The following is a 57,609-nucleotide window of genomic DNA, read 5'->3' as shown; positions in this document are numbered from 1 at the left end:
AGAGAAAGTCTTGTTGAGAAGCCTTAAAAATGGCAGGCTTAAAATCAAAATACAAAAGGAAGAGCACTGGCTGCAGGATTAATGCCCCTGGGATACAGAATATCTCTCCCTGATGATATTTATAATCCACACCTGGACCACATTGTTGGTGGTCCTTGCATTTCTTCTGGGATGAATTCCATGGTCAATGATTGAGTTACAATTTTGTTTTCAACATTAAACTAAGGGGAAAATGAATTGATGTTGGAAAGGAGTTACAGTCAGTGACTATTTCTCCATAGTTTTTCAGGAGTAACATTTGTTCCTTTTCATCACTTCTTGCAGTGTAAAGGAACATGTTGCCACACTACAATTTTTAGGTTTGTTTTTCCAAGCAGGATTTAGCTGTGAAATTTATCCAGTTGTCTTCAGACAGGGGAAACAGCAGCTTTCCAATGTGTACTTGCTTTTTGTGCCAATGCAAAGCCACCATAAAATGTTACCAAATCAGAAAGGGATTGATATTTTCACTTCCCATCAGTGAGACAACATATGATGTAAAGCAGTGGAGAAATTGGGGCTTTAAAAAAATTTAATCAGGTCAAAGCACCAGTTTGCATGCCATAAGACCACTAGTTTGCATGCACTTTGCACAGTTCAAAGCTTACTCTGAATGCAACTCATGTACACCGGGGCTTTCAGCCATCACAGCAACAGCACCACTGTGAGCCACAATACAGATGACAGCTCTGGCAAAAGTCCTCAACAAAAGCCTGTCCTGCAGGAAATAAGGTGGCTGGAGTGCAGTCTGCAGATGTGGAGGGAGGAGATCAGCAGGTAGATAAACGGGGCCAGGCAGTTCTGCAGACTGGAACAAACCCCATACACCCTGTGCATACCTGTGCTCGCCCATATAATCCTAGGGCCAGCACCTATACCCTGGAAGACACAGCTCCCTGTCCCAATATTCTAAGGGCCAAAGTCCTCCTTTTGCCTCAAGTGCCTTGCCCATCCCCAAGGCTGTTTCAGCTCACCAGTCTACGAGGTGATTTGTGCTTCCTTCTGGCTCAGCATCAGTGAAATGAACTGAGCAAAGGCAAAAATGGTTCTCTCTGCTCTGTCAAAGGAACTCTTGAGTCTACACAACTGCTTCTGTTGCAGGCAGCCTGGAGTCGAGCTCAGCAAATACTATACAGGAATGAAAAGTCATGCAACACACCACCACACCATACTGGGATTTTCCCTAGAATTTAAGCAGCTCAGGTTGCCTTTTCCATGGATAGCCTCTTTGGAAAGCCTTGGGATTCATCCCCATTTGGGTCATTGCCATGCATAACTTCCTCTAGACTACTAGAAGGAATCCCATCCTCATCGAGAATGAAGAATGTTTCCCTGTCCCCAAAATGACAGGAGAGACCTGATTTCCAGGCACTCTCTTTACAGCCTTGGCTCCGATTCTGCATAATGTGTGCTTAGAAAAAGGACTGTGTACTTACATTCCAGCAGCTAAGTTAGATTAGTGATGAGAAAAGATGTGCTATTGGTATGCTTCTGTATGTTTTATGCACTGTCTAGAAGTTTCAGTAAAAATTCAGCTTCATTACCTAACTCAGCATGCTGGCTGAGACCCAGACAGATGCTCAGGTAGTGTTTCCAAGCATTGAAATCTGTAAAACACATCCCAGTCCACACAAATTTCACATCAACATCAAAAGCCTTCCTTGAAAGTTTTCAAGGCTGGATCTGTCAGCAGCCCCACTGTCTGGTGACAGTACATGGCAGTGAACACAGCATGTTGTCTTCCACAGGGGACTCCAGTTGTGTTTGCAGGACAGCCCTTTGGCCATGAAAACCTTCACTTTATCACTGCTTTTTGGCCTGAATACCTGCACTTTTGGCTAAATGCTCCATCCTCTTTTCTTGAAACACCTTAGAAGAGACCCTGGGTTAACCCTTATACAGGTTGAAGAGAAACTCCTAGTGCCTAAGCTGGGTGGTGGGCATATGGCTGGGCAAATCCCTTCAGAAGAAGACAGAATTTCAGAATGGGAATCCTCCCATGTCCACAAACTACTGTTATCTGCAGGAGCCATGAAACTCCTGTAGTACTGTGACTCACCTTCATTCACTGCCTTCACAGTCTGAGCAAAGACCTTCCATTCCTTGACTTTCCCACTGTTAGAAACGGAAATGGGCTTTTGACAAAATGAAATGTGTATCCTTCAACAGCTCCTGACACATCATCACTGGCAGAACCTGTCTTCCTTGGAATACACACAAGCTTCTCCTGTCCTGCCCTATAGTGATGACTTCCTATCCCATGCTGTGGATGTACTAACACAGACCATTCCAAGTAATCTTGTGTACCAAACACTGGCAGCTGGCTAATATCCAAGTTATCAGTCGATTCCTCCCTGCAGTAGCAGATCAAGTTACAAGTTGAACTGGTGTTAAAAATACATTTCCTTCTCTTTCTCCTCAAAAGCCAGTGGAAACACAAGTGTCTAGGAGGCAACTGTATATTCATTGTTTACTGGTTAACTCCTCGTTTGCGGAAGCAGATTTTCCAGAGTAGATCACAATTTCCTTTTCTAGAGAATTGGGCATCTGGACATATGCCTACAGCTTTTTGCACAGGTCACTTCTTCCTTCTTGAGATACTCACCTCACAACACCTGAGCAACACGCACAGCCCTTGGCAACCTGGAGAGTGAAATACAGAGACCTGGGAGGTGTGGGGTGAAGGGGAAGGAAATAAATAACCCCACCATGGGCGTGATCTCAAATCTATTGAAGTTAAAGGAAGTGTTTTCAACATGCACCATCTACTCTGCAAAGCTATTGGGCTTTCCAAAACCTCCACAAAGACCATGTTTATAAATTGGTGTTGTGTTGATGACAACCGTTGTGATGACTCCTGGTCAGTAATCATTAAAATAAAATCCTTGTTCCAGCAGCATGCTGGAACGTGGCTGCAGCAAGAGCTGTACATAGGTACCAGGGACTAGGGCTAATGACAAAGCTCTGTCTGGATGGAGAGAGAAAGGAAAGACAATAAATAAAATGCAGGAATTAGCCTGAGGAATATTTCAACCCTGCTTCTGTAAATACCTCAGGTAAGGAAAGATCTTAGAGTAAGAACTGTCTCCAATTGGGACATAGCAATATCCGAGTACTTTTCATCCAGCAAATTTGTAACACTGTTTATGAAGGAACTTTATATAATTCTTCCTGCTGCAGCAGGAAATGTTGCTTAAGCCCAACATTTTAAAATACCTCCGCCACATGCAGATGAGCAGGTGACTCAGGACAAACGCGCAGACCTCAGCTTGGCCCTTGGATAGGTGCCGTCAGATGACAGTACATTTGTGAAATCAGCAGCCACAATATGCTTCTGAAAAAAAGCACACCAGCCAGAGGGCAGATCTGCTTGCACAGTCAGAGCACCTGGCATTACAGCCTGTGTTGCCATCCAGACCCTCTATAGGTGCCACCCATCCATGAAGGGAGCAGCTCAAGGAGCTGGGACATCCCTCAGGATAGGTTCAGGATGGGATGTGCTGCTCGCTGCTGTACCAAAGCCAGCTGAATGACGTCTCAGAACAAGGTGCAGTTTTTGTGGCAACAACGGAATCATTAATACGTGCGCCTGCAGGCTTCAGACCAAATCCCTTTCTTGGAACAATGCAAAGGGAGTTCAAGGGGTATTTTTTGTTAAGCGTAAGGCTGAGCTCCCCTGCTCCAGACTGCAGCACACAGACAGTGGTAAGTGCGTGAGGACAGACAGGACTTTGCTCTCTAAACCAGGCTGGCTCCTTGCCCAAGCTTCAAATGCAGCCTGTGAGGATTTGACTCCAGACAATTTGATGGATACTGTGTGGGTGCTGGAGGCAAGAGAAGCCAAGAAAATGAAATATCTGTCTGTCAGTTGCTCTGTTTCCTGAGATATTTAATACAAATCCTTCACTTCTGTAAATATACTCTGCATGCTGCTATAGGTAGGGTGTGGTTCTAAGTGTGATACTATGAGAAAACTGTGCAATGCATAAACCAAAACTGGAGAGTGTTTCATCTACTGGCATCATTCCTTACCAGTGGTAATAACATCCACGTGACAAATTCATTTATTTCTGCAAACAGGTCATAAATTACATGTCAGCACAGTAATCCCCATTTATCCCATTCTTTGACCCCCTCTGCAGTATGCCTGTTGACTCTTTTCTACCTGCACTGCTTTTAACTTTATCAAGTGGCTTAAGCCCTCTGAATTTTGATCACTGATTGTCAACAACTGCCGTGATTAAACTGAAGCCTGAAGCATCCCTTTTACTAAAAACTCACCGCTTGCCTTTTCTGCAAATCCCATTTCAACAGCATTCCTCTCCTCTTCCCCCTTGTCTGGGTCTGACTGAAAAAATATGCAGGACCATTTCCCAGGGTTAATATTTAATAGTATCCTCACTGCTGCAGCAGATGAAGTCATTTATTATCCAGCAGGCAACATGCTAACATGCTAGGCAATGGCAAATGCTGAAGGAGGTGACTCAGGCATAAGCAATCAGGAGGAGTTGTGCGTTCCCACCTGCCGGATGGCTCAGCACAAAGAGCAGAGCATGGCAGCTTAGTTTACTCTGCTCTTGCATCTTCATCCGAGGGACACCTGGATTCCAGCCACGCAGCCAGTGAGGTTTATGTGCTTCATAGTCATGTGCAAAGATGTACATAAACAGAGGCTAGCCCTCCCCTGGACACTCTTTTCCTCTGAAAAGAAAAGCGGTCGGTCCTGCTGCAGGAATGTGTCAGCCCAGGCAGTTTGGCCCCAAAAAACACTTTGTGATCTCAGGCAGACTGGAGCTCAGCCTACCCACCTGTAAAACAGGTTTAATGGTAATTGGCTTTTTTTATAGAAAAGCTGGGAGGATTACTTCATGTCTGAGATCTCTAGATGAGAATTGCTTAGTGGCACAGAGCAGTTTAAAAGAATAGCTCAAAATTAGGGCCAAAGCAGGCTGGCAGCCCAGTGAGCAGGTAGAAATTACTACAGGAGCTGCACTATTCTTGTCTCATTACCCAAGAACCTCAGAAAGTCTGGGATGCAGATGATTCACAAACCAGAAAGTGCTTTTGAATTACTTATTAAGTAAGATTCATGTTGCTTTTACTGCTCTGGGACGCACACAGCTGGGCTGCAGAATCCCTTTTGCCATCTCCTCAGAGTGAAATGTGGTGGTAGTGTAGGGTTCACTCACCCATGTATCTATCACAGTTGTATTTTTGCCTCCACAGAGTAGACCAAAGCCCACTGAAGAAGTACATGAATCTGCAGTAAGCTTTGGATCAGACCTCAGTAAGCCAACAAGAACGTGCCGCTAAACATGCTACAACAAGCTCACTGGCATGTGCTGATCTGCAGGAGAGCAAGTCTGAGTGTGCTCCTGAAAACTGGGGAGATCTTGACTAAGGAGGCAGCAGCTTCCTGCTTAGTCCTCACTGGAGCACACCAGTGCCGCTTAAATGGGGAAACAGAGCAGCTCTGAACCCATTCCCTCCCCTGTGCACTGTCCCAGAGAAGCCAGAGGGAGGGAATTGTTCTACTCTTAATTCACTTTGTGATCATGTAAGTCCCGCAAATCCCACTGCCAGTAAGCTCCAATGATTAAACAGCTCACTGAAGGGAAAATACAGCTAACACCTTCCACCCCTATCAAAGCATATTGCTAATGAGAACCGGGAACTCGCTCAGAGTTAATACAACATCTGTAGGTTAACACAAGCCATGATAGTCAGTGGCTGAAATTCCATCAGTCACTTGGATTCATGTAACATTTGTGATCAGTGTTTTCGTATGTTAACCTCACTATTTCCCCAGCTGAAGTCTGCTGACTGATAGTGGGAAACACAAAGTCATGAGTTTGAAATCAGAGAAGAAATTTGCAATATGTCGCTTTGGGCATCTCAGCTTAGGAATCTTGCAGGAGGTCTGACTTCTGAAATGTTCAGCATTGGGCCCTTGAAAGCCTCCAGAGAGTAACTGGGTGATTTGCACACAAACACACAAACACACACACAAGAGTCACACCACTGCTGAGCCCATGAACATCTGCCTGAAAAGTTACCTAGAAACACACAATGGACCTAAACCAGTCCTGCAAGATGCAAGTAACTGAAAGTCCTCTTCTGCTTTTCACCTTCCCTGATGGAGAAGCAGCAGAAGAAAGGGGATGACCAAACTGCAGACAAAAACCCCAAGATGATTTGGTCAACTGTATGGCTTCAGTGTGGGAAAGTTCTGTAATAAGGAAAGGGATAACTGCCAGAAAGAGAATCTGTGTGAAATAAGTGTAGAAATACCCTGGAGAGGTCAACTACGTCACATCTCTGACCAAAGGGATGATTTCTAGCCCTGTGCTGCTCTTTAAGACATTTGTGTGGGAGGACTGTGTCCTCACCTTTACTAGGGATCTCTCATGACAGCCTAGACAGGATAGCGACACAAGAGCAGAGCCCAACTGGCAAGGCAACCTTCCGATATCTAACCTGGATCTCACTTGATGTGGGAATACCAATACCACCATAAGCTCCCCGGGAGCTCTATAACTCAGGATCTTTAGCTCTGACAAAGAGCAGCTGCACTGCAGGACAGTGTCTACCTTTGCTATAAATAACAGCAAGGCTGAGGTCACCTATGGACTTGGCTACTGCAGCAGCATGTATTTGAGGTAATCACAGAAAGGGATGAAGGGAGAGCTGGAAACACTGCACAATAGCATCAGGAAGAGGATGCCACTGAGGAAAACAGCTGTCTGTAATGGAAAGGGACGAAATAAGCAAGCTTTACTAAGCTTGAGTAGGAATAGAGCATACACTGGAGTGTCAAGAGCACTAAGAAGCAGAGAGATGCTGGAAAGGCTGGATTCTATCCTCCTCTCCAGTCTTCAGGGTTATGTATTTATTTTATTTTATTTTATTTTATTTTATTTTATTTTATTTTATTTTATTTTATTTTATTTTATTTTATTTTATTTTATTTTATTTTATTTTATTTTATTTTATTTTACTTCACATCAGCTTTACTTGCTTACATAGATAGCAACCGAGGCTCAGGGCATCTCCTTACAGTAGAAGGAAAACCAGAATTTAGTGAGGGGCTTAACATAAGAGAAGAAAAGTCTCAGCAGCTTGAGCATGATGGTGAGAAGGAGGGCTGCACAGCAGGGTTAGAGACAATGTGTGGCCAGTATATTAAAAAACAATCAAAGGAAAAGGAACCAGTAGTTTAACTGGATGAACACAAATGTCTTTAATTCTATCTAGTTCTACCATGTGTGCATGCCTGAATCATGCTGTGCAACACTGCTTTGAAATTTCTGCGAGAAAGAGATGTACTTAGCAATTGTTCTTTGATGCTGAGGGGAAGAAAATCAGCATTAGCTAATGATGAAGAAGACTATTTTAAAAAGAATACCAATAATCTTAGTGTCTTCTCCATGAGAACATGTGGGATGGTCTGAGATTTCAGTACAAACTCATCTGGTAAGGAGAGGCCTTGAACCACACAGATAAATCTGTTGCACATCAGTGAATGCAGAAATGACATAGAGCACAAGACATCCCTTAGCAACTCATCCCGCTTCCACTCTGGAAATCTAGCTCCTGCCAGCAAAAGTGACAGATGACCCAGAGCATGGTAAGTGATCCAAACTGTCCCATAAAAAACCCTGGTAGCGTATCAGTTGCAAAGGGTTCAAACTTTTCTGTAGTGTTTGAAAGAGAAAATCACATGGGGACTAAATATCACAAGGGCTTCTTTACAAAAAATGAGTCTTCCAGCTTCCAAAGACCTGAGTTATTGCTGTATGAAGATGAAGGCAAAAGCCCTCTCTCAGAGTGCAGTGATCTGAAGATCAGGCTCCAAGGGAATGATTGACATTCCATTCAGGCTGACAGCTAACAAAAGCTCCTGTACATATGCCAGCAAGCCACTGCCAGGAAAATCAGTGTGGCTCCCAACTTGTAGATTTCTGCATTACCAGGCCTCCTACTGTAGTTGACCCTTGCTGATCTATGCTGGCAGGCTCAGCAGGGAGTGGAAGGAGACACAGGACCTCACCAACCCTGGCAACTTTTGATGAAGTGGGGGCATTTCATGAAAGAATCAATGTCATTTCTAAGTGACTCAGGCTCCAGATTCACCAAATGATCAGCTACAACTCCCTGGAAAAAGCACAAATAGCCAAAAAGAACATTTGTTGGAGGCTTAAGGAAACACCCACAGGAACAAAGAGGACACTGCAGAGGGCAGTGGGCCTCAGACCAGACTGGAACTAGCAGGGAGTTGTAGAATGCCAAACTGCTTGTAAATACCCAGAGATCAAACCCGTATCTCACCTCCCCTCCCTGCTCACCCCACATAGCAAAATCTGAAGTCCAGTGATCCCATCAACCACTCAGGGGAGGGCCTCATGTTACCAACTATTGCATATCACATCTAGGGAGATGTGATAGCTGTTCATTCCCAAAGTGTCTCTACAAGGAGGCTGACTGGGAAATGACCAGTCTTTGAAATATGTATTTCGTGTGTGTCTGTGCGTGTGTGTTTGGGCTGTGGGGTTTTTAATAGCAAAAAAAAAAGGGATCAGCAGCTGCTTGTATTTTTAAACTATGGAACATGAATCTCCTTCCACTTCCAAGCTCTGATTACAAAGCCTTTCATTTCTGCAATTCCAGAGCATCGTCTCTGCAAGTTTCTATTCTCAGTTCAAAATTTACCAAATCCAACTGTTAGCAAAATTTATTTCAGTCAACAGGAATATTTTCTCTCTCTAGTTTTGGTGGAGCAAAGTCCAAGCACCTGGCAAGATGCTGCCTTGCTTATTTCAAAAAGGAAATCCATGATAAGAAATATCTTGTCCTGGATCAGATAACCCTCCAGAAGTGACAACTTTGCTCTGCCCACTGAGAATCTTCTGCAACATTTCAAATGGTTTCACTGAAGGAAGCCTGAGCACTCTTATTTAGTAGAATTTAATCCAATATTAATGTCATTATTTTGGGGATTAAAAATAAAGTGGTCCCATTCACTGCTTGGACCATCTGACGCAATGCCATATCTTTGGAGATGATATAGAGGAAGATTGTGTTGATTAATTAATTCAGTGTTTTCTTTTGTTGATTGATTTTTCCAGAAGAACTTTCCAGTTCAGTAACAGTCTTAAAAACCCTTTGCAGCCAGAACTGACTGGTCTTGTTTTTTAGCAGTTGGACTGCTGCTTCCAAGTTTTAGGTATCTCTAAGACTCCCAGGCCCTTGAGATGACAGTACACACTTGTGGCACTTAATACTTGTAATGTCTCATGGGGCTATATCTCTTGATACAACCTGCAGTAAGGATGGGCCTGCTGACTTTTCCCAGTCTCTAGGAGACTGTGTTAAATTAGAGTGTTGAACAGTTTTAGCATGGTTCCTTTGAGATGACTTTCATTTATCTCACGGTTTCTTTGTGTTGCAGGAGACTCAGATTTTTCCCAAGTCTTTTTATAGTCAGTCACTCACAGTATAAGAATTCATTGTCAAGAGTGAACTCTAGCTTTGCATCTCACACAGATTTATCTGATACATTAAGAGTTTCTTTTCAAAGGCTTCTTTCCAAGTCATGCTGCTGTCAGGGTTTGTAATCTAGCAGTATTTTCTCTACAACCTCACCTGGAAGATAGAAGAGAATTATCCATGAGTCACGAGAATTTTACCTGTGAATTCAGCTAGGCCCCAGGCAGCTCAGAAAGCTGGCCACTGTTTCTCAAGCATTAGCACTAGTGCATGAACAGCATAAATTTTAACTGCGAGAGAGTGTTTTTTAAAACAGAAGGGGGAGGATACACTTCAGTCCATCACACAGTTGGAGCTGTGTTACTTGTGGCTTACATCAGTAGTCAAGGGATTAAGAAACTTTCAGCTTTTTTTTCACTTTTCACATCTGTCTCACAGAAGATATCCTTTCCAGCTCCAGAGTAAAGCATACCCTAGACCAATTCCAGATCTACAAATGAGTCTATCCTCAGCACAGGGTAGTTCCACTGGCCTCTGTGCACAAACAACAGTTTTCAAAATTTTCCTCCTCTGAGCTGATAACACTCAGTTTTTATTTCCCCCCAAAGCGGTAACTACGAGGGTTTCCCCTCTCTGCCCTCAGAGGGCATTTCCCTCTGCCATTTCTAAATTTGCTCACTAACCCAAACAAGCTAAGTGGCAATGAGTCTGTCCTTCCCAGAAGCATCCCAGCAAAAAGAATGGGTTTGAGAACAGACTTTGCAAGCCTATTCCACCCTTTGTCCCAGGTAAATCCAAAATACTTACAGATCCGCAGACTTATTTAATGTTAAAAAAAAAAAAAAAAAGAAAAAAAAAAAAAAAAAAAAAAAAAAAAGACAGTAAAATAATAGAGACTGTCAGAGAATGCAAGCCAAATTAATTTCAGAATTGGTTCATCCCTTACTGGCATCTTCAGTGTTGCATCAGCTTGCTGAGGAAATGGATCTGTCTTTGTGTTTCTGAGAATCCAGCCTTGTTTCAATTCTTCTGAACACTTCCTTCTTTCCTTCTGACTGCACTTCAGCTTTGATCCAAGTATCAGATAGGCCAAAAGGCACGAGTTGCACTGAATTGAACACAAACTTCTACTGACAGGTTCTGCTACCTGTCTAGGTAGATGATGCATGACACGCAAGTGAACAAAACTGGTAAGGTCTCAGCTTCTTTCCCTGTTACAGTAACAAAGCACCTTGTAATAATATATTTTTTTCTCTCTGTTCCATAAGATGGTTGCCATGGCAAGTTACTTGTGTTACTCTGTCAGATACTACAAGGAAATAATTTGCATTCCCTAGAAAGACAGAAATTTTTAAAAGTCAATTGCTTATCAGTTTGCTTTCTGCCATGACATTATTCAAGCTCTAAGCTCAGGGAGAGATGAGCAAAAACCCATCCCATGATGTATGAGAAAAGGAGTTGCAGGTTTCTTGAGCCTAGTGTATCTGCATGAGGACTAAACTAAAAAATCCTGAAGAATATGGTACAATGGGGATGCAAAACTCACCGAGATCTCTGCTTTTCTCAGTATGCTCTCAGAGACATTGTTAAAGGGACCACAGTGACAGAGTCTTCCTTGCAAACACTTTCCAAGAAAGTTTTGGTTACACAGAAAAAGTGTACATCCAGGAAAAAGGACTAGGGTGAGCTTGAAAGCCACGGAAAGAACCAGAAAGCAACCTGTATGATTAAAAGTCAGGTGAAGTCATGTAGATATGGTGAAAACAGAAGACCCAAGACAACAATAGCAACTGACACCACTAATCTACTCTCTGTGGCTGCTGAGAACTGATAAACCCTCCAGTATATCAAAAATATACGGTGCATATCTGGATGTATTTAAGAATATATCCTTGTGAAGCTAAAAATTTACTGTTACCTACTTTGCTGATGATTTTGATGACCACAAGAAGACCTCTTCATGTTTTTTTGAGTTTTTTACTAGGGAGGAAGAAAGAATAATTCAAGGTAGGTGTTTCTAGTAGAAATCACTCAAAAAAAAAAAAAAAAAAAACCTCTAATTTAAAAAATGTGGCCTTGATATGTAGCTGATGAGGAAGTTCAGTTGCTCACTAAGCTCTTGGTGTGACTGTATGTCACATAGTGGACAGCTAAGTTTATGTCTTGTCTCTAATTCCTCTCTTGCAGATGTTAAAGAGGGGGTGAAAATATCAAGGAGTTAATTTTGCGTCACAGCACCTACAAAAATCAGCAATGTACCTTTACAGACTGAATTTAGAGTGTTGGTACAAAAAGCCATGACAAGATAAGCATGCCTATGAATCATGGCATTCCAACTGCAAACTACATACAGTTTGGTGAAAACAATCATGAAAAATTGAAGGTATGGGAATGATGGAACAGGTTTTCAACTCCACTGCACATTTTGCTTTTGGAGTTTTACTGTGGCAGTAAGGACCTAAGACACTCTCATCTCCCCTTATATTGCTCTGCATGCCAGTGGACCCAGTATTTGATTAGCCTTCCTTTCCTCTCCAAGCAAGGCTTATAACAGTTAGAGCACTGCAAGCCAGAGATTTTCCAGGAATTAAACTCAAGTTTAGAGAAAGGAAGGAATAATATCTGCTCAGAAAGAACAATTTTTTACAAACAGAATGGGCTATGACCTCAGAAAGTGTAAATCTGTACTCTGACAAAAGCAATGGAGTCACTCTGCTTTGCCACAGCTGAGGATCTAGTCCCTGTATTTTTTTATTTTTTTTTTTTTTTTAAAAAAAAAGAAGAAGAGGAAAGAAGAAACTTTTAAGCTATTATCACTCTCAGTGTCTTTGCAAGTCTGTGCCATCACCCCTCTGTGATTGTGTGGCTATGACTCACCAATAGGTGATTCCATCTCTGTCTTCCAGCAGTCTGCAAACAAATAGTCCTCAGGTACCTTACAGCCTGATGTGATCTGGCACTGAAGAATGAGCAAGAGAGAGGTAGTTTCAGTCTCCTCTTCTGGTGTTTCTTGGTTCTTGTAGGTCATTGAGAAGCTCAAGAAGCACGAAACTGAGGTTCCCCCATAGCTGTGACTATTTAACAACTTATTTGGTGCTTGTTTCCTGCCAAGTTGTTCTGGGCCACCTAGGTACCAAAAAATACAAGCCTCTTTTCAGGGTGCTTCAAAAAGCAAGATTTCTGCATGCTCCAGTAGCCTGCCTGCTCGTTAGAAGCGGCTAAAACAAGACGAGACAGGTAGCCCGGAGAGGCGGCGCACGGTGCGTGCGTGTGTCTGCCTGTGGTGAAACCCATCACCTTTGTGTGCGCTGCTGCTCTGCCCTCGGCTCGCTCAGGAGAGATGCTGGCTTTCCGTGAGCTGCGGCCCTCGCTTCTGTGGAGAACTGAGAGGTCATTCAGAGTCAGGAGGGCTTGTTAGAAGCAAGGGAAGAGTTTCGAGGTAGGTTAAAGCTTCAGCCTTTTTGTTTGGACCTGTCTGTTTGTGTGCTGATTTTTGGAAAAGTGCTCTGGCAGGTTTGTTTGCGCTGGTGCAACACGTTTGTGAGACCTGAGAAAACCTGCACAACTCTCTCAACGGGTATCCTTAGAACATGTTTGATCTGTAGTTGCTACAAGCTCTGCAGGGCGTGAGCTTTCTTTTTATTATATGTCAAGTGTAGTATCTAAAACAATGGTTTTTAGATCGATTTTCAGATTACTAAATACTTTTCTACTGGAAACAATAAATTGCGAAAGCGCGCTTCAAACACACGTCCGAGAGAACAGTGCTTTTCCATTACCAAGAATGCGTACCTTATTTGACATCGTATTCTGCATCAAAGTTTGATTACTTCTGCAAGCTGCTGGATAATACGGTGACTGTGCAATCCACTATCCAGTTTCCAAATAGTAATAGGGGAATCACAGTGCCCAAGAGTAGAAAATGTCTGGTGCACGGTGACAGAATGGGAAGGACTGCATTGACAGACCCAATTTCAGGACATGAAGCTTGAGTCCATCAATATTTACTAGCTCTGCTTCAGCATTGCTCCTGGGGGGACCCAAACAGGATCAGACAAGAGCCTTTTGACACGCTTGGACCTTCATCTGAAACTGCAGCAATTCTGTTCAGACAGCACATATCTCTGCTGCTAAGACTAACTGAACCCCATCTGCTTTATACAGAGTCAATTTAGGTGTCTTTTCTTTTGTAGCCTTAATTGCACTTGAATAATTTGGAGTCATCTATTTTTCTAGGCATTTCCAAGGCCAGATAAATGCACCCTGTGAGGCGAGTCTAGCGCATCGCATTATCAGGCAGGACCGTGACTGGCAATCAATCCTACATTTCAGGGGTCTCTGGTCCCGCTCCCCAGAACGCCTCCGTGGGGCGCCGACAAAGGCAGCGCAGCCCCCGGCAGTCCCGCGGGGAAGGGCGGGCTGCAGGAGCGGCGGCCGCCAGGCCTTCCCCTCCCCTCGGGCGCGGGGCGCTCCTGAGGAAGAGGCCGCCGCGGGGCGGGAAGCGCAGACGGGTCCCCGAGGGGAAAGGACACGATCCCGGCGGCTCCCGGGGCGCGGGGAGGGAAAGCAGCAGCGGTCACCCGCCGGGGCGAGGCAGCGCCCGGCCCCCCCGCAGCCGCCGCCGCCGCCGCCACCCCGTGGCCCGCCCCAGGGACCGCCCCGCGGCCGGGCCGCGGCGGGCGGTGGCGGCGGTGATTGACGGGCGGCGCGGCCCACCCGGAGGGCGGAGGCGTCGGGGGGCCGCCAATCAGGGGCGGCGGGCGGGCGCCGAGCGGCGGGGGGGCGGGGCGCGGGCTGGGCGTGTGCCGCGGCCGCCGGCGGGGCGCGCTCCCGCTCCGCTCCCGCTCTCCCCGCACGCACATTGTCCGGGCGCGGCGGCGGCGGCACAGCGCCCCGGCGCCCCGTGCCAATGCGGGGCGGGCGCGGCACGCCGGGGGCGCCTCCACCACCGCGGTGGAAACTTCCCCTCGCCGCCGGGCCGACGCGCGGCTGAAGCCCCCGGCGGGGAGGAGCGGAGCGGGGTTTCGCCCGCCTCGGGGGGCGCCTCGTCTAGTTTGGTTTTTGCTACGTTGGAAGGGCAAAAGCGAATAATACCGTTACCCGGCTTTAAACTTCCGCGCCCTGCTCTCCAGGACGCTCATCCCGCCCGGCGGGGTGGACGAGCCGGTGAGTGACCGCCGGGAGCGGGCCGGCGCTGTGCCGGGGTGGGTGGGACGCGCCGTCGCGCAGGGGCAGCGCCCACCGGCTCGGCGGGGACGAGTCGGTAGCGCCGCCGCCACCTGTTAGCGGGGCTGTTCCCCCCGCCGCCAAGTTCGTACCCCCGCTGTGCTGGGGCTGCCCCCGCCGTGCCCGGGGCGGCGGTGAAAGGGGACGGACCCTCGGCCTGGTGGGCGGCGGCGGGGCCCGGGGCGCTGGGGGCGGTGGCGGCCACCCACCTGCTCGCCTGGCCGCGCCATGACTCTGCTGCCTGGGCGCTGCCTGCCCACCCGAGCCCCTGCAGGCCGCCGGGGTGGGAGGGTGGCGGCGTGCCACCGAGCCACAACCTCTGTACCCGCTTTGCCCTCCGTTCTCTCCGCCCTCCATCCCCTGCCCTCCTTCTGCGCCCGCTGCACATTCCGCCTGTCCTCACCCTCCCAAGCTGCAGCCCTTTTTCCTTCCCCCCCTTGCCGTCCCGCTCCCCTCCGTATACCTTAGTTGCAGCCGCGTTCACCTCCTCTTCTTCGCACCCCCAGTTTGCAGCCCACTGCACCCGTCTTCCCTCATCGCCTTGCATCCCTCACACTGCTCCTGTGGTGCTTCAGAGGGGGAGCTCCAGACTCCCCGCTCTTCGCCAAAGCGGGTACCTGCTGGGCTCTGACGCGCCTCAGGAGAGGCCAGCTCCATGGCGGTGCCAGGCTCGCCAGGCCCGGAGCGACGCGCGGAAGGGGCAGGCAGGTGGCGGAGGTGCAGGTATTTGTGTGCATCTGTGAGCAAGTGAGCGAGGTCCCCCGTTCTGCGAGCATGCGGCTCTGCGGAGCCGGTGACACCTCCCTCCCTCCTAGGGACGCTGGCCGCCGGGGCTCTGCGGCGTGCCGAGGCTGCCTGCGCCCCGCTGCCCTGCAAAGGGTGTCGCGGCGTCCGGGGCTGCGGCGTCTTCACCCCAGCTGAAGGTGCATCTGATGGCTCGCTTGGCCCATACAGGTCCTGACTGGGGTTGTGTTTTAAGTTGCCTCAAGCAGTGGAGCGTGCCTGGAGACAAAAGAGATGAGAAGTCAGAGTGGACTGGCGAACTCTGGAGCTGCTGGAGAAATGCTTAGGACAGCTGGAAACAGGACTGTGCAGCAGGAATAGCTTGTTAAGCCATTGCATGGCAAGTCAAGCCATTGACTGTTCCAGTGTCCCAAGTTGGATGGTCGTATCTCTTGTAGCTTGTGATGTGCAAGTTGCTCCTGGGTAGGTCTTTGAAATGCAGAAATGGTACAAACTCCTGGTGAGGCTGTGTCTCGATGTACTTCAGTCTGGTTGGCATGGGTAGGATGTGCAGCTTGGAGCAGGAACTCGTTTTGAATGGAGGAAAGCACATGAGGTTTGGTGTGGGCTCAGCTAAAGAGTTGCTGTAGTCAGAACTGCTGATGTGTTTATCCTTCACAGCTCTGAAGTATTTTAATTCTACAGCTGGTGATTTTCCCAAGTGTTTTTAAGACAGCCATGACTGAATCCATGTGTACCCCTCTGTTTGTCTGGTCCTTTCCTTCTCCTTGTAAAATGTTTTTCCTATGTGATTAATAATGTGCCAACTGCTTCGTTTCAGCACTGGGGAGGCTGATGCTGATTGATTTCCCCGTTCAGTCTTCTCGGTGGGTCTGGAGGCTGATGGGTGTTATCACTGCAGAAAAGTCTGCTTTTGGGTGGGAGCTGTCAGCATGTCTTTTTTTATCTCGGCAAACCTCTTACTTCTTTTAATTAAAAAGAGATGAAGTATGCGTGGTAATACCCTTCATGTTTACATTAAAATGATCTTGTAATTAGCAATAATTATCTCAGTTTGGGATATTGCTGAGATATTTAAACAGGACTTATGACCTGAGGGACACTCTTCCGGCCCCAGGGAGTTGCCCTTGTTGTGGTTCTCTCCTGTGGTGAATTTGATTCTTGGCTGCTGCCAGTGGTAGAGGTGGAACAGCAGTGGGAGTGTTCCTCTGATGTCGGCCCAGAAAACCATGGCCACAGTTTCCTTACAGAGCCTGGTTTTGCTTCCCAGGGCTCCCTGGCACCGTGTGTGTGGAGATGGGCTGCCTTTGATGGCTTTCACCCCGTGGTCTGAGGATTCTCAAGGGGACCTTGCTATTGTTTTGGGGGAGGGGGGATTAAAACAAGCTGAAAAATTGCCAACCGACCTTTTTCTTTTTTCCTGGTCCTGATAATGATAATGTGGGAAGCTTTTTCCTGCGAGAGTAGAGATCCTGAGGCATCCTTGTCCATCTTTCACCTGACTTCCCTTCCCTTTAAGAGAAGGAAAGCTGAGCTCAAACACAAATATTTCCTTCCAGGCTGGATATGGCTCCCACTGCCTCCCCTCCTGCTACCAGTGCACCCCAAATTTACCTTTCTGTTAGGCTGCCCTTGGAGCTTACCAGGTTTTCTTGGGGTAAAAAATCTTTATGGAGTAGAAAAGTTGCATATTGGGGAAACATTCAACAAAATAAAATCAAGACAGAAGGTACTGCCTGTAGGGATTCCTTGTGGGAGGGTGGTGATCTTCTGTCTCTCAAAATGAGTTATACAGTATGCTGTATTTTTGTCAGTTCAGGAAAAGCAAAATGGTTGTGCTTCAAATAATCTTTAATTGTAATTTATTCCCAGCTTTCTATTTTAACATTCTTGAACTGTAAACTTAGAACCAGAGCTTATTAAGCAGGAGCTAAAAATGTTGAATGTATGTTTGAATTTTACTTGTATTAATTTAATAATATATTTGTGACATGATCCTTGATTGGCTCTATACCTGTCTGAAGACCACAAAAGAATGTTAATCAAATTATTTGACAAATACGGATGAGATTAAATGAGTGATCTATTTGCCAGCTGCTGTTCAACTGATCTGCCATGGCATGTTCCTTGTTCTCTTATCCTTCCCTTCCATTTTTCATTCCTTTTTTGTATGGTTTATCTTTTCCTGAACTGTCCCTGGTATCTGTTTCATTTATCTCTTTTGTGTCATGGTTTTCCTTCCATTCTTTCTTCTGCCTCTTTCTTGAACCTCTCTTTCGATGCTTTTTGAGTCTAATTTAGCCTTTTTTCCTCTCTTTCTCTACCTTCCTGGTGGAGTTTTTTATTGAGCACTTCACAGTCAGCTCAACTAAATCTGGTATGTGTTTAAACCCATAAAAATGTAAAACTGAACCCAGACTGTGTGTGAGTATGAAGATGTTTGCTTGGTGGTAATGCTTCTCTGCTTCTCCCCGTGTTTTCTGGCTGTTGCAGGAAGGGTGTTCCTGCAGTTCTGGAGGTTTTCCCCAGCTCTCATTTTTGCTTATGTTCTCCTTATGCCTCTTTCAAAAGTGAATTTGACTTTGTATCTTAAAAAAGCAACCAGGATTCAACAGCAGCCCTTGTGTTGTTCCCTGGTTGTGTATCTGTATGCAACCTCCTTCCATCTGCTGTCTGACCAAACCCAGCCTTCCTGCCAGGCAGTTTTGCTTTCCTTCTGGCATCATCCTTCCTTCCCACTGGATTTACAGCCAGGAGGTGTCTTTCAGTAGGGCAAAATGAACGAGTGCTCTGGACATTTTCTGGTTTAACTATTACTTGCAGAGTCTGTATGAAATTCAGGTTGAGGGTAGGTGGCAAGAGGTGAACAGGTCATTGTGCAGGTTATAGTGCATGACCGAGCAGTCACAGTACTCAACTTTGATCTAGTATTCAAAAATGAAAGTCTCTTTAAAAAGTGAAGTTTCTGTTATAAAGAAGACTTGGTTTGCTTTGTGGTTTGGTTTTTTTTTTTAACCCCTGGATGAAATCTAGGGGAGGGGAGGATAATTCAAAAACAGTGAAAGGAATAGAAAACCTTGTCTTTCAGGGGAGGAAATTTGCTCTGCCTTGGAAATAAAGCTCAGGCAGTCCAGAGGGGTGTGATGGGAGTGCTCGGAGTGCGTGATTTTCCTCCGCTGATGGTTGCAGTGATGTTGCAGCAGTGCATGAGCTAAGCTGTGTATGTCATAGCTGTCTGCCTGAAGTACTGGGAGTTATGCCACGATGACCCCTTGTACCCTGAAGGAGAGGTCTGTGCTGTGCTGAAGTGAACAGTTCCACCTCTCCTCTGTCTTCTGAGGGGGTTTGGGTAGCACTCAGGTGCACTGATACAGCGAGCAATCCAGGCAGCACGTTGTTGCAAAGCAGAATTGATTGGGGAGGATGGAGCCAAGACGACTATTCGTTTACAGTTAATTATTTACTGCAGGGAGAGAGAGGAGCTGATGATGTTTGGTTTATAATTACAGATATCCAGAGGTAAATACTTCAGGATGATCTTGTTTATTCTGTGTGTTACTAGCTATTTCTCTATAATGTGGGGCTAGCACTGTTTAATGACTGGCTCAGTAAAACCAAAACCCCGTTACCAACTTCTCACCAGTGGAATATGGTTCTGTAGCTTCCTGTGTGTGGTGCTAACTGACCTGAATGCCTACAGAGGGAATAGTCTTTTCATGCTTACTGTCTTAATGCATAGCCTGCCTGTGGTACCCATCTGACAGCAGTGTGGGCTCTTGGAACAGCTGACCTCTGTGCTGAAAGATGATTTTGTGGTTAAAGCCACAGGATTGTGAGCTGGGGAGTCCTGACCCCCCATCTGGCATTGGCTAAGCTGGTTGCTTATCTCACTGGACTTTTCTTTAGGAGGGATACTGACCCAGCAGATAACTAGCAAATATCCAGCCTATCTGCTAAAGGGGTAGGATGCCCTGGGTGAGGCAGTCTGATAATGCAGAGGCAGTGGCAGCCCAGGTACCTGAATACTGCATTGCTGTGGGCCAAACTTAAGGAGAATTTTTCCTTTTGCATTGCTAAATCCATTATAGATCAGACTGCTCGTATGCAAGTTAAATTCAAGAGCTGGTGGAGCTGAGTTTAAACGTGTGTGTGTGGGAGCAATAACTTGACAAATACAAAAAAGAGATACTGCTGCAATGTCTTTGGGAAGATGCCTGTACGTCTTCTGCTTGTTTAGCATCCTTGAGAGAACAGCAGACATGAGGGAGAAGCTGTGGCCTGTGAAATGAAGAGGATGTTGTGCTTTTACTGGGAGAAGAAGAGGAGCAAGATCCAAAAAGCCGAGGAGTAGGAGTGAGATGAGGGATGCAGGTGTGCACAGCGGGGGCTGCTCCAGGCTGCCCTGTTCTCCCTGCCGAAGGCTCTGCAGAGAGGGAAGCAGGGAGGAGATCAGTGGAAAAAGGCATTGTGGAGGCTGCTGCTTTGCAGTGGTGCGTTGGCTCTCCTGCTGATCAGGGCTGAACTGAGGCATGGCTGGCTGGCAGTGGAAATGCATGGGGCCATATTCCCTGTGAAAGGAAAACCAGTGAAAGATCTCCAAAATCTGGCCAGTAAGTGCTTGTGCCTGAGGCAAGCTGGGATCTTGTTTGGAGGCTTGCTGAGAAGTGAGCTCTGTTCATCAGCAGTTTTTTGGGGTAACAGGCAGCCATCGTGTCAGCCTGCTCCAGGATCACATTGAGCCCTCTGACACTCCGTGCTGTCTTCAGTGATTCTGTGGCTTACATCCAGCTCTATTCAACTTGCTTCAAACCATGTGTATAGAATAAGCTTGAATGTATAAATTTGGAGCCTGCCAGTGATAGATTCCATCCCACCCCAGATAGCCCCTGCAGCAGCCAGAGCAGTATTCCTGGTGTGGCACTAGGTCCTCTGTTTCTGTAGTGATTGTAGCAGCCGTGCTCCTTCCCTGTTGATGGCTTTGCATTGGATGTCAGGGACTTAATGTTATGTGAGGGACTGGAATTCATTCTTCAGAAAAAGGCTGGGCCTGAGAAACCAGGCTTTGGTTGGTATGATAAATAGATAAAACAGTAGTTGATTATGTTAAGTAAACATCACTGTTTCTCATATGGGACTGATCCTGGCTTTGTGTGTATGCTAATTCTGTGGTTAATTTTTTTCATTGTCTCCCTTTGGATCTCTGTAGATGCAGTGGCTTCTTTTGGGTCCCACTCTGTTAGACTCCTGCTATGAACAGCCCAACTCTGCTTTGTAGGATGCAAACCTAGCAAATACTGGTGAGAGCAGGAGATACCTCCTGCCTGGTGTGTGCATGCACACTCCTTGCTTCCCCTCCTTGTGTGCAGAGGATGAAGACATAACCTTACAATATAATCTTGGTCATGCAAGGTTTCTCCCACTCTTATTTCTCCCGGCCTTTTCCTGATTTGCATGATATTGTAAGAGGCCAGTCGGCTTTTTCTGGAGGGCTTGTCCCAGTTTCCACACAGGTGAGTGGTCTGCTCCCTGACCTGCTTCGACAAGCATGTGCTGCCTTCTTGCTCCGCTGATGTGGGAGGCAGGGTGAGGATAAGTGCCGGGGGCTAGGCAGGAGGAGGACATGGCCCTGCCCGTTGGTGGTGTCACCTCCCATCTGGCAGTCAGTGTAGCTGCTGAAGGATGAGGAGCTGCACACAAATCCCTGCTTCCCTTTCATTGTTCTCCTGGGGTGTGGGGTGGTTGTACTGGAGTCTTAGAGGGTCAGATCTGCTCTCTCCTCCTAAGAGTACAGCTACGTGTCCTCCATTCTGCGGTACTCAGTTGCAGCTGGTGGCTCTGTAGCTGTTCTGGGGGCCCTGTAATTTCTAAATATCAAGGTGTTGATTCTCAAAACACATGCACTGGAAAGAAATTACTACCATCACCATGGTGGAGGTAGGAAACAGAGGTGTGAGAGAGTCAGATGTAGACCTAGAAAAGTGCTTCAGTCCCTGCTTTTCCACAGAAACAAGGCTATGTACTGGTGTGTCTCATAGTCACAGGGACATGTGCAGGGTCTCACCAGGTCCATGGCAAAGCAGGGTGGTAGATCATGAGGGTGGAAATCTCTGATTCATGAGCAAATTATAGTCATCTGATCCCCACAATTACTGTACCTGATTATCAGGGGCCTGATAAGATGTCCTCTGCTTCACATTCCTTCTGTGATGAACACATTCATCTGTGTTCAGTAGACGTTAGTTTATACCTCTGCTGTTCCTCTTCCTCTGTGGTGTATATCTCAAGCAGCCACCCTTTTCCAATCTATGAAGTGTCCAGGCTTGGCTGCCCCTCATATCTGCTAGAAAGTGAAAAATGGCCAAGTATCTGCCAGCGCCTATAGCTGGGACACACACCGGGCAGGGAGAGGAGAGACATTATTACAACCCCTTGTTTTACAGCTGGGAACTGGGGAATGAAAATTCACATTTACAAGAGGAGCCTAGAGCAGAGCTGAGAACAGAAATTGTTGTCCTAGTCTGGCACTTCGACTGCAAGGTCAGCTTCCCATTTCCTTTGGTAACTGATGACTGTCAAAAGGTTCAGCACCCAGCTGTTGACGTGTTGCTAATCTGATTTTCTGATGAGATAAATGCTTATCACAGTGAACTCTGAGAAGGTGGGGGTTTGTTTTTTGTTTCCTTTTATCATTTCAAGCAGGGCTGTCTTGACTGTTACTTTAATATTTTAGGTGTCTGGTCTTAGAAGTGATGTGAGTGGAGGGCTGGGATGGCAGTCCTTTGCATGTCAGTCTTCCAGGCTGTAAAGTGGGGTTTGTGTCTGAAGAAATGGATAGACATCTGCTGGTAAAACTGAATGTCTTGTTAGGAGTTGGAAAAACAGTAAGAAGATTTGGTCAATTGAACAGAAATTTCGGAGGCCTCTGGATGGGGATTGTTTTTAAAATCAGAAGGCTTTAGTATCTTGATTTTTTGTTGGTGGCAGATGATTGCAAAATGGGCAATCTCCTTATTGGTCGTCTGCATCAAGGCGCTTTTTGTGGAAAGTTCTAAAAACCAAGATGCTGTTAATTGACCAAAAATTTGAGGTTAAAAAAAAAAAACAAACCTTCCCAGGGAAAAAAAAAAAAAAAAAGTGGGTTTCTTCAAGAAGCGAAAGCCCTTTCCTTTTTTTTTTTCCCAAAGCAGTTTCTGAGGCACCTAATCTAATCTTTCCAAAACAATTCTCTGGCAGCCAGGGCTCACATGTTTTAAAAAACAGTGTAGAAAGGAATGTATCGTGACAGTTTAATTTGTTGCTGAAATATGCTCACCTCTGGGGTAATTCAGAGCAACTGTGGAGGGGATGATAAACCTCTTCAGGATGGAAGGTGAGCAAAGGGAGGCTGCTGAGATGAAACAGTCCATTGTAGAGGTGTAATTCCTGGGATGCAGGTTTGTCTTTCTCCTTTGAATCTAATGAGACTGTAGCCTGTTCAAATATTCTAAACAGGGCAGTTGTTGCTGAGTCCTTGCTGTGGTGGTGATTCTTTGAGGGAGGTGGTAGGGAAGAGGCTCTGGTACTAGCTAGCTTTAGAGATGGGGGAGGATTACAGCCCATAAGGTATGGGTCCCTGGCTGGGGATTTGTAAAGGCCTAGGGCAGCTAGTTGGGTTTTGTAGTCACTGATTCATGGGTGCAAACTGAGCTGTAAAAGCTGGCTTGAAATTTCTACTGTTACAAAGGAAAAACAAGGCAGTTGCCTTGGAAGGGGAAAACAAGGATGCTCTTGAGAAGGCTAAGGAAAGTGCTCCTGAGTTTTAGTGGAAGATGTACAGTTAAAAAAAAGGTTGTATAGAGTAGCTTATCTGAAGTGTGCTCCTTCTGAGGAGATGGGAAGCTGAGTGCCTAGGAGAGGGCTGGGCTTTCTCCGAGCACACTACCCCAGTACATAGGGGTTTTTTTGGCAGGCCCTGCAAGTGCATTGTGACAGGGTTGTGGGGTCTTGTTCAGATTCAACTGAAGTTGGTTGAACTCTATTGACTGCAGTGGCTGGGCTGGTGGGCAGTGCAGCATCTCTCAGGTCAGGTTCAGGTTTTCGTCTCCTTTGTTTCAAAGTCTGTGCACCTGGAATTAGTTTATTCAATTTTCAGCTTAGGGCAATTTCAGAAGAAATCCCAGAGGAGGAGAAAAAGAACGCTAGCACCTGAACAGTTCAAAATAACCAAATGGGTTGTGTTGAGGAACTGGGATGTGACTGGCAGCTGCTCTGTGGAGGTGGACAACCAGCAGTCACACTTTCTCAGCATGGCTTGCTCTGCTGGGGCATTGGGAGCAAGTACTGTTGGGATTAGAATGCAAAGAGATAATGTTTAAAATCTGAGGTAGGAGCCTGTGAGCTTGGTGACAACTGCATGCTGGGGTGGAAGAAAAAGCTCTGCCAACAGTAAGTCACCCTTTCATGGAGCTGAATTAAACTTCTCATTTTTTTCTGAACCCTTCAGTTCAGTCCTACCTTGGTGAACGTTGTGCAGTCTCTTCTATGCTTGCTTTTTCCCCCTATTTGATTTGAGGGCCTTTTGTAGCAACTTATCCCCCATGCATCCTGTTATCAGGGAAGTTATTCTGCCTGCAATCCCCGTCTGAGCTTAATTTTGTTATTTTCTGTAGCACAAAGGCTGATGGCTTCACAAATCTGAGAACACCTCCTCCATCTCTCCCCTGGCCAGCCCAGCAGCATGACAGCTCCATTTAACGTGTGGCATCTGCTTTGGCTTCCTGCCCCCAGACTCATTATTTTGCGGTTGTCTGCATCAAGCTCCTGTGTTGCCTGCCCCAAAGGATTGTATATCAGCAGTCGTGAAAAGAAGAGTCCTCAAGGGTGGCCTGTAAATCCCAAGCTTCTCTACTAGAAGAAATTGCAGTCCTCTCCCATGTCCTTGACCCAGCCTTGCTGCATGTGTTCATCCTTCCCTTCTGTCATGGTACATCGCTTGACAGGCACAAAGTGAGCCTTGCAGGCTCTCTGGGTTCTCACGGCACAAGGTGTTTGGTGCTTGGGATGTTCTCCTTTCTTCACCTGCTAACACAGAGGCAGGCTGAGACCTGCAGCTCTGTCTTCTCTTCAGCCATCCCCCAAAATTATTTGGATCGTCATTACAGGGAAGGTGGTGTGAAGTTTTCTTGATGGTAAACACTTAAGGGCATGGGCCTCTCATCTCCCACTTGAAGTGTAGTGTTACCCTCAGGCCTTGGGGACTGAAATGCTTTCATGTTAGGTGCAGGGCTAGATAGTCTCTCTCTGAAAATCTTACCAGCAAAGTGCAAGATGGGGAAGGTCAGGATGCAATTCCCCTGTCCAGATGTTGGCATCTAACATCCCAGCCCCTCTGTCCGCCTATACACGCAGCAGAGGAAATGAGCACTTCCACCTCATTGTAATGCAGGTGGAGACCTGAAACAGTTCGGACAGACTGTGCCTGTCTCTGCTCATGCATGATAGAGGCTCTGGGTGATGGGCTCTTGTGGACATATCTGTGCTGTAGGCGAGATGAGCCCCACCTTGACTTGCTGCACTGAGCGTGCTGAGGTAGCACGAAAAGGAGGCAAGACTGTCGAATGTGATCTGTCCTTGGCTGTGTGATCTGGTAAGCATGTTCATCTTCCTTTGGTCAAGAAGCTACCCTTCATTTTGATTCCCTGCTGGCCAAGAGTGGAGGAGGGGGATGTCATCCAGACAGCAGCTGGGAGACCAAGTTAAACACCTCTCAGAGGTGCTCCTAGGGCAGAGCTCCAGTCCTGTCCCAGCTCTGGACCAGGGGATATTTTAACTGAATGAAGGCAGAAAGTGTAGGTACGAATGGAACAGTTTTGTCCTTGGCTAATCCTTTCCTACTGAGGCCTGGTAGCTGCTGACATAGGTCAGGAGTTACTCGGGTACTTCTCAGGAACTCCTGACCTCCTCCATGTGCCCAAACAGGTATTGTATTGGAGTGGGGAAAGACAGTTCTAAATCTGGAGCTGAAACAATGGCATGGGGACTTCAGTAGGGGATAGCAGCAGGAGCCCTCCAGTGCCTCAAAAAAGGCTGCATGTCTGGGTGTTCTAGGCTTGGTGGGTAAAATTCTGTCTGTTAGGGGAAAGAGACCCTTTTTCCTAACCCTGAAGCACTGCTAAATGCCATATTGTGGCTTTGAGGATGATGGAGCGAGTTTCTGTAGATTATATCCCATTTGACCTGAACCTTCATGGTTTCTCTCAAGACCCCTGGCATGGTCTGTAGGGAGCAGATTGGAGGAGACCTAGAGCTGTTCTTGAAGGAGCTAGAAAAATGAAGTTGAGCCAACTGAAAGGAATAAAGCCTGATAGCCCGAGGAGGATTTTCTTGACTGGCTGAGTTTCCCCTTTGATTTGGAGCACTTGTCCCGTCATGCCTTTTGCTGGGGAAGAATTAGCCCGGTGGCAGAAATACAGTATACTGGGCGTTTTGGGAGTGAGAAACCTGTCCGCAGCAAGAGCCCACAGAGCTTGAACTCAGCATCTGAGTCCCTGTGCCGACAGCTGGTTGCAAGGCTGCTCAGTAGGGGATGGTGCCATGCCAGAGTCTTTACCCTCCATCTCATGCCTGTGTTGTCAGCATGATTCAGTGCTACAACCCTGAAGAAAAAAAGTGTCAGTTTTATAGCCCAATTTTTCGTTGCAGTTGATACTCATGCTATAATTCCCATCACTTCAGACACCCATTAAATGCTGCTCTGGAGAGTCTGCCTAGTGTGTGCACTGCAGTCATGTCAAACTTTACAATAGCAGGAGGTCTATTAGAGGTGAAATTTCTGGCTGGTCCTAGGTGGGAAACACACATACTGTGTTACAGAAAAAGGCAAAAAATTACCTTATATTCCATTATGTGGTGTATTTTCCTTACTTCACAGTGCATCTGATCTCTCCCTGATGTCTTTCCTGGCTACATGTGTCCACCACAAACTTTGTACTTTTCATCTCATGCTTCTAGGGAACAGAGAGGGCAAGTACGAAAATCCTCAGGAGGTTTTTAATTCAGTAAGGAAGGTATATCAGGGCTTGCAGTTACCATATGTTTTCTCTCTGATACTTTCCTTGTTGTCCTTTCCCTCTGACCTTTGGTACAACAAACAGCCGACAGTGTTTGAAGAGCGTCCCAACAGAGAGGTACCTGGCACAGCACCGGGTTCCTGCAGCTCCCGTGCGTTCCTAGGTACGTGCTTAGGGCCGGCCTTTTGCTGGCATCAGTCTGCTGCTGGCTGGATGCACTGTGACAAACCAGTACTTTTTACTTGTTAATTTTACCACCGACAGCACGCTGGTTGCCTTGTCAACAGGAGATGGTTTATAGGTTTCTGGAAGATTTGCAGCAGTGTCACTCAGCTGTTTGCTCTCCTGGTTGAACAGGTGCAGGGATGTCTTTGAAAGCTGGCAGGAGAAACCAGCATCCCTCCCTCCATCCCTCCCTTTCACAAAGGTTTTGTAACTATATGAACTTGTAACTAATTTTCTTAACTCCGTAATAGCATGTATATGTAATTTAATTTAGGCAGACAAGACCTTATCAAGCCTTGGGCATGGGAAATTGTGTAATACCATCGAATTGCCTTTTGTGTCCATGGTAGACCCTTACTGCACCGAAAACTTCCTTAAGATTTTACCTTTAGGGTGGGAAGAGAATTCCCATCGCATGAAACCCGGTTCCCTCCCGTAGTCCCCCAAAGGCCGCTTTGGTTTCTGATTCTGCTCTGCAAATACTGTCTAGTGGTTTCAGACTGGATATGAATTTGGCTGATATTATTTCCCCTGTGAAGGCTAGAGCAAGGGAGAGAAAACTAAAGTAGCTTGTCTTAGCCTGAGTCAGCACAGCAGAGCTGCGAGTTTCTGTAGATCCTAATGAAAGGTCCCTGCCTTATCTGTCTTGATATTTTGCTGGTTGCACAACTTGCACGTCTCATAGATGCAAATATTTTCCTGGGGTTGGCCCTGGTTGCCCAAGGAGGGTGTTTGTTCAGATTCTCATGCTTTGCAATTAATATAAGCTTCTCAACTCCGTGTGAGAGAAAGAAAGGGAAGTGGTGCTAAGTGCTTTGTGTTTTTTTTTTCCTCTCTCGGTATTGTTGTTCCTCACCAGCTGGCTACTTTGAAATGAGCATGTTGTGGTTTTTTCCATAAGGAGCAACGTGTTGCTGCAGATTCAGCTTTGGGGAGGTTGTGGGAGCTTTTGTCCGCTGGCGCTGCAGCTGCTGCGGGCAAGGCGCAGACTGTACGTGGTGCCGTGGGTGCTGTGCCTACGAGCCTGGTGTGGCTGGAGGGAATGCCAGCCCAGCCGAGCGCAGGATCCTTCTTTCCCACTGCATTCCCACACTCACTCAGTGGTGCCTGGGAGATGCGAGTCCTACCCTTGCTCCAGACACCGTGCAAGAGCAGCAAAGTTCATACCATGGGATGTTGTCAAAGGAATGAGAACCTGTTTCTAGTAAATACCTTTTCTCTGCCTCGTTTAGCTATGGCAGCCTTATCTTAAGAGGGCTGTATGAAATGTACTTGTCATGGCTGTGTCAGGCACCCACACAGCCCATGGAGATATCTTGCATGTTCTCTTCTGAGCTACTGGATGAAAAGTGACTACTTTAGAGGGCAAATTGCCTCCACGGATTAAGAAAAGGGATCTAGTTCAGACCTAGAGAGCACACTTCATGTTTAGGTACGGTGGGAAACCTTTGAGTGAATTTCTTGAAGTCTGTGTTCATTATGTTTTTCAGAATACTCTCTGAACTTGTATTTTTTGTTTTGTGCTCTGCAAAAGCAACAATTCCTTTGGGGCTGTAGAATAAAGGATAAAACACTTGCTTAAAGTGTATGCTTGTAGAATAAAGAATAAAACACTTGCCTAGAGTGGTGTGGGGAAGTGGTCACCCTATAAAGCTCAGCATGGGCCATTGGCTGTGTGTTTCACAATGACCTTGCCAGTCACACTGGTGTTGTCTTATGATCATGCAGCCACTTGAAAGGGAGGGAAAAAAGGCCAACTACATCAACTTTTGTATCTGATAAGGGTTTTGACTGTTAGGTTAATTCAGATTTCCTGTTCGGGTTGACATAGTATGTCCTGAGTTTGATCAAAACTGAGGAAGTAAGGGAAAATGAAGCCTGTGGCATGGCAGCCACAGCTTTGAACAGCTCCTTTATGGAAGCTCTCCATTTGGGCAAGAAATACTAACCTCAAATATATTTCCCTTCAGTGCAAGTCTTCACCCTCTCTGTCCTAATCTTAAGTCTACGGGTGAAAGGCAATAATGGTAGATCCTAGAGCCTAATCAGCCTTTGATGAAGGGAATTGATTAAGAGCGAGACAAGCTCTACTGTTTTTAAGGATGGATGGATTGTGAGGCTAAGTTGACAAACTTTCAGTCTTCTGAGCTCCATTTTTTTCCTTGCTGTTGGAATAAGAATTTTTATCTTGTGCTAATATACTCACATTACAAACCATTGCAGCTTGTCTTTTTGCTTGAGTAGTGCTTCAAGTTAAAGTTGGCTGGTTTGACCTGTGAGATGGTGGTTTTCTGTGGGATTTTTCCATTTTTAGAAAAAGCTTTTTACAAATACTTGATTAATTTCTTTAATTTTACTTCTTCAACTGAGGTTCCTATGTAGGAACAATGAGAGCTGTGTAGGAACTGTACCCACTACATCATGCTGTGGCCTTGAAGGTTTGTTGTGGGGACACATGTGGTCCTCAGGGTGTTGCTTTTTGAAAATAATAGGATTTTAAGGGAGAAACCAAGCAGCAGTTTATTTCTAGCTAGGTGTGAATGATGTACAAAATTGAGAGACTGCTGGATGTTCCTTAGGAGCCCTGAAAAACAACACATGGTGAGCTCCACTACCCACCTGTAAGTGAAGAGGGAGCTTTATTAGCACATCTCCCCTGTTCAAAATCTAACTGGCACCGTGTCTCTGCTAAGCTCCTGTGAAGGTACGTGATCATGTTTGAGATCTCACAATATTGGCAAGACTGTAAAAATTCAGAGTTCAAGTTTAAGCTCTGAAGTTACTCTTCTAAGGGAAGAGGATTTTGTCATACCAAGGATCTGAGGAGAGTACAGCCTCTGACTGCAGATACTCTTGGGGATCTCTGCTCCCTTAAGGAAAAAAAAGCCAACCCCCAAACCACCAGAACTCTGAAAGAGGTTCCTGTCCAAAAGTGAAGATTTTCTGTAGTTTTTCCAAATGACTGTTTCCTCAGGGGGATTATTTTCATAGCTTGTACGCAATTCTTTAATCCAGCTCGAAGCCCACAAGACAGATGGGGTCATGACAAGAGTTAGGAAGTTTGCATGATCTTATTAGACTGGATCATCTTTAACAGTGCCAGATCACATCACCTGTCCATTTCTTGCTTTTTCCAAGCCACTGGGGAAAGAAATCAAACCCCTACCAGCCTTGTGACATTTAGCATTACTGAAACACTGTTGCAGTCTCGAATGGTCAGCAAAGTGCAAATTTTGTGGGTGTGGGTGAGCAGAATTGGAGAACCTCAGGTCTCAGCACACAAGGGACCAGGCTCCCACTACTTGAACAGTGCCTTTGTAGCTGTTACAGTCTGTATTTATAGTAGCAGACCAAAAAAAGCCTGAAGGTGTGAAAAAGGATGATGCAGCCACCAGTGTGAGCAAACTTAGGTCTTTCGGTGCACATCCCACCATCTCTATGTCATCCCAACCTTGCCTGGAGCTGCTTTTAGTGGTATTTGCTGTGGCCCAAGAGGTAGTTGTATGAGCTTTTAGGTGCCCTGAGGTCCAATTTTCAACCCCCTTTCCAGAGATCATGGCTTAAGTATCAGAGCTTCAGTTCTTGTGTCTTTGCTGGTGCTTCTGAGGGCAGGGATGACCAATTGAATAAAAGGTCGGGACTCATTCACTGGGGGCTGATGGCAAAAGGTGGTAGCACGAAATACTCCCAGTCAGTGATTTGCAGAGTGATGTAGGTCGTGTAACAGATCTTCATACACGTGGCATTTAGAACAGCATATAGAAACTATAATAATTTTGCTTGTAATAATAAAGTTGTATTAATTATATGCTGGGGAATTGAAGGCAGATGCTTGGATTTTTCCCAGTGGGCTGAAGGGAAGTTCAGATTTTGGTTTATTTATTTATTAATTAATTATACGTTAAACCAAAGCCAAAGAACTATGAGTCAGCTTGATCTTCACTGTTGCAGTTCTTGTGCTGTGGTCCCCAGGCATTGTCTTAACAGATGCCTGTACCCACACAAGGTTGGATGAACCCAGAGACTGCAGACTTACTTTTGTCACCCTGTTGCAGAAATTCCTTAGAGAGGTTCTGTGTATGCTTAGGAGCTGGTGGTATGGGAAGGCCTCTTAGCAGAGGGTCCTGGGAAAACACTCAGCTGCTGAACCCAGGAGCAAGTTCTCTGTGGCAGCACCATATGCAATTCCTCATGGCAGCCAGATCTCTAGGGTGGAGGAAGCAACTCTGCCACCCCCTTCCTTCTTCTACTGTATGATTGCTGAGTTTTATAGTTGCTCTGTGGGCACTCTGTGTGCCTCCCTGGCTGAACAAAGGCGTATTATTTTTAATATATTTGTGCTTTCAAAGGTAATGTCAGTCTGCCTCGCTGCTGTCTCAAGATGCAGAGAGGGATAAGTGCTCCATATGAGCTAAGGTTGAAAATTACAGTACGCCGAGTGAGATCCTCAGCCAGTGTTGATTGTCTTGACTTTAGTGGCATCAATGCAAGGACTCTAGTTTTTGCCCTTTCCTTAGGGTGAACCTTCCAGGTGAGATCTCACTTGTGGTGCTGACTTGTCTGGTTCTTACTCCTTGGCTTGGACCATCCTCTTCCTTCTTTGTGAAGCTATGAAAGCTTGCACCTTAGTCCATACTACTACATATGTAGATAATGGCTTAGGGCTGTCAGGAGAAGTCATCTTTGAAGTTCTAAGTTTGCCTTCTGTGGTTATTTTCTTCAGGTCAAATACAGAACTGTTTGCATGAGCCTTATAAAGTCCAAGAATAACCCCAGTGAATGCTGCTGTGTTTCTAAATGTCTCTGCGATGTGGGCTTCCCCACTGCTGCAGAGCTGTGCTTGAGCAGCAGGACCAGAAAATCTGAGAGGCTGGGGGAGGATGGCTGGACACCAGGAAAGAAGATGAGAAGCCATGTATATGCATATAAAAAGAAGTGATGTTTATTGTTTTGGCATCTCATCGCTGCAAGTGTTAGGGAAGTCAGCGGCTTCAGAAGATAAAGATCTGAGTGTTGTACGGACAGCAGGGACAACCAGAGCTAGACAAATTTCAAAGAGAAAACTTGTGTAGGGGCCTCTTTTTTGCTTTTCAGATAATTTGGCAGGATGAGACCCTCCTCTGGGACCAGAGATGGTTTCCACTGAAAAAAGCAGAAGAAAGTTTGGGCGGTGGAGAATCCCCAGCAATGTAATTGATGCCCTGCCGTAATTTACACTGCCGTAATGAAGTTACATCACAGTAATTACAGTGCATTACAGTTCAAAGTTCAGAAGTCCCTTTTTTCTTCTTTTTTTTTTTTTCCTTGTTTTGTTTGTTTGTTTTGGTGGGGGGTTGTTTGGTTTGTTTTGTTTTCAGATGTGCAGGAGCTTTTCGTGCTGCTGGATGGGATTTGCCTGGGGACTTTGCCATGCAGAGGCTGATCTATGATGGAGGTTGCATTGTCATGCCTGACAAAAGGATGCTTCAGCTTAGAAGGGCACCTGCAGGACCATGTTGCCCCATTTTACTTTTCCCAAGCTGTGACTCCTCCAGCTAAGGACGGGGTTTTGTATGTGTCAGCTGTGTCTGGTCACCAGGTGCTTGCCAGAGTAGTACCAGCTGCATGCTGGTGTTGGTCTCTGGCTGACATCTCCTTCCACTGAAGACATTCTTGGTCTAAAGACTGATGTTTTCTTCTTTCTGTCTGCAGTTAGGGGATTGTGTCCAGGCACCTTTGCATCTCTTTGAGTATTCACCACATGCACTTTCTGACACTTCCACAGCAGTATGTCATCCCTGAAGCTCACGGAATGCTGAGAAAGCTCCTTCCTATCTGTACCTCTTTCAGTCAAGCAAATCTGGTTCATGTGACTGGAGTGACTGTTTGCCCACTCCGTTGTACCTGGTGCAAGTGAAGACCAGAGCCCAGTGTTGCTCTTTTCTCCATCAATTGTTGATCTGTGTAGAGGAACACCTAATTTGGGCAGGGTCTTTGGAGCTTTATGGCCACATCAAGTGCAGTGCCAAAGCCAGACCTGGATCTACTCATTGCCTCTACCAGGGTTGTCTGAGGGACTGGAACTAAGTTGAGGGTTTCTACAAAGATGTAGGTACACCTAACCTTTAGGCATTATCAGAGGGACTTTAGCCACTCTCCTGTTCTCAGGGCCTTTGCTTGTTTGTGAATCAGCTTGTTGGGCTCCAGAGTTGAGGAACCACATCTGACACAGGCTTGGTGTCTTGCATTTCTGTGGTTTCTTTTCAGCTTTACTTGGCCTGCAGATGCTGGCTGTGAGCCCACCCAAATCCTGCTTGTTGTCGTTGCTGTGGACTCCCAAGGAAGCTCTGGAAGGAAACCCCCCCTGGCTTTTGCTGATTGTGCAGGTCATCCAGCAGATGCTGGAGGCTGCGACGGAGAAGGCTTTGTGCTCCTGTCTGCTGCACACTCAACCGCAGCCGCTGATGAGCACATGTTTTACGACAAAAGCTCGAATCTGAGGGAACAGAAATCCCCTGCTTTACCATAAGTTTCCTGTGTGACCGTCAGGAAGTCACTTAATTGTTGTGGGTTCTTCATTGCAGGGTGGAGTTCTTTGTTCCTTGATTTGCTGTGCCAGTCATGTTGCTGTGGGATGGGATATATGAACCTGTGTGGAGGCCACTCAGAGTTGGAGGAGTATGTCTCCTGTGTCCATTCTGTGATGCTTGTAAGACAGGCAGGATGAGTCCTTGGACAGTGTCCCTTTGTTGCTCCAGAGCCAACAGGGAAATGCCTTCCTTTTCAGCATGGAGAGCTGAAATCCTCATGTCTTCAGTCTTTTGTGGCAGGTCTGTGATGTGACAGTGATGCACTCAACTCACCCACAGCAACAAAATTGCTTGGATTTTTTTAAATCCAGACTTCTGCAGAGGGAGGGGATATGAGCAGCACATTAACAAGTCTGATTGGCTGAGATTTACTATGAGCAGCAGAGTGAGGTTTGGGTAATTCAGGACCCTAACTTACCAAGTTCTGCTGATCCAAACTAAAATCTCACACCGTAACCTTTGGATGTTTCTGTTGGGTTGTGTGATGGTTTCCCAGCATTGCACACGCAATGCATTGGTTGGCTCTGCGTGGCTACAGACTTGGTTGTGATGAATTCATTCGCCATGGCTGTTGAAGGGCTGGGTTTGGAGGTCTTCTGTGGCCCTCTCTGCCAGTAGTGCTTATTGTCCCCATCCCTCTAGGCTGCAGCTGGCTGGTGCTGCAGCTGCCAGGTCCATAAATCAGCAGCGTGCCCCTGCATATCTGCTGCATAATGACTGATGCATATTCATGTTTGCTACAACATCGTGTCACCCTGCTGATAATATATCTTGGTGAGAAGGAGAGCAGGGACAGGGTCCCAGTAGCTAGTGCTTCCTTGCTTCATTTTATCTCCTCTTCTGCTGCCACCTTGTCTTTGGCTCCCTAAGATACCCCCTCTCTTGCATTTCTAATGTATTTTCCCCAGCTGCTTCTCCCAGATGTGCTAAAGCAAGCCTTGCAGGTGCTTTTTGCTGTGGTGCCTCTTTCCCCTCCATCCCTGCTCTGCTAATAAATCAGGGTGTGTTCTTGCAAAGGCCCTGCAAGGACTAAATGAACGCGGGAGGATGACTGTTATGTTTGAGCATGTAAATTAAAAGGCTTACTAATAAAAAGACATTCTGGAAGTATCTGGTCTTGGCTGTTCCTTTGAGCTCTATTTTTGAATGAGCTTTTATTGGTGTCCCACTGGGAGTGGAAGGGTGAGAAGGAAACTCAGTTTTTGTCCCTCATCCCAGAATGGACTGTCCCTCATTCAGAGCTCACCTGTGGAGAAGATGCTGTTGCACCTGTGCTGCTTTATCCCCTGTCTTGAAAAATGAGGAGGAAGAGAAGTGCTGTACCACCTTTCCCTGGAAAAGATAAAATTTTGTAAGATGTGATTAGCGGCCTGTGAAACACCACATGTGAGAGAGGATGGATGGGGCTTCACTCTTTTCTTTCAGTACAAGATCCTAAATGCTGTCCAGGGAAGCTGGGGAAGCCAACTTGGGTATTTACCAAAGTGTATCCCGAGATCTGCCTGAGTCCAACACAATCAGGACTGTCTGTCCCTGCAGAGAGGGATCCCTCTCATTCCTGCTCTGTATTCCTTCTTCTAGGGTGACTTGAACCATTCCCAGACAAGAGGATCCTATTTCTCTGTGGAAGCTCGTTAGCCATCCAGAGGGTGAGTGCCACATGGGCAGGGAGCACACCTGGCTCCTGCTGTCCCAGGATACTCATTTGTCTGCTTTTATGCTGCTGGCCAACAGCTTCCATCTTTTATCACCCAAACCCAATGCCACTGGCTGTCTGGAACTTTCTGCTGCAGGAGTAGTGCAATAGGACATGTCCTGTGTGAACCATTCCATTCCTGGAGGCTAGAGTTCACCAGTACTCTTACAAATCCTATTTTGCTCTAACACCTGACCTTTTTTAAAAAATCTCTTAACCATTAAGTGCTAAAAAACAACAAAAACCCAAAACAAACACCTAAAAGCATTATCAAAACAATTCTTGAAACTTCTCAGATGCATCTACCCTGTTTTCTTATCCATGTATTTGCTGGTAAAATACATGTGTAAGGATTTAAAGCAAGCAGGAAGTTGAACAACCATACTGATTTCCATTGCAAATTCTCAGTGAAAAGGGCTTGTATGCATTTCCTGGAACCAGTTTCCTAATTTTTCTTTGTGAACAGTTGTTTGGGAGGAATAAGGAAGGATAGAGAAGGGGAGGAGAGAACAGAAAGCTCATAGGGAGAGTGTTTCTTGACTCTGGGGTCCTTTTCTTGCTGTGCATCAGTGGTGCTCAGATTGGGATTGACCCTTTCTTTAAGTGATATAGGTGGCCACCTTATACCAGTGACTTCCATCGTTTTCATAGCTGGTCTTCAAGTGAGGAAAACAGCAGAGCCTGCTCCTCTGCTCCCAGCCCTACCTGCATCTCTGGGTGCTTATCTGTGGATCAGAGCATCTGGCTCTCTGCTGGCTGCCTGTGCCCATGACCCAACTGTGATTTCATCAGGATAATTGGAGAGCAGGGCCTCTCTTACAGCACTCTGTGCTTTCCCACTTGATGTACCCTGCCTCCCCAGTTGTCTCTGCCTTGGGAAGCTGGGCTGGGGATGAGCTGCCAGCTCTGACAGCCCAACACAAAGACTCAGCAGGAGACCAACAGCTTTCCCATCCAAAACTTCTGCTGGGAGCTTTTTGTCTCAGGTGAAAACCCCGGATGGGAAATCACATTGCCTTGATTTAGTTCCCAGCTTTACCACCATTGGTGGCTTTGGGCCAGTCCCTTGGCTGGTTTGCATCCCCTCGCCTGTCTCTGCAGTGAGTAGGATGGTGTTTCTGTTCATGCATGGCCACTGCCTTCAGCTCTAGCACTGAGTGCTCTGTGGCTTGCAGCTCAGTAGTGAGATCTGAATTTGTCCCTTCTTGTGCTGTTGCAGTAGAGCCAGACGGCTGCAACCTGCCCCTAGCACGATGACAGGACCTCTGGGCACGGGAGAGGCTGGACCTTTCCCCAGCAGCTTGCCTGCAGCTGCTCCTTTCATCAGCAAGAGGACCAGGCAGAACATACCAGGTACCTTAGGAAACCAGCCTGGAGACAGCATCTCTTGTAATTCCACACCATTACTGGGCAGTGTTTTCCCCAAAGCCAGATATTCTCTAATAGCTGTAATTACAGAGATCCACTTACACTGGCGCTGCATACTCATCTACTCCAAGTTTCTACTTCATTGCACCTTATATCTTGTGGGAAAATCAATACAATTTGGTACTGAGACTGGCAAGCCAAGAGATTGTTCAAGGCCTGTGTTCATGTTTGTGTACCACGTGTTTTAACACTTAACATTTACTGTCATCTATAACGTGAGTCTTGTTTTAACATTTCCAGGGGGCCTGTCCATCTTTTTATATACTCAAGATACATCACACTGCCTTTCTTGAATTCCATTAATGCTTATAGGTGGAATTTTAATGTAAAGGAAAGTTAAAAGGTGCCTCTTCTCTTGAGCTCTCTTGTACAAAGTACCATTTGTTTTTCTGAAAACAGCTGGGAGGCCTGAAAGAAGTCTCTTCCAGGGCAAGGTGGAGGGTTGCCAGCCCAGGCAGGGAAATGTCTGCCTCTGAACCACCTGCTCAGCCCTGAGAAGCTGGAGAAGAGATGAAAGTGGAGGAGTCCTGGCAGTTTTCAGCCTTCTGCATCTCGACAATGGGAGCTTTTCCTCCTTCACACTGCTTTCCCTCTCATGTTGGTATGTTCAGCACTAGGTCCTAAGTCCTGACTGCAAGATAGGAGTTCAGGTTTTATTAAAGTGTCTCACACTCTCCTGACCTGCACTGTGGCCTCTTCATGCCATTGTTATCCATCTTTAGCAACTTTTGGACACAACTCCATTCTGCTCTTTCCTTTCTTGCTCATGTAGAGTCTCGAAGATCACTGAAGTGTTGGATCATAAATCACAAGTGTAGTTTTAAAACTGTATTCAGTTTTTTCACATCACTGCACTGCCAGATGCAGAGAACTGTGACTTGGATGCCAGCACAGGTGGGCTCTCCCATCTGCGTGTGATTTTTTTTTTTTTTTTTTTTTAGAGTCTGTGTTCATTGGTGGTGTGGGATGTATAATTGTATAATTTGCTTGCCTGTTTCTTTCACCCTTTCTGTGGGCTGGCAGCAATTAACCCACCGAGCAGTGTGCTTTCCCTCTGGAAGTTAGCTTGGAAGATCAGTTCTTCTGCAGAGACTCTGGTGGGATGAGTGGCGGGGTATCAGGGAGACGAATAGAGTGGTGGTGGTGGGAGGTGAAGGTCCCACCATGATTCTCAAGCATATCCCATCACCTTCCGGAGTTTCCTCACTGCACTGCTCCTGGTGCCACATCCATGATGCTGGAGACATGGGCATGAGCAGTCCTGACTTACATGTTTGAGATAACGAGCCTGCTCATCTTTCTGAAAATACTAATTTTGGTGGCTTGCACTGGGTGTGGAGAGTGGGGTGCGTGGGCAATTCCTTCATCCAGAGAGAAGCTCTTGGGTAGCTAGTTAGTTTATTGTGTTACTGACTTATTTAGGACTTACTTTGGGTAGTTATAGCTACCTACCAGTTGTTTTTCTTGGAATAGGCTACTAACAAAGAACTTTATTAAGAGTATTTATTTTTTGAGAGGGAAATCAAGAACAGTGTAGTCACACTCCCTTACTGCCCAACAGCAGGTGATTGCACAGCTTCGTCTTTCACTTAAATATCTGACAACTGAAGCAGGAACCAGGGAGCAGAGAACAGGTAGCAGCTTTGGAGAGAATGAAACAGTCTTGTTTTCCTTTGTCCTTCCATATTTTCCCAGGCCCTTTGTGGCTGGGTAGTCTCAGGCAGAGGGATTGTGTTGCCAGAGGTGTTTGGACTGGAAACTGTGAGGGCTAGGCCTGGTGCAGTGACCAGTGCATGCCTGTTCCAGACTCTGTGCAAAGCTGAGGCTTGCACATTGCTGCTGGAACATGTTTATGGCTGCTGTGGAGAGGCAATCCCTCTCTTCCAGACCTGCCTATCCCTCGGACCTGCCTGCAGCTTTCTGCTGTTCTTCCTCACAGGTTTCTTTGTGAATGTGTATCTGTATTTTGAGCCTCCTACATTATGTCATTCTTTAGCCCTTTTCTTCCTTTCCTCTGCAGCAATATTTTTGTGCTCAGTCCCTTGGGACAGACTGCCTTTTCCTTCAGATCGTGTAGAGCTAGCAGAGGATGGAATAAGCCATTCTGCTCCGTTTTGGCTTTTTTTTTCCCCCCCTAATGGAAGACATTTATTACCTTCTAGCCATCTCTCCAAAGCAGGGCCAGTATTTGGAGCTTTTATTCTCTCTTTGGCATGCCTTTCTCTGTTTTCCTCTGTGAGGTGCACTGTCTGAGTTTGCAGGTGTACAGCCAGCAAGCCGACAACAGGCACAATTGCCTAGATTTGTAGCTCACTTGTTGATTTAAGAAGCAACGAGTAAATTAAAATGAAGCATTGGATAGGCTTCATAACAGAGCATCAGCTTTCCAGCCTCAGTTCCCTAATCTCTTTGAGGCTGGACAGGCCACAGAGAGCATCAGCACTTTGGTCTTGGAATGAAAACACAAGGTGGCATTTCACACACTGGAGAGGCTCCTTCAGCCCCTCCACAGGCTGTGCTTTGTGATGTTGATGACAGTCCTGTGCATGAGCAGATGGAGGAGACTGGACAGTCACTGGGGTAAGCCAACAAGGTTTGCTTTATCAGTGCTCAAAAACCACTGAGTAGGATTCCTGATGTGTGGATGACTGCTGGTAAAAGACTGGCATGAATGTTGTTCTCCTAGAGGACTGCAGACCATTTCTGCCTGCAGAGAATCTCTGCTGAAGGGAAATAAAATCAAACACAGTAGAATTTGTGGTCATATGGCTCTTCTGGACAGGACTTGGGAGGAAAGGGTGCCTGGTCTGAGATGAGCTCAAAGAGATTTGCAGAGCTGAAACTGACTTCTGATGTTTTTAAATGCAGAAATTCCCAGTGGGCAGGTGCAGTGATAGTGAATGCTCAGTAATGAACAGTTGTAAAATTTCTGGCATGGCTGGCCTTACTACAGCAGCGTTGTGCAAAAATCTGTCTCTTGACTTGTTTAGTTGGCTTGGTGTCTGTCCTGGAACATAAACAAAGTGATGGGAGGAAACAGGGAACACAGACAAAGCTCCTTCAGTTATTCTGTTGGAAGGGTATCAGAGGCTCCCTTGTGGTGAATGTGTTGGAAACTCACTGTGTATCCCTTCCACTTGACACCTGAGCTCTTGTTGAAACTGTGGTGGTGAGATGGGACATACTGATGGGGGGCCAAGCCCCTTGAATTCCTTATCTCTGCTGAGTGAGTTTCTGGAGGCTTCACAGTCAGGTCTCCCAAACTACCTGTCTAGGCTAGAGAATAGGGGCCATGAAGAAGATCAGGGGTTTTTTTTGCAGGACACAGTTGGATCTCTGGATAACACCTGTAGCCTTGGTGCTCAGGCCTGCTTTAGGTCTTAGCCTTGTGACAGCTTCTGCCGAGCATCTTGATCCTTGTTTCTGCAGGCAGGGTCTCCATGCTGCCGCCCAGCCCGTGCAGGCAGGGGAGGTGGCGTGCCCTCTGCCCTCACCCCTGCCTCCATCCCCTCCCTGTGAGACAAAGGTAGGATGCTGGTGTCCATCGGGGCTGGGTGCTTGCTCTCCCTGCTTCCTGCACAAGGCTGGCAGATGGCTCCTGTTTGCTGGAGCTCTGTGGCTCTGGCTACTGGGCTGGGAGCAGCTGCTGCTGCCAGGCGGAAGCACTCGGCGAGGCTTTCCTAGACAGCTTTGAACGGGAGCCAGGAGCCCTCTCGCTACAGGAGAAAATCCACGAGGTCAGGAAACAGAGCAGCAGCAGCTCCTGCTCCACGCTGGGGCTGTTGGCTTGGCACATGGATCCCAGCCCTCCTCTTTGCAGATGGTGCTCCTGGAACTGCTCTTCTCCTTGCTGTCTCTCTGAACTGTTGCTTGACAGCCCTGTGTGTGGTTTTTGGGGGTGTAGTAGTGGGGCGCTGCAGAGGTGATAAATTTGGATAGGGAAACACTGGATGGTGACCTGGATCAGACTTTCAGATCTTGAAGAGCGTGCAGAAGATGGAAGAAGCATGGTTCCTGCTCTGTGTGGGACTGGGAGGCAGTGCTTTTGTGTTTCCCTCTGTTATTTTGTGGTCAGCTGTGTGTGGGCTCTGCGTTGGCTGCTGAGCAATAGAAACCAGAAATCCTCGCATCAGGAGAACCTTTCACAACCACCAACAGGCTGTAAACGTCCATCCGGTGTGTCACTAGCATGAAAACTGGGCTGTCTGTTACCATCTCTCTAACAGGAACCCCACTCTCTCTTCCCTGCATCTGTTTTCTAGGAAGCCAGAAACATTGCTTTTGGGATGGTTGTTCTTGAACCAGCCCCTGTAGTGGTGGTGGTGATGTTTCTGTGGCACTGAGGAACAGCCACCCCTGTGCTGAAGCTGTGGGTGCATCGAAGAGCAGCCTTGCCCTCCCCATGTTCAGGAGAAAAAAGTGTGACGGGGGAGTTACGAGATGGTGTTGGTAAGCTTAAGGATAGGACCAGTCGCCCAACTCTGTAGCAAAGTTTGGAAATCCCTGGTTTCCCTGCAGCCTTTGGCCAGGCTGCTTCTTCCATGGGATTTGCACATTGCCTGTGAGGAGCTTGCAGTGGGGAAAGGAAGTGAGCTCCCCTGAGCGTGGATTTTTAGCCCGTGTTAATTTGGGCAGCTCTCATGCCCAGAGCTGTCCGTCATTCCCCACACTCTTGCTCTGCATTAGGACGTCTTGCAGCAATGGTGTGGAGCAGGCAGGCTGGCCCTGCCCTGCTGTGCAAGCTGCAGAATCTCCTGCCGCTGCTGGGGTGAGGGTGGCACAGCAGTGGAGAGTTAGCTGAGGTGACAGCGCCTTTGAGGGATGGTGTCAGTGAGCAAACACCGGCACTGCAGAGCTCTTGTATGTAAATTGTCCATGAGTGGGCCACAAGCCGGGAGTAGCATTAGCTCCTTTGCCTCCCTCACTTTCCCTGCCTCTTGGGTGCGTGGGGGGCAAGAAGATGTGGATTTATGTTTCTGTGGAGGAGCCAGATCTTAAAATTCTGTGCTAAGGTGGTGATACACAGGGCTTGCTGGTATGTGGCTGCGCCACTGCTGTGCAATGGAGCTCAGCTGAGGTCTGGAGCGGGGAAGACGCTCAAGCTGACGTGGGTGAACACCTTATCCCCCACCTCCTGCTGCAGTGTGGACCATAAAGCTGCTATGGCTGTGTGGGCTGAAGGTCTTCCAAAGGAGTAGGTAATGCCTTCCACTGGGGTGGTCTTGAGGGAGAACCCCCTCCTAAGGAACTTAAGTTTTCTCCTACCCGTATTGAGTCAAAGCTTTTCTCACTGCCTTAGCAAGTCCTACGGGCCTGGGCAGTTGTGCTGTTTTCCTTGAGCATCTTTGTGGCAACTGCTTCATTATCAGCGTCAGATGCAGAGCAAAGTCCTTATATTTTGCTGGGGGTTGCAGATCTCCCTGCTCTGTAATGAAAGGTGGGAGCTGGTCGCAGTGTTTCTTCAGACCCCCAGGACCCCTCTGTGTTTAGCTGTGAAGATGTTTGCTGAAGGACGATCTCCCCTAGACAGCCGTGCTGGTGGAGATGGTCAGTCAACATTTGCTCCTCAGTCCCCCTTTCATCCTAACTGTCTCTTTCCAGAGAGATCAGAAGCCTGGGGTGGGGATCTCTCTTGCCCCTGAGAAGCAGTGCATGTGAGAACATCACATACGTGAGGGCATGCATTAAGGGAGCAGAGTAATGTGTGTGCTCAGTCCATTAGTGAGATGACTTAGATTCTCTCCTGTAGCCTTGCTTTCAATCTGCAACTCCTCCCTGGCTGCCAGAACAGATGCACATTGGACTTTCGGGGGAAGCAGTGTCACTTTCAGGTAGGCACCTAGGGTACGACATTGTTTGCACTTCATTTACCATCACCACTTTTCCACGGTGTTTAACTGCTTCTCCAGCACAGCGAACCAGAGGTCCTGCTTGGCATCATATTTGTTACCTGGTTGCTCTTCTGCTCCTTTGCCCTTCTTTAGGATTCTGGATGCTGAGAAGGGCATGAGCTTTGTTTGCCTTTCTGCTATCAAGACAGCAGCTCAAGAAAGGGCTTCAGCAAGACGTGATTGTGTCTGATTGCTCCCTGTTCGACAGGGAGATGGAACTGTCTGTGTGGTTTAGGGTTGCAGTCAGGTGGGGATTGAAGGCAGAAAGTTCTGGCCTCCTTGCCATTAGATCTTTGCTGTGTTAGCAAATGCATCAGCTGTGGTCTGGGTCTAGGGCAGCCTTTGCTGGCACAGTTCGTAGCAGCTTCCAGAGTTTAGGAGCAGGGCTGGCAAGCCTGGGGAGGAGGGTGGAGTGATTTAACCATCTGGGCTGGGAGGGTGGAGGGGGTTTTAATCCCTGTGAACACTGAAGGGTGTCTGACAAGGGGAACTGTGAGCTTGTCTTCCTGCTACCTGCTGTATTTTGGGTGGCTTCCCCAGAGCTTGCAGATGGTGGCTGAGAATGAGTATCTGACCCTGGAGTGACTTTCATTGGGCAGGGCCTGCAGTCCAATGAGGGTGGATTTCTATTTAAACCTTTGGGGTTTTGTAATCTTCCTGAGTTAGTTCCTCTTTCTCAGCAGACTTGGAGCAAAAATTCAAGGGAGGAGCTGGGGGCATGTGAATCTTCTGCTGCTGAAGGGCCATGGGAGGTACACAGTACTGCAGAAGTATGGTTTGCTCATCCTGGCCCTAATCATCACTGTCAGCACCTTTTGGGACAGCATCTCTTTCCCCCCTGTTGGGTGTGCCAAATTCAGCTCAGGGAGCAGGGATGCCCCTTCTGCAGTCCTCCCTTCATGATGGCAGCACCGTTAGCTGAAGGACAGGCAGAGGCTGTGGATGTGCCACTGTCCCAACCCTACCATGTGCTTTGAGGTTTAATGCAGCCTTGAGGGTGAACACGTGGTGACAGCGTATTTGGGCAGGGCTGGACCTTTTTCCCTGCTCTCGTGGGAATTGACATCCCAGTCTCGTTGGCCAAGGGTTTCAAATCTGTCTAAAGATTTCAGATCTTCAGCTTGAGATAAGGTAAACTGGGGACAGTGCAGAGCACTTCTGCAAAACCAGACTTTTTAAACTTGTTGCTTTAGGGGTCGATGCACACGGCCTGTACCTCTTGTTTTCTATCAGCAGTGCTCTCCTACCTCTGGAAGTTTGCTCAAGGAACCCGTGAAGTTTGCATTCAGATGGCCAGGCTGAAGGATTGCAACACACCATAGGATAAACAGTTTTTGTATTTGGTTTGATGGATTATTTTGCCCATTTTAAAGTAACCTCTCTTAGCATAGTGACCATGTTTGTCCTTGCAGGTGGTGGTGCTCCTGGAAGTCGTGAGCTGGGGTCAGCTGGAAGATGACCGAGTACAAGCTGGTGGTGGTGGGAGCAGGTGGTGTTGGGAAGAGTGCTTTGACGATACAGCTAATTCAGAACCATTTTGTTGATGAGTATGACCCCACGATAGAGGTAAGTGGCTCTGGGCATGGGGTCAGGCTTTTTGCAGGTTTTCCTCCTGCTTTTTTTCACCTTGTCTCCAACCCAGAGCATGCTCAGTTTGGTCTCAAGTCTGAACTTGAGTAGGGATGTTTCTCTGCTTTGCAGAGCTATTCTGAGTCACTATGTATGTGTTCAGAGGTCGCAGTGACCGACTTAACGTCTCTTGCAGAAGGATAGTGGTGTCTGCTGAAGAGAGGTGACATGGGAGGCAGCAGAGACGGGCAGAGCAGGGCAGGGGCTGAGAGGCAGCACAAAAATCTTCCTTTCTGATGAGATGACAACATAGGGAGGGATTAAAGGTTTAGAATTGAAGAGCCATTTTGTGCCTGTGCTTCCATTTCTCCTCCCATGAAATCAGAGTAAATGTATTGACTTTTTCTGCAGGATGTTTTTGAGCTTTACTGGTGAAATGGGTTTTATCAGAGCTTGGTTATATTATGTATGTCTTTCAGTTTGAGCAAGACATGCTGAGCAGCTGAACTGCTGTGGCTCCCAGAGTGCTGCCTCTGCTTCTTCACAAGGAGTTAAAGGGTGATGTGTGCATCTTAGTGCAGATGGCAGCACTGACCTGTCTAGTTCAGCACCCTGCCTGAAGGAGCAGGCAGGGACCCTGTGGTCCTCACAGGCTGTATGGGGGCAGAGGGGAATCCAGTCTTCAATATCCATTGTGCTATTATTATTTTCTTTAATATTTCAAAAATATACTCCATTCTTCATCTGCTTTCACCATAGTTAACGATGTGCTAATTACCCTCTGTATGTCTTACACCTTTGTTGGGTGAGATGCAGGCAGCAGCCACTGCTCTGCCACGAGGAGTAAAGTCTACCCTGGGAAGGCAAATAGCCGCTCTGTCATGCCTCTTGGACAATAATCTCCCTGTCTGCAGTCCTAAAGGATTCTCTACCAGATGCGTATAAATGCAGCTGTGGTTGCTGCAGTTATTATTATCATAATGGCTAAAAGCCCCAGCTGGGATGAGAAGTCTATTCTGGTAGGTGTTGTTTGTGTAGTCCCCACCCTGAAGAGCTTACAACTTACATAAATAAGCAAGACAAGGCTTGGTAGAAAGGCAGAAATAATCTTACAATCCTACAGACGGGAAGGAGAGAAAGCACTTAAAAAGCACGTGCTATTACGTCATTTGGCCAAGGTCACCTAGAAAGTCTATGGCAGAGACTGGAATTTAATTTAGGGCTCCTGAGCCTCCTTGCTTATGGATGCAATTGCCTTCGTACCCAGCTCCTCTCCCCTCACGCGGCTGTCCCCAGCAGTATTGTATACTTTTCTCAGAAACCCATTCCAGATTGTTTTTGGCAAAAGAGCTGCTCATGGAGAGCAACCTCCCTGGGGAGGCATTGGCATGGATGTATCCTCTCTTGGACCTTAGGTGGACAGAGGCAACTCTTACCCAGTGATGTGTTGGGTTTTGGCATCCTGTGCTTTTTGTCTGCAGCTGCCTGCTCCCTGTACGTACCCTGCAGGGAATTTTCTCCATGTAAACAGGCAGCAGGGAATGTAAACCTTGCATGGCATTTCCCAGCACACCCTCCTCACTTTTGCAATGCTCTGGGAGATTCCTGCTCTCTCCTCCACTGTTCACTCCAGCCCCATTCTGTTGTTTTCCTCTTCCAAAAGCTGCCACAAGCTGCTATTCAGCCCTCTCACCCCTGGTACTTTTCCACCTGCAGGTACCACCAGCCCTGATGCCTTTGCAGCTCCCTTGGTTGTACCCTGCTTCCCTTGCTACCCTGGCCAACTACTGATTAATTTCAGGGTGATTCCTTTTAATTATGCTTCATTTTATGGGGGTTTAAAAGACAGAGAGCTACCTGCCAGCCATCCAAAAGTGACCAACAAACCACCTTCCTGTGACTAAGCTGCTTTGGATCATACCCAGGAGCTGACTATGACTGTTCAGCCAGCTAACAAGCAGCACAGCAATGCTGAAACGAGCAGGATAAAAGCGGGGGGGAGTGGATATGTGCATGGAGCAAAGGCGTTGCCCGTCGCCCACACGGATTGAGCACAGGCTGTGCTGCAAGGGGGCTGCAAACAGATTGGGGTGCACTGAGAAGATGCTCCCCATAGCAGGGGGCATGCCCCTGTCTGGGGCAAAGACCCTGACTGGGTATCTGCTTCCCTCCTACCCTCCTGATTCACTGGTGCAAATGTTTGTGCAAACACAACGCTGTCTACCCCACTACAGCACACTCTCACAGGCCAGCTCTTGAGCTGCCAAGGAACCTTAGGACCTTTGTTTTGGGAACAGGAGGGCCAAGGCAGCAAGGAAAGTTAAGCCACTGGCATTGTCCCATGGTGAATAAGCAGGGATGGAATAAAGAGTTTCACTGTGTTGAGAAATTCTTCATTTTATCTTCCAGCTCTTAGCAGATAGCTAGTAATGGGCTTCCCAAACCTCTGGTCATATCCTGCCTGTAGTGCTTAGCAAATGGGCCTCTTGGCCTGGTCCCCCAGCACAGCTGGGATGCTCCCAACATCCACCTGGGATCTTGAGTATGAAACCCAAACAGATGTTTCTGCTGCCTGGCACTTCATAGCATTCCCCTCTGCTCAAGGTGGGGTGGGATGTGCAGGCTGCAGGTGTGGGCTGGTGGCAGCTAGCCCTGCAGTGGCAGCCATGTCACCTGGTTGTGTGGCAGGGACAGCTGAGCTGCCATCCTGAGCTTCATGGGGAGGAGGAGGTCGAATGAAGCTGTACACAAAGCATTGATGGGGAGAGCTTGTCCCTTTGCAGAGCTTCCTCTGCAAGATTGTTTTGTCTCTGCCTTGTAAGCCAGCTGGCTGGCCTCATGGGTAGCCTGTTGATGACCTGAGCTGAGGTGTGGGATCTCTTCTCTGTCAGCATGCTGGGTGCTGGTGAAACATCCCGGGACTTGGCAATTAACTGTGAACATGTGTGCGGAGAGGCCGGTCCTGTGTCCCAAGCCAAGGTGCAGAGGTGGGAGGATGCTTTGTGGGGCAGAGGACGCGCTCAGGTCCCCTTGCACAAAGGAGGCTCCAGATACATTATTGATTAGAAATGGGAGCACATTCCTGCAGGGCTGCCTGCCAGTTGCCTTCAGAGCAGTTGGCTGGAAGCCAGCCTTTCCCTCCATGCTTATTCTCAATGGGTCAGCGGTCCACTTTTTGGGAAGGCACAGCTGAGAAGGTCATGGCAGGGCAGATCTCATCTCTAATTTCACAGCTCTCTCTGCAAGGTGAGGAAAGACTTTAATTAGCCCTAGCAAATGACGTTGTTGTTACGAACCAAAGGATAGAGGCTGTGTTGGCCCCGTTCCCTTTCTGTGCTGCTGCCGGTCCTGTTGGTGACCTTTGCTGTGTCGGCTGTTTGTCTGCAGACCTGCAAAGCTCATCTGATAACATTGTTGTGGTCGTTGGAAGAGCAGCCGACATTTGAATTAATTTTAAACTGCAGCCGTAGCCTCTCGAGTGGCTGCAAAGCACTGTGTGGTTGTACTGCTGACTTGTACCTTTTTCATACCTTTCATTTTGGCTTCCTTCTCTTGCTGAGAGTTGAGGATGCTGCACTGTCCACAGGGGATGGCTGTTGGAGAGGGATGTCCTCCATGCAGGGGCTGCCCCACAGCATCCCTGCTGATGAGACTGAGCACAGGGAGAGAGGCATAGTGGGGAGGAACAGTGCTATGAGGAGCCTGCTGTGAAAATGAAAGCTTTTGAGGGATGCTCTGGGTGATTTCCAGACCTTCTCACATCTGTGATAAGTTGTGGTTGGCTTTGCAGGGAAAAAACCCAACTTCAAAGGACCTGCCTGGATAGTTTTTACCTCTCCTGGAGCCCTCTAAGCACAGACTGGTTGTGGGAAACACCCTGTTCACTGTGTGATTTTATTTATTTTTTTTTCCTCATGTTTAAAGAAGAGGTTCACCATCAAACCCAGTCTGAAACCTTACTGATGGCAATATTGCCTCTGGTGTCTGATTTGAGATGCATTGGAAGCACTGGATTTCCAGGTTATCCTAAACACCTTCCAGCCCTGCAGATCACAGATAGTGACTGGAAACCCTGGCTGGCCAGAGCTCCTTTCCTGTGTCCTTCCTCTTCCAGCAGAAGGAAGTAGAGCTGAGACTATACGATGCTTAGGAAATACTTGCTGAGGTCTAGGCAGTGTGGTAGAGATGAAGCTGCACCTGGTTTGCCAGAGGCAGGACTGGGAATGGGGAGAGGAAGCTGGGAGCTGTCTTTTCTGTGGTTCTGACAGACAAGGAGAAAGGCTTAGCTGCTCTTTTTTTTTTTTTTTTCCCCCTCCTTATTTTCCCTTTTTCCTCCCATTTTCAAAACAGACTGAGTCGTCTCTTTAATGGAAGCTGAACACAGGCAGAGCATGACCTGGCATCTTCCCAGGGATGCACTTGGTACATCCCTTTGTTTAGCCCAATCCAAGCCCTCCCTTAATGCATCCTCCTTCCTTTCCTGGCCTGCAGGATTCCTACAGAAAGCAAGTAGTCATCGATGGAGAGACCTGTTTGTTAGACATCTTGGACACTGCAGGGCAGGAGGAGTACAGTGCCATGAGAGACCAGTACATGAGAACAGGGGAAGGATTCCTGTGTGTCTTCGCCATCAACAACACCAAGTCCTTTGAAGATATCCACCAGTACAGGTCAGTATCCTGGGAAGGGCCCTTTCCCTCTTGCCCTGTGCAAAGGGGAGGCCTTGCTGCTGCACTCTCCTGCCCACCCTTTTAGATCAGGCCCCGTGGTGGAAGCACAGACTGCCAGCAAAGACAATTAGCTCAAGTGGCCATTCCCCAGGGAAGAGACAGAGCAGACGGCTAATGTCAGTGACTCCAATAAAACCCTTCCGAAGGGATTGCTTGTGGCCTTTGGGGACCTGGTAATGTAATGTTTAAGTGTTTATGGTGACTAAAGAGAGAGCTGATCCCGTATGACCCCCCCCCTTCCCTCCCTGATTAGTGGAATTGCTTTGTTAGCGCAATCGATCTCAGCGACTTCTGCTGGCCCCAGAGCTGGGAGAGGAGGCTGGGAACGACAGGGAGAGAGCCGTTTCCCCTGCTGTCCACTGTCACAACCAGGCTGTGGTCTTGCCAGCTGCACACACGTGTGGACAGTCCTGTCCCCCTGGAGCTTGATTTCAGCCAGGGCAAAGATGGAGCAGAAGGGGAGTCAGGGCTCCAGTGAGGTGATTTGCCCAAGAAGATGTATGGGGAAGCAGTGACAAAGCAGGGACCCCGTCCCAGTGCCCATCCCAGTTCTCTCTGTTGATGTCACCCCTGCAGAGCTGAAGAGTCAAGGGGATGATGTAAACATAGCACACAGCAGGAATCTTCCCTGTTTACCCTGATGCTACCTTAGGGAGGGATCGCTCTGCTTTTGCCTTTTTCTGAGGCTTGGCTGCCATGGGAGGCACTTGCAGAGGATGCAGGAGATGGCTCTGCCTGTCCCTTCTCTGTCCACTGCCCACAAGGGACTGTGTTTCCCACTCCCTCATCATAAACCAGGGTCCCAGTAATCCTGTTGTTCCGAGGATGGGCACATTCCTTCCTTGCTCTATTGTCCGAGGCGCTGCTTGGAGCTGCTGAGATGTTTGTCTCATCCAAAAGGCTGTTCAGTGTAATAGCTGCACAGGTGCACTAATTTGGCTTCTGACGGGATTTTCCTAACGCACCTGAAGGATTGAACAGCATTCATCTTTGTGCTGGGGCTGGTGCCTGTGAATTGCTCATAGGATGGCTTGACTTCAAGCCATCATGATGTAAATCACTGGCTTTCATCTCCTTTAGCCCGTGCTCTTTGTGTTTGCACTTCTAAAAGAATATTCCCCAGAGAAATGCTGTCTCTCCCTGCTTAGTAGCCATTTGGAGGTATCTCTTTTCAGCTAAGTGTAGCCTGTGCACTAAATTTAGTACTTGCATTTGCTGATCAGGATGTTACACAGAACATTTAAATGGCTTTATGGCATATCATGCATATAGTCAGACTTCATTTCTATGTTCTACTACATTAGAAAAAGATGATTGATTCTTTTGTGTGGGATGAATGTCCAGTTGCCTTTGGATGGAGTTTTCCATTCAATTAAAATGCAAAAATTGGCATTGTAAGTCTTTTATTTGTTAAATTAAAACCATGTTAAATGTTCTGGACCCATGAGCAAAAAAATCCAGTTGTTTTGCATCTGAAGTTAAGTGATTTATTAAGCAAAGGAAGTTACTGTCTATCCAGAAGGGAATTGAATGGATTGTTTGTGGTCATAATGGCCTTTAAGATTTTCAGAAGTGGTAGATCTCATACTCGCCCACCTAGTTTTAGATCCAATGTTGGAATGAAGAAGTGAGTATTACAGCTTTTTTAGTTCCCAGTTGGTTTCTCAACTTTGAGTGACCTGAACTAAACTGAAAGGGAGCAAATACCGCCTGTGCATCTGCTGAAAAGGCTACAGCTACCAAAAGCTGCTTTGTCCGCTCAGCAAATTCTGGTTGCAGGTGATTTATTTCCATACTCCGCACCACCCCCTCCCCCCATTTGGGGGGATTACTTGATCTAAAATGTGGGAAATAGCACAGGTAACTGCTTGAGAATTCATTTTCAGTTAACTTGAACTATTTTACACTCATGTCTTAATATAGATTGTCATAATTCAAGTTGTTTTGTAAATAGCTGCATTTAAAGAGCAGAAGTATGTTTAGTTTTCATTTCCAGAAGTGCCCTGTTTTGCTGTTTACTCACTTGTGTGCTGTAGTCATTCACATTTTCCTGAAAGCTCAACACAAGGCACTCAACAGGAGTGAGGGGTAGCTGTCAAACCTTAACAAAGAAACTGGTGAGAAGTGTTCTGAAGCTGCCCCTTCACTTCTTCACACCCCCTCATTTTGCAGGGAGCAGATCAAGAGGGTGAAAGACTCAGATGATGTTCCCATGGTGCTGGTGGGGAATAAATGCGACCTCCCTGCGCGAACAGTGGAGACCCGGCAAGCGCAGGACCTGGCCCGGAGCTACGGGATCCCCTACATAGAAACGTCTGCCAAAACCAGACAGGTAGGAGGAGACTTTCAAACAAAATGCTCTTTTTCTTTACTGCTCTCCATTGCTGCCCTGGAGGGGCAGGAATGGGCAGGCACCACCTTGCAGACAGATGGGTGTTAGGGATGGGCTTAGTTGCTTCCTCAAGGCTAAATGCTTCCTCAGGATGTTACATCCCCTATCCAGGCTTGAGACTCCCTCCCATCACGAGAAGCGCATCATCATGCTGTGGCTGCAGGACAGAGAAGATGCCTTCTCAGGGCTTTCCCCAAGGCTCTGGAATAACCTCCATAGTCACTGCAGTCAGCTAAGCTCAGGTCACTTGGCTAACCCCATCCATGGCCTGTTTTGGCAGGCCTACAGGCAGAATATACCAGTGCTGAAAGGACCATGGGGAGTTCCCAAAGCACACAGGTGAAAATGGAACTGACACCTTCAGCGGTCTAGTGTTAGCTTTTCTCTTGGGTTGCAGACCTCATTCAGACGGCTGAGAGCTGATGAATCTCAGGGACTTCAGAGCTCCTTATCCTCATGGTTGCTCATTCAATCTTGCCCTCCATTTGAGGGCCACACTCAGGTCCTTGTTGGCCTTCCAGCTTGGTTCTGTACCTTTAACTCTGCAAATCTGCACTGCTGGACAGCGCCAGAGACACCTTGCTGGGGAGCAGGGCCCTCTCCTCTCTCCACTGTCCCTCCTCAGAGCGGGCAGCTGCTTCAAGCCGTGCCTTTTTCCCCAGGGCGTTGAGGATGCCTTCTACACTTTGGTGCGGGAGATCCGGCAGCATAAGCTGCGCAAGCTGAATCCCCCGGATGAGAGCGGCCCCGGCTGCATGAACTGTAAATGTGTGGTATCGTGACTGTGGTAAGTGGTGGAAGCAGGACACGGGGTGCAGTGGGGGAACGCTGGAAGCAGGGCGGGAGGTGGCTGCAGGTGCACTAGCCTGCAAACAAATGCAGCAGGATCAAATTCAGCAGCTGGTATTTTTTAATGAAACACCTTTCAGACTGAAATTGCAATTTTTCTGTCAAAACATAGGTAAGTCAAAATTCCCATTTCCCTGAAGAAGTGTGTGGCAGGAAAGGGTTGGGTTTTTTTCCCCTCTTATTTTGTGCAACAAAATTCTATACAACCGACTTTTTTTAAAAAGTGTATTTTGTTTTGCTTTCCCCAGGAAAGCTTCTTCCCATGCTGCTGCTCTGAAAGGAGTTAAACTGGTGTTGAAGGTGTACAGATCACTGCATGCTCACCAGACGGGCTCTAGAAGGGTTCAGATGAAGAGCTGGCTGTGTGCATTGACTCCTAATGCACTCACATAAATTGTCTCATTCTAAAGCTTTAGAGCAGACCTGTCATGCTGTGAAAAGTCCTGTGTTCCTCAGAAGAGTTTTCCTCATCAGATAAATCCCCTGGGATTTTTTGAACTGATGCAATGTTGAGAATTAGCCATAAGGGGGCTGTTTGCTTTTATAAATTGTGTGTGCTGGAGCCAGAAACAGTGTTTTTCAGATTGTTTATGTTCACTTGCCTGATTTTCTTATTTTTCTTTCCTCAGTTTTTTTTTTTTTTTTTTTTTTTTTTTTTTTTAAATTATGAGTTTATTTAAAACACTGCTGGATAGCAGTCAGGGAGAGTTCCTATTATTGTCCCTGCATGTGCTGGCTGGCCTTAAGTGAAAGGCCTGGGAATATCTGTCTGTGTAACCAGCTCCTTCCATGGCAGAAATTTAGAGAGGGGTAACTGGGGATGAGTCCACCAAGGACATCTGGGACTGGGACAAAAGCATGCATGAACATTGCCCTAAGGTCTTTTGGGGAGTCTCCCAAGCACTTGGACTGGCCCTTCATCCCTTTAAGTAACTGCTGGAGTCCTAAAGAGAAGTGCATTATATGCAGAGATGGCGTTAAGAGGATCTCCTGAAGATGGACAGCAGGTTTCCTCTGACGCTTTTTGAGCTGGAGGCCGTGAGCACAGAAGAGCTCTTCCTCCTGCCCCCCACTCCCAAGAAAAAACAAAACAAAAGAGTGCTGGCAACCTTTGCTTCCTATGAGCAAACACCCACCCCAGAACCCCACCCCTCTGCTCCCAGCTGAGGCGTGTGAGGTCAGCTGGGGGCCGAGCTGAATGCTGTGCCCAGCACACTTATCACTGTTAAGGGAGATTTTCCAGATGTTTGTGTCCTCCAGATGTTCAGGAGCGTTTCCTCCGGATGGGGATATGAGCTCAAGTCTTGTTTCCTGCTCTGGCTCACAGCTGACGGCATGGGCTTGGCAGGCACTGCTGCTCCCTTACACCAGCTGCCAGGAGCCCAGTCTTTGTCACAGCCCAGTGGCAGCACCAGCTTGGGCAAGGCCTGGGAGAGGGTCACTTGGAAACACTCCTCTCTGTTAAGAGAACGTACCCTGAGAATTGCCTGTGTCTTTTTCTGCTCAGGCAGAAACTGGAAACCAGACATCCCAGCTTAATCTAGCTGCAGTGCCCAAGATCAGAGAGGAACATCAAGGCACGAAAGGAGAACTGAGGCAAAGACATGCTTGGATTTGGGGAGAAGGGTTGGTGTGTGGCCAACAAAATTTGGCTGCATTTGCCCTGGATTCATTTTGTGGTTTCCATCATCCTTGGAGGAGGTGGAAAGATCTTGCCAAACAGTGCCCCTTCCGACAAGGAGGTTCAGAAAGAGGCAGAAGGTGAGGTGCCCAAAGCTCACGCATCACTCCACTGACTCCAAGACTTGTTCCCTTCAGCAGATGTGTAGAGGCTTTGCTGAGCCAGGCTCACACCTCTAAAACTTGCGTAGCCTTTTGCTTTCTCTCTGTGGGCACTAACAGGGTCATTCCAAAACGTGAGGGGTGAGTACAGGGAACAGCCCTGCTGGTTCTGACAGGGAATGGGTGCTCATGAGCGTCCTCTTCTGTTTCAGCTGTCTGGACCGTGTCTTGGCGAGGTTCCCACTGTGCAGTGCGCAAGGAAAAAGGTGAAGCAAAGGAAGAAGCAAACGGATTCAGAGGAGGAATATGGGGGGGTGGAGAGGAGGAGGAGGAAGAGGACAGGAGGAGCATGACTCCAAGGACTATCTCGCACTTCACCCAAGCCTGCGGCAAACAACTTTTTTTTTTTTTTTTATCCCCATCCCCTCATCCTTTGGTCTCCTCCCACCCCGGCAACTGTACAAAGCCACAGATTGAATCACAGTAAATTATTATTTGATCGTCTCAACAAATCACCTTGATGGCTGTGTCCTCCTTCCAGAGGCTGCTGCGGCTGCTCCAGAAGGATCGCTGGTGGGACGGTGGGGAGGAAAGGGTGCCGAGATTTGCTTTCCACAGACTGAGATCATGCTGTAGATCGTGGAGGTGATTGGGGTGGGAGAGACAAGCTCTCAGGGCAAGACATCTTGTCTCTGTCTCCAGCAAGTCTTTGTCATGTCCTTCCCAGCCCACCTGAAACTCTGCTGGCCTCAAGTTTTGGGAGGGTGGAAGAGTACAACTAGTCCAAGCCCATCCATGGCACCCCTTGAGTGCTTTACTTTTAGCCTAATCCTTGTGAAATTTATGGCCTCAGATGCAATGCTTGGAAGGGAAGAAGCATCAGAGAGATTCTAGAGCTGGGTTCACGTTAGCTGGTACCAGTTTCTTGTTTCCCTGATTCCTGTCAGCTCTTTCTGGCTTAAGACTTCCATCATCTGTTGTGCTCTAGAGGTAGAATTAGGACTTTTTGGTTCCCTCCATCCCTAGCTGAGCTAACCACCTGCATAGCACATACACCTTGAGCTGCTCCAGTATGTACAGGTAGGCAAATCCTCATCTGCCCTGTGCATGGCTTCCTTACTGGTGAGCATGTTGAGAAGGGCTCTCCTGCACTGCAAAAGCTGTCTGGCTGCTCAGCAGCTAAGACTAAAGGATTCAGGCTTTCAGTCTCTGGGTTTAGAGTGAGTAGTAAGAGTGTTTTGGATAGGGGCTAATCTGTTGGGAACCCTGTCTTTGCTCAGCTCTACTCCTTTGGGGGTTTTGCCTGAGGTCTGACCCATGTGCCTTTCACTTGCAGCCCCAAGACAAGGCATTTTACTCAGTGTAGCGGGTGGCTTGGTATTTGCCATCTTTCCCTCTTCCAGGCTATTGCACAGGCTAATTTAGGTGGCATCCAGAATTAGAGGCAGCAAAGGGGGAAGGTGATCCAGCTGACTGTGGCAGGGAGCTGTTCTGCATAGGCTAGCCCAGGCCTGAAGAGGTGCTGGGTTTGGCAGCCGAGGTTGGTGTGGGTTGGGAGCGGCGAGGGCGGGGTGTGAGTCACATGCCTCAAATGGCAAAACCAGTACAGAAACCCTAGTCACTCCCAGCAAAAAGCCACAGCTCTCCCAGGGCTTCCCAGCATCCATGCAAGCAACCTCCCATCCTGTTCCTCATCCTCCATCATGCCAGGCAGCAGCAGAATTAAAGCAATAGAATTCAACTCCCATGCTCCTTGGGGGTGCTGCCTTTGCTTTTGGCCTGGGCAAGAGAGGACTTGTGCTAATGGCTTGCTTTCTGTAAATGCCTGCTCTGAATTGTAGGGCGCAGCCCTCACCCTGGCTGCAGCTGCCCTGCATCCTGTTCCCGCAGAAGAAGGGTTGATCTCAGCTCCTGCAGTGACAGAAGTTGCCCATGGAGAGAGTGCCTTGCCTTTAGTTGGGTGTGCTGTTTGCAGCAGCACCTGTCCCTGTGCTGGAGGATTGCTGAAGATGCTGAACCTGGTGTTACATGGTGGGACTGGACCAGACTCCCAGAAAAACTCCCACTCCGAGCTGTTTCAAGTGTGAAACCTGGAAGTACAGGGTTTGTTCCTAAAGTTGGCACCTTATGCACAGCTGGCCACAGGACAGGAGCACTTTGTCCTTCTAGAAGATGACACAAAGGCCCTTGCTTGGTAGTGTTACTGCACTAGGAACCTGGTGTTCTTCATCTGCAGTAGAACTTATCCCATTCTTCCCCAGGCCGTTGGTGAAGGATGGGATAGATCTATCTGCAGGCTTCCAGAGAAGTAACACGCTGGAGTTCTCTCAAGGACTGGATGGCTCTAACCACTGAGAGTGTCCTCTCATTTCTGTCTGGGAGCCAAATGCTATACTGAAGCTGAGAAGCTCTGGGGAGCGCCAGGGCTGAGGTGTCTTCACAGGGCAGGCAATAGCAGTTCCAAGAATCTGGCACATCTTGGTGAGGGTGTGCTAGGTCAGCACTGGCCAGAATACAAACTACTTACAAGAGTTTGGTAAGGAGCAGAAAGCTGACGTAGGGGCATCTCCCTTTCATCAGAGAGGTTTCTGCACTCAGGGTGAGGTATTCAAGCTTGTCAAACAGTCCTGGTCAGTGACAGACCATCACAGAAGCTGGTTAGCTTTTTGCTGTAATTAGAAGGTCACAAGAAATTCAAACTCAGGACAAGTCCATTGTTCAAGTCCATGCTAAAAGTTGGAGGTATTTTAGGTGCAAAAGGAGGTGCTCAAAGCTTGGCACCACAGCTCCTGTCCAAAACCAGGTATTAATTGCGCATTAATGTTGTACAGCATCTTTCTTCCAGGAGGAGAATCACAACAGATCAAGATACATCAGCTGTGATCTGTCTGATCTTTGCTGTTGGCAAAAACCAGATTCTATCACTTCTCTCAGGTGGAGTTGTTACTCTTGACTTGGCTTTTTTACCTGCTGCCTTGACGCTGATGGTTTGGGAACAGGACATCTTCCTGGTCCCTGACAGGCAGGAGGTCAGTACATGAGCTCACAATGTATTCTCTGCTAGCTGAGCTTCTCAGCTGAAAGTAATACCAGGATTACAGTTTCACTGGAGTGAATTTAGGTTTGGAGAAGAAAATGAGGGGCTTGGAGTTTATTTTCCCCATAGTTATTCAAGGCATATTTGTTCTAGAAGTATCTGGACTGGAAGATGGGAGTTTTCAGACACTGCAGTTGTTTCCCATATGATAAGGAGTTTGTTGTGGACCTCAGCTCTGTTTCAGAGGCATTAGCTCAGATGAGGAGAATGTACAGTTACTTCGATTATTCCTGTTGCATAGCTGAAGCTGGAAAAAGAGTCCACAGCAGTGAGCTTTTGCTACATTTGAGTACATCAGCTCATCTCTGGCTGTTGTGATTTCCTCAGCTGGCCATGGCAAAGCTGAACTTAGGCTGTGCTGTGGATCTCCAGCCAGTGTGAAAACCAGCTCTGAGAAGGCTTCAGTCAGCATCCTACTGATTATGTTGAGACTGCATATCCCATGATGGAGAAGTGCCACCACTGAACCTGTACTTAAATGACGGACTAGATGATAAGGTCTGTTCTAGTCTGGTCAGGTCCAGATGAGGTCTGTTCTAGTCTGGTCAGGTCCAGATGTCTCAGGACAGACATAGAATACATGTCCTTCTCTCACATCATTCAAGTGCCCCACACCCTGTTGCAGAGGGGTTGGGGCTCCAGAGACATCACAGCTGACTCAACTGCCAGAATTGCTTACAAGTCCTTAAAGATGCTGATCAAGTGGTGGAACAGATCTCATTTGGTCAGTGAGGGCTTCCACAGGAGTGTTCTCCTAAGCCAGCAGAGAGGATGACTCCAAAGCAGGTGAGTGCATGGTGCTTGCTGAGGGCTTTGGCAAAGACCTGGGTTGTGCAGG

The 57,609-nt window shown here is 47.4% G+C and overlaps 1 protein-coding gene across 3 annotated transcripts; it reads left to right on the top strand.

Annotated features, from left to right (window-relative positions):
- Nucleotides 1-14,316: 14,316 nt before the first annotated feature.
- Nucleotides 14,317-54,186, top strand: HRAS (HRas proto-oncogene, GTPase). Of its 3 annotated transcripts, XM_040065914.2 has the most exons (7): nucleotides 14,460-14,691; nucleotides 34,919-34,986; nucleotides 43,765-43,918; nucleotides 48,413-48,591; nucleotides 50,824-50,983; nucleotides 51,706-51,830; nucleotides 53,887-54,186. In XM_040065914.2, exons 3-6 carry the CDS (start codon nucleotides 43,808-43,810, stop codon nucleotides 51,823-51,825), a joined length of 570 nt encoding a protein of 189 aa, XP_039921848.1. In that variant the 5' UTR covers nucleotides 14,460-14,691; nucleotides 34,919-34,986; nucleotides 43,765-43,807; the 3' UTR covers nucleotides 51,826-51,830; nucleotides 53,887-54,186. The 3 variants fall into 3 exon arrangements, with proteins under 3 accessions (XP_039921847.1, XP_039921849.1, XP_039921848.1); XM_040065913.1 differs by lacking the exon at nucleotides 34,919-34,986 and having other exon boundaries at nucleotides 14,317-14,691; XM_040065915.2 differs by lacking the exons at nucleotides 34,919-34,986; nucleotides 53,887-54,186 and adding an exon at nucleotides 52,141-53,436 and having other exon boundaries at nucleotides 14,459-14,691.
- Nucleotides 54,187-57,609: the final 3,423 nt, after the last annotated feature.

The sequence above is a fragment of the Hirundo rustica genome, chromosome 6 (genome assembly GCF_015227805.2).
Source record: "Hirundo rustica isolate bHirRus1 chromosome 6, bHirRus1.pri.v3, whole genome shotgun sequence".
Classification (NCBI taxonomy): Eukaryota; Metazoa; Chordata; class Aves; order Passeriformes; family Hirundinidae; genus Hirundo; species Hirundo rustica.
The sequence above is the reverse complement of the archived record's forward strand: the minus strand, read 5'-3'. Positions and strand labels throughout refer to the sequence as shown.

Excerpts from the sequence above, each read along its gene's own strand:
- HRAS (XM_040065913.1), top strand. The coding sequence starts at position 43,808 with ATGACCGAGTACAAGCTGGTGGTGGTGGGAGCAGGTGGTGTTGGGAAG. Across the intron at positions 43,919-48,412 it reads AGTATGACCCCACGATAGAG|GATTCCTACAGAAAGCAAGT; the intron begins GTAAGTGGCTCT and ends CCTGGCCTGCAG. Across the intron at positions 50,984-51,705 it reads CGTCTGCCAAAACCAGACAG|GGCGTTGAGGATGCCTTCTA; the intron begins GTAGGAGGAGAC and ends CTTTTTCCCCAG.